This window comes from Jaculus jaculus, chromosome 7 (assembly GCF_020740685.1).
Source record: "Jaculus jaculus isolate mJacJac1 chromosome 7, mJacJac1.mat.Y.cur, whole genome shotgun sequence".
NCBI classification, from domain to species: Eukaryota; Metazoa; Chordata; class Mammalia; order Rodentia; family Dipodidae; genus Jaculus; species Jaculus jaculus.
In genome coordinates this window covers 26,383,324-26,449,506 of record NC_059108.1, presented here as the reverse complement: position 1 = coordinate 26,449,506, position 66,183 = coordinate 26,383,324, and the positions used below count along the sequence as shown (strand labels likewise).

Below are 66,183 nucleotides of genomic sequence, written 5' to 3'. Positions count from 1 at the left end.
GAAGATACTACAGGATGTGGTCACAGGACATTGAAATACCACACTAACAGAGAGAAAAACAAGTTTCCTCCTGGGTAGCCCTCATAGTACTGTAAAACACTATGAGAGTTACTGAGGGACAGTGATCACTAACAGCATGAATAAGCAGGGAATCCTACAAAATTGACCAGCTGGGCAAGGAGTACATACTTGTGCAGTAGTGGTATATGGCCTTTGTGAGTAACCAACTGTTCTCCAATTGGACATGAGGCCCTCTCACCTGGGAAGAACTCATATTTGGTACTAGAAACCAAGTCAGATTCCCATGGCCACAAAGTTCATAGAGAGAAGGCCCCACTGCTTTCTGAATGAGAAGATTGGTCTTACATACCAAAAACTCTCTCAAATAACTATGCACATCCACTTTAATCCAAGTTGCTCTCATTCTTGGTTGGAGAATGTGTTTGATTTTACAGATGGCAGAGAAAATTCAAGAGATCCAAGATCCTTGGGCTGGAGAGATGGCTTAGCGATTAAGGTGTATACCTACAAAGCCAAAGGATCCTGGTTTGACTCTCCAGGACCTGCATAAGCCAGATACACCAGGGGGCACGTGCATCTGGAGTTCATTTGCAATGGCTGGAGGCCCTGGCATGCCCATTCTCATTCATTTCCCCCCCCCCCTCTCCTTCTTTCTCTCAAATAAATAAAATCTATTTTTTAAAAAAAGAGATCTAAGATCCATCAATGCGACTAGAAAAGATAGCCAACTGCCTACCATAAGAAATGCCACCTCTACCATATCTGCCAGGCCCATGAGAAATTGCAGAGGAAGTGGCCACACAAGTACTGCTCCCACTGCTAACCTGGTAACCCACTCCAGGGGAATAGCACAGACAGTATGGTTAATCAAAACCTATTAAAGCAGAAATCCAGAGGCTACAGAGAACTCATCACTAAACCAGACTGCTAACAGATCCACCAAGGCTCAGGGACCATCTCAGAAAAGGGAGTGAGAAGATTATAAGAGCCACAGGGTGGATATAAATATTCTGAGGCACAGTGCCCCCTCAACACACACCCCCCCCAAGACTGACTGAGACCTTAATTGCCCAACAATAAACACCAACAATCCCACTTAGGAGAGCCCACAGGAAAAGGAGAGTCAGGAGAGAGGGGATATAACCTTTATTTAAAGAAAAAAAAATACCCCCCCCAAAAAAATTGTCCAAAAAGATTGAGCCTATTGCCAAGGCTCTTGGTTTTCCACCAGGAATAGATAAGACCCTATTGCTGAAGAAATCACATGCCTGGGCTGCAACGTCACCAAGAAATAAAACTAGGGCTGAGTTGAAAAACTCCTCCCTGTAGACCAGCTGACAGAAAGCTGAAAAGAGCTGCACTGCATGCAGCCTTATAGGAGACAGAAGTCATCAGTAGTGAAAATAGTGGACACTACAAGTCTAAAGTTTGGCCAGGCAGGTCAAATGAGCCAATGGGTACAATAGTGGCATGTGTGTTATGGGGGGAACCAACTGCTTTCTAATTGGACTGGAGAACTGCTCTATGGGAGAGAATATATGTCTGGTACTAAAAACCTAATCAAAAGCCTATGTTGGGGGAGGTCATGAGCATTAGGAGTGTAATACCTGCTATTGTCTGGCTAATTGCATATATTATGCCCACCAAATTACCCTGTAAGCATTTTACTTAATGTTCATGTCCATATATTAATGCTACTGTCACTTTTGTTTAGAGAAGCTTCTCTTTTCAGATGGCAGTGGCCACTGGGATGACTCAAAAGGCACCATAGTGCTGAGAAGACTGACAGAGGAATGTTCAGCACTGAAACATCCCTATCACACCTTTCAAGGCTCAGGGTCCATTGCAGAAGAAGTGATGGAAAGACCATAGGAAGGAAGGGCAGGACTGCTTACAATGCAACCATCCAGCCATCCAGACAGAAACTGGCCTTGGAATCCATGACCTCTCACTGCCTTTCCACCAACTTTACAAGACCCTCAAGATAAGAGGAAAAGATGACATCAAAATTAAAGAGAGACTAATGGAGAGAGGGAGGGGATATAATGGACTGTGGATTTGTGTAGAGGAAAGTGAGGAAGTAGAGAAGAAGAAGGAATTATCATGGTTTCTTGTCTATAAGTATGGAAGCTGTCAATAAAAAAATTGGAAAAAAAAAGATTGAGTCTATTAACATTCTGTCATGAATACTGAAAACAGGTATGAAGCCCAGCCCCTCTTTAAAGAGTTATTGGTTGCTGGGGGGGAGGGGATATATATTTCTTAGCGGTATAGCTACTGGTAAATTGTCCATGCTCTGGTAAATAACTCCTCACAGCCAGGCATGGTGGCACACACCTTTAATCCTAGCACTTGGGAGGCAGAGGTAGGAGGCTTGCTGTGAGTCCAAGGCCAGCCTGGGACTACAGAGTCAGTCCCAAGTAAGCCTGGACTAGAGCCTACCTCCAAAAAAACAAACAACCCCTTTAGTAGACAGCCACATGTTGCTGGATGAACCTCCAATCCAGACATAGATTATGGGAGAAATAGCATTTATTTGAAGCTTACAGATCCAGGGGAAGTTCCTTAATGGCAAAAAAGAGAAAATTAACCACCAAAAGCAAGAGCAAAAAAAAAAGGGGGGGGGGCAACCAAACCTCAGGGAACCCAGGCAGAACTCCAGGCACCTTGCATATCTCAGGTTGGAATTCTGGGTCTATGCCCACACCTTAGGGTTGAACCCTGGATCTACGCACAGTGACACCAAGCTACAAGCTTTAATAAAACTCCTGAATCAATTGGGGGACATCCATTCAAACTACCACAGCCCCTCACCCATGTTATTGTAAGCAACTCTAATTAAAATTAGAGGGCCACAAAAAAAGATATCAAAATAGAAGTGGGACTAGTTGACAGGAAGGGAGGTTCAGTAGTAGGAGAAGGGGAACAATTAATAGTATTAACATTTGACACAGTTGAAAGTAATTCTAGGAATCTAGCCAAATAACTAGACACAATATACTTTCTAGTTACAGATACAAATCTTCAAAGGGCATCTATTACATTTAAGTCAATCAAATAGAAAATAATGCTAGATCTTTCACTTTTTTATGTTCTTGAAAGTGTCCCTTAAAACATAGCTCAGGGCTGGAGAGGTGGAGAGCCACTAAAGGCAGCACAGCCTGCTGCCCCAGGGTTCAATTCCCCAGTCCCCACTTAAAGCCAGATGCACAAAGTGAAGCACTCAATCTGGAGTTTGTTTGCAGTGACTACAGGTCCTATTGTGCTCACAGTCTATCTCCCTCTTTCTCTCTCTCATAAATAGAAATGTCTTAGTAAAACCATATCTTAAAGAGTGTTCTTTCTACTGTTTATTTTTATTTTATTTATTTATTCATGAGAGAAGAAGAGAACAAGTGAGAGAAAGAAGTAGATAGAGAATGGAGCAGGGTGAGGTGGCACACGCCTTTAATCCCAGCACTTGGGAGGCAGAAGTAGGTGGATCACCTTGAGTTCGAGGCCACCCTGAGACTACACGGTGAATTCCAGGTCAGCCTGAACTAGAGCGAGACCCTACCTCCAAAAACCAAAAAAAAAGAGAGAGAGAGAGAGAGAGAATATGGGTGCACCAGGGTCTTGGCAGCCACTGCAAATGAACTCCAGAAGCATGTGCCACATTGTGCATCTATCTGGCTTATGTGGGTCCTGGGGAATCAAACCTGAGTTTCTTTGACTTATGTAGGCAAGTGCCTTAACCACTAAGCCATCCCTCCAGCCCCACGTTGAGACTTTTTTTTTTTCCTTCAATTTTTATTTATTTATTTGAGAGCAACAGACACAGAGAGAAAGAACAGATAGAGGGAGAGAGAGAGAATGGGCGTACCAGGGCTTCCAGCCACTGCAAACAAACTCCAGACGCATATGCCCCCTTGTGCATCTGGCTAACATGGGACCTGGGGAACCGAGCCTCGAACCAGGGTCCTTAGGCTTCACAGGCGAGCGCTTAACCGCTAAACCATCTCTCCAGCCCGAGACTTTTTATTATTTTTTGCTTTGTGTTTTTTTGAGGTAGGGTCTCACTCTAGTCCAGGCTGACCTAGAATTCACTGTTTAGTCGCAGGGTGGCCTCGAACTCATGGCAATCCTCCTACCTCTGCCTCCCAAGTGCTGGGATTAAAGGCATGAGCCACCATGATCGGCCACTTTTTTAAAAATTTAATTAATTTATTTATGTATTTGAGAGACAGAGGGAGAGAGAGGAAGAGGCAGAGAGAAGGAGAAAGAGAGAGAGAGAAAGAATGGGTGCTCCAGAGCCTCCTGCCACTGCAAACGAACTTCAGACACATGCCCCACTTTGTGCATCTGGCTTAATTGGGTACCAGGGAATTGAACCTGGGTCCTTAGGCTTCACAGGCAAGCACCTTAAAGGCTAGGCCATCTCACTCAGGCCCTCTTTCCACTTTTTACTTCAACTTGAACCCCTGGTGATAGCAATATATAGGCAAACTTCTCTACTCAAAGTAGTTTAGAAGGAAAGTATGAAATTAGCATCTAAAATCAAAGTATGGCTTTATCTAGGAAATTATATATGTTATATCATAACACTTGGCAGTAGATACCACATAAAATGTACTCAGATACAAGTGCTACTATGAATATAAAGGGATAAAGGGTTTTTACTGTGGAACACTCTTGTTTGCATTAACAGCCATTACCATCTTAATTAGAGCAGCTGTGATCACACCTGAATAGTACCATCAAGATGGAGCCTATTGGGCTGGAGAGATGGCTTAGTGGTTAAGGTGCTTGCCTGCAAAGCCAAGGGACTTAGGTTCAATTCCCAGTATCCACATAAGCCAGGTGCACATGGTGGTACATGTGTGTGGAGTTCATTTGCAGTGGCTAGAAGCCCTGGCATGCCCATTCTCTATCTGCTCTTTCTCTTTCTTTTTTACATATATATATATGTACATATATATGTATATATATATATATTCATTTATTAGCAAGCAAAGAGAGAGAGAAATGAGAATGAATATGGGCACATGAGGGCCTCTTGCCACTGCAACCAAATTCCAGATGTATGTGTCACTTTGTGCATCAGGCTGTACAGAAGGTATTGGGCAATCAAACCCAGACCATCAGGCTTTGTAAGCAGTGCTTTAAACACTGAGCAATCTCTCCAGTCCCCAGTCTTGGGCTTTTGGTTAAGTTTTCAGTACCCGGTACCAGTAACCAGTAACGGGTCTCAAATCTAATCAAAAAGCAGTTGGTTCTTCTCACAACAGACATGCTACCATGGCAACAATTGGTACATTTGGCCTGCCTGGCCAGCTGTAGAACTTGCAGAGTCTACTGCTGGTTAATGACTTTTCTCTACCAGCAGCCTGTACAGCTCTTTCTAGCTTCATATCAGCTAGTTAACAGGAGGAGTCTTCCAACTCAGCTCCAGCTTGATTTCTCAGTGACCTGCAGTTCAAGCATGTGGAGTCGTCAGCGGTAGGGTCTTACCATCCGGACCTGATAGGCAACCAAGAACACAGATTTTATATAGCTCAAAATTATACATAAGGCATACATAAAAACTCATTCATTAGAATAAAACGTTTCCTTTTTTTTTTCCAGTGCTGAGGACTGAACCCAGGCCCTTATGCTTGCTAGGCAAGCACACACTGAGCTAAATCCTCACCCCAGAATAAAATATTAAATATTCTCAAAGAACGTTACGACCAAAGAAAGAGGCAGAAAACCCTCATCAGTTTGTATTCTCAGGAATTTTGTAGCCTTCCTTTATTTATCTATTTATTTTTTTATTTGGTTTTCCCATGTTGGGTCTCACTCTAGCCCAGGCTGACCTGGAATTCACTATGTAGTCCCAGGCTGGCCTCGAACTCACCGAGATCCTCCTACTTCTGCCTCCCCAGTGCTGGGATTAAAAGCATGCCTCACTTTTCTCATGCTTCCTTGTCCTATCCTAAACAAAATCTATCAATCATTCTAAATCTTCATTTGATACAATATATTATCATGGCACAGCAGCTGTCAGCAGCACTTCAAGCCCTGTTCTACCTACCATCCTCTTAAGTCTCCCCTCCACCCTTCCTTTCTATTCCCTTTATATCCTCTTTCTAGCTTGTTAGCCTCTGCTTCTGAGTTTTATTCCAACTTACATAGAGGTCTAGACATTTGTAGCTACGGTCCACATATGAGAGAGAACATGCAACGTTTGGCCTTCTGGGCCTAGGTTACCTCACTAAGCATAATCCTTTGCAGATCCATCCATTGCCCTGTTCTAACATACTTTGGGATCTTCTCCTTGGCTCTTCAGGCTGGCAGACACTCATAGCTGCCATGAGAAAGCTGAACAGTTCCCAGAAGGACAGCCTCAGCCAGGGCTGTTTCCCTCTGCACCAAACTTCTTGCTTTCAAGGGTAACCCCAGATGGTCCTGCCACAATTTCCACCTAAGCCAGAGAGTGAAAGCATTTCCCCTGATGGTATACCTGAAGGACTAGGACTGGTGCTAAAAAAAAAATAATAATACTGTGGTTGTTCCTTTGCATGGGGGTGTACTTTGCCTGGTGCTACATACACAGTTTGTTTGGGCTCACTGAGAGAATCAGTGGGGGGTCACCTTCCTATGCTATCTCTTCTGGTGTTGTAATAGTAGGACTGGAAAGATGGCTTAGCCTTTAAGGCACTTGCCTGAAAAGCTTTAGGACCTAGGTTCAATTTCCTAGAACCCACATAAGCCAGATGCACATGGTGGTACATGCATCTGGAATTCATTTGCAGTGGCTACAGACTCTGGTGGGCCCATTCTCTCTACCTGCCTCTTTCTCTGTCTCTGTTAAATAAATAAACTGTATGTTCCTTTCTCCATTCCTTTCTTCTAAAAAAAAAAAAAAAAAAAAAAAAAAAGGTTTTCTAAGCTAGGCATGGTGGCTCATGCCTATAACCCAAGCACTCAGGAGTCGAAGTAGGAGACTTATCATGAGTTCCAGGTCAGCCTGGGCTACAGTGAGACTGCCACAAAAACAACAACAACAAAAACAAGTGAGATTTTCTTGTCTATTTTTAGTGGTGCAGGCTGAGCTGGAAACACAAAGAAGCAGAAGTGACAACAGAGTGACAGTGGCAATGACATCAGCTGAGTAGTGAGCAGGTCAAGCTGTGATAGTAACAAAGTGACCAGCACAACTAAAGAAGAGCTGGATAGTTCATGAGGGTGCTCAGGGCAGGCACAAGGAAATGGCAACAGCAGACAGGATGGAGAACTGTGGCTAAAGAACATTAGAAGGCTGTAAAAAAAAAAAAAAAAAAAAAAAGTCAGAGAAGAGAAACTACAGGGCTTGGTCAGTAGAAGAGCTCCAGAGAGCTGTCAAGTCGGCAGAGCCAAGGGCCTTGGACATGCCCTACTTCCATATGACTTGTAACACTGGCTGCGGTCAAGGGCTGAGAAATCCCCTAAGTCTGCCTACCCGGATGCTGCGTTTCCATCTGCTGCCAAGGGCTGGGGAATCCCTACTTCCTAGGCTTACCGGTGTGCAGTTTAGGAACTGAGTTCTACTAGGTACCACTGGAGGGCGCAACCCGCTGCTGCTCATTGTTCTTTAATTTTTTTTTTGTTTGTTTATTTTTATTTATTTATTTGAGAGCAACAGACACAGAGAAAGAAAGAGACACAGAGAGAATGAGTGCGCCAGGGCCTCCAGCCACTGCAAATGAACTCTAGACACGTGCACCCCTTGTGCATCTGGCTAACATGGGTCCAGGGGAATCGAGCCTTGAACCGGGGTCCTTAGGCTTCATAGGCAAGCGCTTAACAGCTAAGCCATCTCTCCAGCCCTGCCTCATTGTTCTTTACAGTCAAAAGCTGAGCCATACAAGAGCTGCTGCCCATCCCATAATTTCTACCTAGGTAGAGCCAAGGCTCTCAGCCAGCTGACTAGTAAGTCTGGCTGTCACTTTAGTTTGAGCCATACTTCTACTTTCCACTATGAGTTATTCCAAGAAAATAATAAGATCGTGTAGCTTTATTTGAAACAAATTCTTTTTGAAAATTTATTTGTTTATTTATTTATTTGTGAGCAGAGAAAGAAAGAGAGAGAGAAAGAAAAATTGGGCATGCCAGGGCATCTAGCCACTGCAAATGAACTCCAGATGCACGTGCCACCCTATATATCTGGCTTTACGTGGGTCCTGGGGAATCAAACCTGAGTCGGTCAGATTCCATAAGCAAACACCTAAACTGCTGAGCCATCTGTCCAAGTCTCTGAAACAAATTCTTTAATACTTCAGGATTCCTTGCATGAAGAATGGTGCATTCGTTTATTGTTAGTACAGGCACCAATTAAAAATATTCTAGAGCCAGGTGTGGAGGCACGTGCCTTTAAACCCAGCACTTGGGAGGCCAAGGTAGGAGGATCACCAAGAGTTCAAGGTCGCCATAAGACTTCATAGCAAATTATGGGTTAGCCTGGGCTAGAGCGAGACCCTACCTCAAAAAAAGACAAAATCGATAATAATAATAACTCTATACAGAAGACCCTGCAGACATTGAAATCAACAAGTCAGACAAGAAGTACACACTTGTGCAGTAATGGCTGGCATACAGCCTTTGTGGGTAACCAACTATTCTCTGATTAGACATGAGGCCTGCTAAGTGGGAAACCAAGTCAGAATTCCATGGCCAGGAAACTCATAGAATTCAGACAAAAGGCCCCTCTGCTCTCTATATAACAGGATGGGTTTGCACATCAATAACACTCTCAAATAACTTTGCATATCCCCTCTTTAATTCAGGTTTCTCTCACTCTTGATTGAAGTATTGAAAGGCCCAAGAAGCCAGGAGCCTAGAAATATTATCATGCTCCAAAAGGAGCTTTAGCGGGGCCCTGCATACCTCAAATTCCAGGCCCTACTCTCTGCTAGAAAGTAAGTAAAAAGTCACTCTTCTTATTGTGTTAGAGCCCGCCCTCGATATAGAACTAGGTAAAAGGGCGTAAGACAGGCCCTTGAGGATGGGAAGTGAGTAACTGATTAAACCACTTATCTGGCTTCTGTAAACTGCTCACACCATAAGCCCTAGTAACCTGTCTTAACTACACTTTGTCACCCCCACCCACTGCGCAAATGCTGACCACTGAGGTTATAGGAAACTGATTGGTCCACGGAGCGTGGGCTTGAGTAATTTAAAATGATTGGCTTAGAAACTATGGAGTGGCATAAACTGACCAGCCCGCACTATGCGGGCTCCTGATGCTAAGAAATGATTGGTTTTAATGCACAGGGTTTGTTAGAAATCATATAAAAGTTGTCCCGTTCCTGCATTCGGGGCTCTGTAGTCCTCTACCCCTGTGTGGTGTAGGACTGTGGGCCCCAGCGCGCTTGGAATAAAAATCCTCTTGCTGTTTGCGTCAAGACCGTTTCTTGTGAGTGATTTGGGGTGTCACCATTTCCGGTCAGAGCGTGGGGTCCTCATTCTGGGGGTCTTACGGTATCTGTTTTGTTATACAGAAGGAAGAGAAAATGAAGAAGATCCATTGATTAGACAAAAAGATAGCTATCTGTGCCAGAGCCCAGGAGAAACTGCAAAAGAAGCAGAGACATGAATACTGCTCTTACCGCTAGCCTGACAACCAGCTCCAGGGCAATGGTGACAGACATGGTAATCAATCAAAACTCATCAAAGCAAAAATCCAGAGGCTACAAAGAACTCCACACTAAATCAGACTTCCAAGGGGCCTCTGTGGCTCAGGGAACATTGAAGAAAGATTGAAGAGGGGCCAGAAAGATTGTAAGAGCTACAGAGTGGGTAGGAATACCCTGAGGCATGGTCCCCCTGCTATCCCAGAGGGACTGACTGAAGCCTTCATGACCTCACAGTGAATTCTATAATGCCAGTGAGGAGGGCCCCAGGGAAACAGGAGCAGAGGTGAGGGGATAAAAAATATAACCTGATATAATGTGTGTGTGTGTGTGTGTGTGTGTGTGTGTGTATGTATATATATAATACATATATACACATATATGTATATATGTATTGTATACACACACACATATATATATATACAAAATTTAAAAATCAAAGCTTAAAAATCATTCTATAGAGGGGTAGTACTTAACAAAAATATTGATGCTATATTACTGATCAAGGAAAAAAACTAGCTATATTATAGTAAGGTCAATGTCACCAGCAAATAATAGAATTATCAATAGTTTTTGTTTTGGCTGCTGAGGAGTGTGTGTATGACATGCATGCACATGGAGAAACCAAAGAACAAGCTTCCCCATGTGCATGAGTGTCTTCCTCAGAGTCGAGTTGTCACTGCTAGAAACGTGACCTGTGACTTTAGATCTTTTGGAATTGATTTGTGGGAGAAATATGGAAGAATTTAAAACTTTGGACTGAGATACTTTGCAGTGCTCTAAGCAGCTATTTTTAATTTATTTACTTGAAAGAGAGAGGGAGAGAATGAATAGGCACACCAGGGCCTCTAGCCACTGCAAAAAATTCCAGATGCACATACTGCTACGCGCATCTGGATTACATGGTTCTAGGGGAATCAAACCTGGGTCCTTAGGCTTCGCAGGCGAGTGCTTTAACTGCTAACCCATCTGTCCAGTCCTCTAAGCAGAGTTTTGTGGAGCATTTTGGTAGGAGTTTAAGGACAAATACAGAAAGAACTAGACTGTGGATGTTTGGCTTTTGTGGAGACAAGGCTTTGTCGGGACTGGGCTAGAGGCTGTTCTTGTGAGAGGCTAACTGTGCTCTTCCTGTGTCCTGAGAACTTGAGCAAGGCCCTATTTAGAAGAAATGGACTAGTGTAAGTGGATAGATTTGTCACAGAAATAAATGAAAGTTTTGAGGTGGAGACTGCAGCCCTCTTCAACTGCAACTGGGTGAGAAATTACTACCATTGAGATTGGGCTGGCTGCTCTGCATTGCAACATTAGCAGAAATACCGACCCTTTTGAACAGAGGTGGCCTGAAGGAAGAATGTTGAAGGAGTTTTGCTGCTTTTAAAAGTCAGATTTATGGGCTGGAAAGAAGGCTTAGCAGTTAAGTATTTGTCTGTGATGCCTAAGGACCCTGGTTTGAGGCTCAATTCCCCAGGATCCACATTAGCCAGATACACAAGGGGTCGCGTGTGTCTGGAGTTTGTTTGCAGTGGCTAGAAGCCCTGGCGTGCCCATTCTCTCTCTCTCTCTCTCTCTCTCTCTCTCTCTCTCTCTCTCTCTCTCTCTCTCTGTTGCTCTCAAATAAATAAAAATAAACAAAAAATTATTTTAAAAAAAGTCAGATTTACTCCCCCCTAGGTTAACAAATTTGGTATCCCACCTGGTACTATGGAAGTATAACAAATGCAGGAAAGAGAAATCATTGGATTTGCAACATGGATACTTGGCCACTGGGTGATGTGGAGTGGGATCATAGTGCCTGAATAGAGACCATGAAGGGCCATGGTATGAACTGTGGCTGCAGTTGAGACCTCAGGATTCTGGGGAGGCCACGACTGTGATGGTGGCCAAACAGAGCTGTTGGTTTGTGATGTATCCCCCCCCATGGGGGCCTGTAAGCATCCCAATTGGAGGGGTAGAAGTGGGACCTTAGAGACTTTGTGATTGGTGACAGATGTTGAACAAGGAACTACAGGATGTGATCTTTGCCTTGTTTGTTTTAGATCTTGCATTGGTTTAGCCTTTCTTTGCTATGCTTAATGCTATCTTTTACAGTAGGACTGTTTCCTGTATGCCATTATGTATATGTAACTTTTGTTTTGATTTCATAGGCTCATAGTAAAGAGACTGTTTCAGATGAGGCTTTGGACTTTAAAACAGTATAGGGATTGGTAAAGACTATGGGAACTTTTAAGTTGGCCTGAATGCATTTCACATCAAGATGGTCTGAGTTTCTGGGGGATGGGGCAGAATGTGGTTTGAATCAGGTGTCCCCTATAAATTCAGGTGTTTTGAATGTTTAGTCCCCAGCTGATGGCAGTTTGGGAGGTGGAGGCTTTCTGGAGGAGGTGCGTTCCTGGGAGCAGATTGTGTGGCATTATAGCTAGCTCTCCCTTGCCAGGGCCCAGCTCACTTTCTTCCTGTCTTCCACCTGCTGTGGAGCAAGGAGCAACGCCCAGCCTTTGTTCTTCCATCCTTTCCGTGCAATGGTGAAGCTTCCTCTGGAGACTATAAGCCAAAATAAACCTGTTCCTCCCATCAGCTGCTTTGGCTTGTGTGTTTTGTCCCAGAATGTGAAGGTAACCATAGCATGAGCCATCTCCCTGGCCCACATTTCTGTAATTTCTCTAATGGAGTAGTTGTTAGTCTGCAGCATTTTCTCCCTGTCAGATGTTTGGTGAGATCTGGAGACCTCTTTTATTGCCTCAATTAGGGCTTGGGCAGCTACCATATGGCAGAGGAGCTCACAGAACAGAATCATCTTGCTGCCCAATATGCCAGCAGTGTAGAGACAGAGAACCCCTGCTCCACGCTGTTCAAGTCTCTACTGGGCAGTTTCACATTTGTAATTAGAAAAAAAAAATCACTTTTTAAATAAATGTTAAGAAAGAGACTGGCAGTGTAGCTCAGTAATAGATAGGATACCAGCATGTGTGAGGTCTTAAGTTTTCATTCGCAGCACCAAAGTAAAAGAGAAAAGGAAACATCTGGACGTGGTGGTGCATGCCTTTAATCCCATTACTCAGAAGGCTAAGGCAGAAGAATTGCTGTGAGTTCAAGGCCGGCCTGGGACTACATAGTGAATTCCAGGTCAGGTCAGTCTGAGCTAGAGCAGAACCTTACCTCAAAAAAAAAAAAAAAAAAAAAAGAAAAAGAAAAAGAAAAAGAAAAAAAAGAAAAAAGAAAAAAGAAAAAACAAAAGGAAGCAAAACAGAGGGGGAAAGATTAGGAAGAAAAATATGCCACCTTTCTTTCTTACTGTGGCTGGTGTTACAAAGACCTCTCTAACATTTAATTTTCTTTGTGAAGGAAAACTTTTGTTTCATTTTATTCAAGTTATTTTGGTGTGTGAATTTTTGTGAGTTATTTTTTGAGACTGGGCTTTATGTACCCAGGACTATTAATGGAATTTGGTATGTAACTAAGGATAGCCAGGAAGTCTTATTCCTGACTCTGCTTCCCTAGTGTTTGGAAGACAGTATTACTTTCTTCATTTCAAAGACCAGAAAAACAAAACACAGGGTAGTAGCTTGCTCAATATCACATAGCAGATAAGGCTTAGATTCATGTAGTAAAGCCAGCCACTCTGACTCCACAGCCTTCATTCTTAACCATTCTTTTATTGATTTGCTTTCCACAATCCATATTCAAGCTCCATTTATAGTAATGTGATATGCTAGAAAATCATCCTGCTTAAATCTAATGGGCAAAATATAAAATCAAATTCTATGATGTATTACATAACTGACTTACCAATGAGAACTTATAGATGGAAAACAGGAAGGAAAGGGTATGCTCACAGAGGGAAGCAGGACCCTGAAGTTGATACTCCTTCCAAATCAGCTTAATTTAGCATCATTTTTTAATATTTACTTTTTATTGACAACTTCCATAATTACATGCAATAAATCATGGTAATTCCCCTTCCTCCCTTTCCCCTTTGCAACTCCACTCTCCATCATATCCTCTTCCCCCTCTGTCTTTTATTTTGATGTCATCATCTTTTTTTCTGCCGTTATGATGGTCTTGTTAGGTAGTGCCAGGTGCTGCGAGGTCATGGATACCCAGGCCATTTTGTGTCTGAAAGAGGGCATTGTAATAAGGAGTCCTACCCTTCCTTTAGCTCTTACATTCTTTCACCACCTCTTCCGCAGTGGACCCTGAGTTGGAGGGTGTGACGGAGATGTTTCGGTACTGAGCACTCCTCTGTCACTTCTTTTCAGCTCTATGGTGCCTTCTGAATCATCTGTCATTCTGTCAGTTGGACTACAGGGAGGAGGTTTTCAGCTCAATTCCAGCAAGATTTCTCAGTGACTTTGCAGCATAAGCATGCCGAGTCTTCAGCAATTCTATTCTGGTGGGAAACCAAGAGCCTCGGCGATGGCCTGTAATGTTTTGGGGGTTGCAGAGACATCTCTGGCCAACAACTCACTGGAAGGTATCCCATCCCTGGCACTAAAAGTTTTCTATTAACAATCCATGGCTTCTGGGTGTGCTGTTGTCCAAAAAAGTAGGTTTCCATATGACTTATGCATATCCTACTCGACTTTAATTACCCCCCCCACCATTCCTTTACTTAATCTCTTCCCTGACCTCAAATTTGGCCTTTCCACCCCACCTCCCCAATAATCTGTTCTTCCATTTACATATATACAATCCCATCCCCATAAGAATCCCTCTCCTCCTTCCCTTAGCATCTGTTTTGATGCTCTCTCAAGATGCACAGCTCAGAAGTGCAAATGTAGCGTCGGTTCTCTTTCGATGGGAAATGCCATGGGAGAGCCCCTATGTAAAACCAGAGCAGAAAAAGAAAAAAAATTAATAAATCCAAGACCCATAAGACTGCAAAGAAAAATACCTTGACGCTGAGAAGAGTAGGGAAGAGGAGTATCGCCTGTCTTGGAGCGAGGTGTTAAACTGAGAAGGCCATCACATTGATCGTCACCCAATGTGAGCTAAAAGTATTCAAGCTGTATCAGACTATAAACTGGTTGCAGATCTCAGTGCCTCAGAACTTTATTGTAGCAAACACAAACTCTTTTGGTGGAACACGCCTCTATAACAGACCACAAACACTTCTTACCATTAACTTTCCAAGGAAAATTAAAATTGTAATAAAATAAGCACACAATTTCTCAATATGTGCTTGAAGTTCTTTTTTTAATTTTTCTGACTTAATTTATTAAAAAGTCATTCTCAGAACTAAAATGAAAATATATATAATGTAATGATAAAGATCCTTTGGTACAGGGCGTGTTGCTTGCACTAGACTAAGTGTTTTATGAACTTTTCCTGGGGAGAAGTGATTATCTACTCACCCCTATAGGAAACCAGAAGCAGACCAAAGTGATGGTCCCACCAACATTCAGGAGCATGGGTGGAAAATTACAGAAGTGAGGGTGACACCACGGTGCAGATGATGAATTTCCCATAGCTGCATAGATAACCTTCAATTAACCTCCCACCCTTCATAAACCCCACAATTCCACCTGCAACTGAGGCAGAATTCCATACAACTGGCAGGTATCACAGGAAAGACAGGGAGTGAATAAGTAGGCAAGAATCTAAGGCTCCTTCCTTCTATGACCAGTTTTGTGGAACGTCTCTTGTTGGTAATCATTGCTGCTCTGAATAAGATGAAAGTGGCTGCTATATTCAGAGGACAGTGGTCCACATTAAGGAAGGTAAAGCCAGTTTCAGTGCTGTGTGGTTCTGCATGGCTGGGGGGTAGCCTTTGGGGTTATTATAAGTGGATGTGATGTATAGGCTACTGCTATTTTTCTGTCACAGTTTCAGTTGACTAACAAATCAACTGGCCTTATTGAGACTGTAATCTCTGCAGTTGTTTCTGTAGATCATGAGGTATGTTCTTTTCTGTTTGCTAACATGACAGACTGCAGAATGGATATGAAGCAAGTAAGGGTCTTTAGGATCCAGTCTTAATATGTTATATCTAAAGGCATGTGATAGAGTGTAATACTGCTCATCAGATCTTGCAGTTTCTGTCTTTATAATGCATCTCAATGGGATCTGGGAATCATTTGTTACTGGTGCATAACTAAACTCTGTGAACTATAAGACATATACTAAAATGTTCATGGAAGTTGAAAGAATAATTTACTTGTTAATTGAATGGCTGTTCTCAAAATACAAACTTTTATCTGAGTCACATTTACTTTACTTTATTTATTTATTTTGGTTTTTCATGGTAGGGTCTCACTCTAGACCTGGAATTCACCATGTAGTCTCAGGGTGGCTGGCTTCAAACTCATGGTGATCTTCCTCACTCTGCCTCCCGCCACCACACCCAGCCTAAGTCACATTTTTTATAAGCTTTTTATTTCAAAAGTTATAGACTTACAGACCAGTGTGTTCCCATATACTTCATAGCTAGTTTCTCCTATCATAATCATATTGGTCTTTGCTATATTTTTACATGCTTTTACTGTCTTGCTGATCTTACATGTCTTAAGGGCCAAGCATTTTGCTCTTGCTAATTTTATGTTGGTATCTTCAAGTTTTGGGAAGAGTACACAAAAGACTTAAAGGCATATAAAGTTGCTTTATATCTTCCTACACAGAATAGATTCACATTTTTAATTTTTTTCAGTCAAAAGGAAATAATACCCTTGATTTTAAGGCAGTTCTCTTTTTTCAAGTTTTAAAATAATTTTATTTATAACTCATATAATCAGATATTAGAAATAAATTCTACATGTAGTACATTCATGTAGAAAATGATTAGATGAAATTGAAAGACAGATTTTTTTTTGCAAGGAAAATTGGTCTAGTATATGTAGAGCAACTATAATGGCTCTGGTACAGAATGACCACATATAATTCTTTTATGTTATATTTTGTATTTCTTTCCTGGCCCTGGCATTGTTGCCGTTTATTTCTCTATAAGGACAGGTTTTTTTAAAAAAAAATTTTTAAGAGATAGGGTCTGACCTAGAATTCACTCCCCAGTCCAGGCTGGGCTTGAATTTATAGGAATCCTCCTACCTCTGCCTCCTTCTGGAATGCTGGGATTAAAGGTATGCATCACCATGGCCTGGCTGAAAGATAGTTTTAAAAGACTTTAAGGAAGTGATCAGGTATAACTTGTACAAGGATAGGAAGACTTAACCTTGTAATGTTGTCAGTTATCCTTAAATTGATCTGTAGATTTGGTGCTTAGTCCATGGGGAATTTTAACAGGCTTTCCAACTGCTCATATTTTCACTTGCTGGGACAATTAAAATTCTAGAATGGAAGACTGAGAGACTAAGAAGAGCAAAAATCATGGGCATGGGGGTGCTCACTTGTAATCCCAGCCTTTACCAGTAGAACAGGAAGATTAAGTTTGAAGGCAGCCTAATTTATACAGTGAGGCCCTCTTCAGACAATCAAACAATAGTACAAAGATTCCTGAAGGAAAGCAATAGGTAGAGGAGGATGTGTCCTATTAACTAGCCAGTAACTACTAAAACCAAAACAGATACCACATACATAAATCCTCAGGATAGAAATATAGCCATCTTCATGAATCACTGAGGAAATAAAAGAGTATTGAATTCATTAGCTATTTGGGGCAAAAATTGAATTCCTCCTCACATGTATAAAACAAACAAAATGTGACCAAATTTGGGGCTGGAGAGATGGCTCAGTGGTTAAGGCACTTGCCTGTGAAGCCTAATGGCCAGGGTTCAATTCCCCAGCTATCCACATAAGGCCCGATGCATAAAGTGGCACATGTATCTGGAGTTCAGTTGTAGTAGCTGGAGGCCCTGGGGCACCCATTCTCTGTCTATTTGTCTCTGTGTTCGCAAATAAATAATAAAAAAAAACTGCATTAAAATTAAAGCTGTATGCAATAAGACTACCACAAAAAACCGTAAGTACCAGCTTCAAAAATATGCAAGAAACAGCTGCAAATCAGTAGGAAATCACAAACTGAAGCGCGAATTTTGGGGTTCCTTGCCAATGCACCAATTTATGCTAATCCACCAATATAATACAGGAATTAGAGACCCCAGAGGCAGTTCGCACTGGCTATTCTATAATGTTATTTAGATCATTGAAGCTTTAAAACCCACAATAATCTTTCTTTTTCTCCTTTTCGGTTATTATGGATGTTTCTTTTTTTTTTTTTAATTATTTATTTATTTATTTGAGAGTGTCACAGAGAGAAAGACAGATAGAGGGAAAGAGAGAGAATGGGCGCGCCAGGGCTTCCAGCCTCTGTAAACGAACTCCAGACGCATGCGCCCCCTTGTGCATCTGGCTAACGTGGGACCTGGGGAACCGAGTCTCGAACTGGGGTCCTTAGGCTTCACAGGCAAGCACTTAACCTCTAAGCCATCTCTCCAGCCCGGATGTTTCTTTATACAACTTGACTATATCATTTTCTTAAAAAAAATCTCATTGTAATTTCCACGTTTAACAATGCCTTTACTTATTTTTCGATGTGTAAATACACCGGTAGTGTGCTGGTGGGCTGCTATAACTAAACCGTAGTGGAGGAGGTAACATTTATTTCTCAGTTTGAAGTTTGGGAAGTCCAAGATCAAGTTGTCTGCATACAGGATTCTTGCCAAGAGCCTTCTTGGCTTCCTTCTGTGTCCTCACCAAGTGGAGAGAAGACACAGGAAGCTCTTTGTTGCCTCTTATAGGGTACTAATCCCATGGGGGGAGGGGGCAAGAGAAAGCATTTTCATGATGTCATCTAACTTTAGTTATTTCTTCAAGGCCCAACGGTGGAGGATAGGGCTTGCATACAAGAACTTGGGGTGAGAGAGACAGTAATAAATAACCATGGTTGAAAGTATGTTCGAGTTTAGAACACATCTGAGGGGCTCCTAAAGGGTTTATTGAAAGGGCTCCCGCAGGTACGCAAACCACCTGCGGACATACAGTAATCACAACCGGCGAGGGAGGAATGACGACGGCAGAGTTCAAGAGCGCCACCGCCAGAAACCCTTTACCGAGGCTTCTGCGGAGCGCGATTTCTTCCCTACGCCGGCATTTTCCTCTTGTCGCTCACGCGCGCCTCGCAGTCCTCCTTGAGGTCCGCTCGTTTCTGTCCTGGTACTTTCCACGTCGGAGTTCTGGTGACAAAGTTGAAGCAGCAGTCGGGGGGCGGAGGGGGACACACCACTTGCTGCCCTTCGCCCACTAGAGCTCGCAGGGAGACAGGGCCGTGGGCAGGATGCACCCCGCTCACCGACCCCCCTGCTCCCGCGTGCTCCACCTCCACTAAGAGCCTATGGGGCCGTAGAGGTGATCAAGGGGGCCCTCCGCACCCCCAGGATTCTGCACATGCTTCCAGGCAGACGACAGGACGAGGCAACCTTTGCTAGCTGCCATCAGTCAAGAACCCGACAAGACCGCGCCACAAAAAGAAGGAAGCGTCTCCGCGCGCGGTTGAGTCTCACAGCCGCCCCATTCGGCAGTAGGCGAAGCTTCCACTCCACCACATCCCAGAGTGCCGTGCGCGGAGCGCCGACTCCGCCCCTTTCCCAGGGTTCCCTGCGCGGCGCGCGTTTCCGGTGTGCACCGAGCGCGCGGGCAGCGCCCGTCGTGCTTTTAGCGCGTTGCTGCACCTCCACTTCGGCCTCTGTGCGCCTCCGCCGGGGCTGAAGTTCACGCCTGGTTAGTACTGGGCGAGAGCTATGCTGCCAGGCCCACCTCGGCTTTGAGGCGAGAGGAGCCGCCCCGGCCTCTCTCCGCTTGCTGACTTGCGTCGAGCCCGGGACCACCATGTCCACGGGGTTCTCCTTCGGATCCGGAGCTTTGGGCTCCACCACCGTAGCCGCCGGCGGGACCGGCACAGGAAGCGGATTCTCCTTCGGGTCCGGGACGTCTAGGTAATGAGGCACAATTCCATGGCCGACTCAGTCCCCCGCGAGGCTCGGCGTGCCCCAGCCGTCTTCCCGCGGGCGGCCGGGGTGAAGGGGGCGGGGCGGGGGTCGTTTGTGACTTCCAGAATCCGCTGACGTCCCCGTTCTGGCCCGGCCGGGGTCCTGTGGCCTTAGCCTGCACCGTGTTCACTCTTCAGGAATAGAGCGGGTGTTGAAACAATGAATGAATGAAAGAATGAATGAAATTATAGGTTATTGCTGGGCAATAAGGAGTAGGACATTTTGAGGGATGCAATCTATAAGTAACTAAAATAAGACTAGAGCTATCCAGAAATTGATGTGGAGGGGGACGATTTTTTAAAAATATCTATTTGTTTATTTGACAGAGAGAGAGAGAGAGAGGGAGAGAGAGAGAGAGAGAATGGGCGCGCCAGGGCCTCCAGCCACTGCAAACGAATTCCAGATATGTGCACCTCCTTGTGCATCCGGCTAACGTGGGTTCTGGAGAATCGAACCTGGGTCCTTTGACTTTGCAGGCAAATGCTTTAACTGCTAAGCCATCCCTCCAGCCGTGTCGCTCAACTTTTTGAAGATAAAGAGCCATTTTAGTGAGTGAGTTAATTACTGTCACTCAACTTATTGAAGCTAAAGACAATATATAAAAATCAAGAACTGTGCACCTTAGGGCTTGAGAGATAGCTCAGTGGTTAAAGGCACTTGAAGAGCCTGGCTGCCCCAGTTCACGTCCTTACCAGCACAAAGTAGCACGTGCATCTGGAGCTCATTTAAAGTGGCAAAAGGGTCCTGGCTCGCCTTTCTCTGTCTCCCCCTTCCCCTATTCCCTCGCAAAGAGGTAAATAAAACTATTTAAAGAAAAAGAACTATGTACTCTAACGGACAGAGGTTCTCCTGGAAGAATATTGTAGATTAATAAAATCAAACACTGAGCACCTGGAGCTTGCTTATTCCCTCGTTTACTCTTCTGATGAGCAAATCCTGATCGTTTTATTTCTGCAGCTGCCACTTGCTTCATTTCCACTGCCAGTCCCTGATCCAGGCTGTTGTTATTTAGGAAGAGATACTTGCTTGGTTACTTTCTAAAAATTAGGCTTCATTTGGATTGTAAAATAACTTGTGATTCACCACCTTTCTTGTGTTGTATTAAAAACTGCTCCCATCAACTCCTACATAGGTTATTTCAATGAAATCCTATTTGTTGTCTGAAGAAAATCCTTTTCTTTTTTGGGGGGGGGGTGGATGGTTCGAGGTAGGGTCTCACTCTGGCCCAGGCTGACTTGGAATTAACTATGTAGTCTCAGGGTGGCCTTGAATTCACAGTAATCCTCCTGCCTCTGCCTCCCATGTTCTGGGATTAAAGGCATGCGCCATCATGCCTGATGAAAATCTACTTTTATATCAGTCTTTACTAAGTTGTGACTGCCCCCCCCCCCAAGTCCCATTGTAACCTAGTCAGTCACTCGCCACTGTCCTTAGAATGAAGTTAAAATAAAAGGAGAAAAAAGGTTTCCCAGTGGTCTTCTTCAGATTGGTCTTGGCCCGGTCTTCTGTTGTTATTAGGGAACAACCAAACCCTCTCCATTTATGCTACCGAGTCCATGCACATAGGTATGTCACCGAAACAGGTACAGAGAAAGGTACCTGTTCGTGCTTCATGCATCACTTGACAATTTTACCTGTTTTCATTAACAAGAATGCTTGTGACCTGCTAATTTTACCCCTCCAGTGGTCAGTCATAATGATAGTTAAAAGTACTGCCCTAGCAACACAGCCTTTTCTTGGTGCCCCTGGAGTGCTTAGCTTAGCTTTCTCACTTCAGGGCCAGTTCCTTCTGCTTAAAATAAATACCTGCTTATCTTTTGAGATTCAAATGGTCTTTTTCCCAGAGAGGTCTTTTCTGGCCTGACAGTCTAGTGTCTTGTATTCAGAGCACTTACCACAGTTGAGGTCAGTTCATTGTGTCCATTGTTTACTTGTTAGTGGTATTACCCCTGTGGTAGATTTTAAGCTCCATGATGTTTTTATACTGTCCCCCCATTCCCTACCGTTTGGACACAGAATCTGAAGTTTAGTGACTGTCTGTCTGGAAATTTTTGAGATTAGAGTCTGAATCTTACCATTCCATCCTTAGTTTCCAGGATAGCACCTGGATGGTAAGTGATGCAGCAGAAGAATTTACCCAGGGCTTGGAAAGGCCTGAATAAAATAATGAAAGCAGAGACCATCTAACAAGCCCACTAGGGTGGTAGGTGGGCAGCCCTATTCAAAATAGCATTTCTACTGTTTGAATGGGAATTGTGTCTTAGTCTCCCAGTGTGTGCAGAAATCTGAATGGCCCCTTGGGCTGATTGTGGCATTGTTGACTCCTGGACCTAAGTAACTTGGAGAGGTATTCTGACTAGAATACAATGGTGTTATTTCAGTCCCTGGCAGACAAAACACATTTTTTTCAACATTTTATATATATATATATATGTATATATATATATATATATATGTATGTATATTTATTTATTTATTTATTTATTTATTTATTAGATACAGAGGGGGAGAGAGAGAGAGAACGGGTGTGCCAGGGCCTCTAGCCACTGCAAACGATCTCCAGATGCATGTACCAAGATGTGCATCTGGTTAACATGGGACCTGGAGAATAGAACCTAGGTCCTTAGGCTTTGCAGGCAAGCATATTAACCGCTAAGCCATCTCTCCAGCCCAAAACACGTTTTTTGAATTGGAGTTATCTTGGTCACTGCCTTTATACTCCTGTTACTTCTGGCACAGTCTTTTCAGTGCTGGGGATTGCACCTGGGTCCCTTACATGCTACACAAGCTCTCCTGAGCCACATCCATAGCCCCTCTTTTAATTCAAGTGGGTGTGTACTTTTTAAATACGAAATTGAATCTGGGGCCTGATGCATGTTAATCAAGTTGTCTACCACTGAGCTGTATCCCTAAACCTCTTTATTTTTTTTTCTGTTTTGGTACTCACTAGGTTACCCAGGCTGGCTCCAAGCTCATGATGTGTAGCCCAGCCAGGTCATCAACTTGTAACCCTCCACTTCAGTCTCCTAAAAAGCTGTGATAACAGTCCAGTGCCACTAGGCTTAGTATTAAATTATTTAAGACTAATTTTACAGCTGAATTTATTTTTAAGGAGAACAGGATAATTTGAACTTGATTAGTTAGAAGTGTTTTTGTTCTTTATGGATCTTATAAGTATTAGATGTGTTATGTGAAAGAAAATAACCCCAAAGAGTTCATTTTTCCTATGTAAATATTGTCCTCATAGACTTTGTTTGTTTATTTATTTTTTGTGAATAAGCAATCCTGTGGGGCTCAATCTTGGAACTCTTGGAAACACTGCAACTCCAGCAGCCACTTCTGCTCCTTCCAGTGGTTTTGGAACTGGACTCTTTGGATCTAAGCCTGCCACTGGGTTCACTCTAGGAGGAACAAGTACTGGTAAGGAGGCTGTTGCATACTCACAAGTAGACAAAATACTCAGTTTATGGTTTTCATCTTAAATTTTCACTTAAGGGTTCACTATTGGTTACAGAGCTTAGAAAAGAGTGATATGAAGGAAAGAGTACAGGGATTTGGGAACAAGGGTGAGTGAACCAGTCACTGGCTGTGATCTACTATGGTGGCAGCAGTTGAAGGTCTCTCTTTAGATATATTGAATTTAAGTGATTAATTTGTGAGTTGGATTATATAATACAGTGTTTGCATGGCATAGTGGCTAGGAGCACTTGTCCCTTAAGCATGAGGGCCTTTTAGCCTGAGACTGTCAAGTTCATCTCCTTAGAACCCAAGTTTTAAAAAGCTGGGTGTCCCCACGCCTATCTGTAACCCCAGTATACAGGGTTGAGGGAAGTGGAGGTCTCACTGGGGCTTGCTCACAGACTACAGCTCTGGGTTGAAAAACCCCATCTCCAGGAAATACATGGGTTAGTGATGAGAATGAGGAGGAGGACATCCAGTAACCTGACGGGCTCTGGCCTCCGCATGCACATGCATGGGGCATGTGTATCTTCACGCACATGTACATGCACCACACCTCACACAATACCACACACACACACACACGTTTACCAAAACAAAAGGTTGTTTGAGCAGCTTCAAATTAAAAAAAAAATTTTTTTTTCTTTATTTATTTGAGAGACAGAGAATGGGCATGCCAGGGCCTCCAGCTGCTGCAAATGAACTCCAGATGTGTATGCCCCCCTTGTGCATCTGGCTTAACTTGGGTCCTTTGGCTTTGTAGGCAAGCACCTTAACTGCTAAGACATTTCTCTAGCTCTCAGATTTATTTATTTTTTTATATTTTGGTTTTCCCAGTAGGGTCTCACTCTAGCCCAGGCTGACCTGGAATTCACTATGTAGTCTCAGGCTGGCCTCGAACTCATGGCAATCCTCCTACCTCTGCCTCCTGAGTGCTGGGCTTAAAGACATGTGCCATCACGCCTGGCTCTAGCTTCAGATTTTGACATCAAAACAATTGTTTTCTCAGGACAAGAGCAGAGGTGCAGAACTTGAAAGTTTCTGGTGGGTGTTTCAGTAGTACAAAGGTTCTGTTTTTATACTTAACAGTTCAAAAACTGCTTCAGTTCAGCTGTCTGTTTCAAAGGCATACTTACCTTTTATTCTTTGCCCTCAGGGCCTCTTGGTCTCTTTCCACCTTATGCATTGACCACCCAGCCTTTTGTGCAGCACATTTCAGTCATGCCTGGGAGATAAATACCAGCCAGTGAACTTTTCTTGTGGCTTAAGCTTTTTTTTTTTTTTAATTAGCACATTATATATACAGTATAGTATCAGAACTGGCCAGAAGCCACCAAAGGAATTGGAATGGAATGCTAGCATTTCATGGAAAGATCTGAAAATACCACAAATACTCATCAAGAGAAGAGTAGATGAATCCAATGATTTATTTTATGCATGTTCAAATTTAACAAATTATAGCAACATAATACTGTTAATTCAGAACAAAATAAGATATGAATGATAGTTATGCAAAACTCTCATGGATTTATACCCTTTTCAAGAAGAGTAAGGCACTTCTCCTGAGTCCCTCCCGCTTAGTTACCATCATAGGCCTATAGGATCTCAGTGAGGGTTGGGGCCTACTGGGAGCACCCCCTGAAAAAAAACAACTGCTGTGAGCTCAACCGTGTATAAAGGCAACATCATGCCCTCAAGACAGCCTACTACTATACTGGGCTTGCTCCAGCTCTTACATTTTATCCTTCCCTCTTTCCCGTGTTCCCTGAGCCTTGGAGAGCATGATATAGGTGTTCCGTTTATGGCTGCACATCCAAGAGTCCCTTGTCCTCCACACCTGACCAGTTATAAGTCCAGTTAACACTGCCTGGTGTAGTAAGAAACTCTTACCCATTCTGAGGGTAACACGAATATATGAGTATAAACAGAATTATTTAGAGGGTTTATGATGGACACACGTTCATTTAGGAAACAGCAACAGTGGCTTCCTCACTAGGGGTTATGTCTACCCCAGCCACAGACTTAACGACCACATTAAACTGTTCCCTCTTTGGGGCAGGCTTCAGCTCTTCAGAAAGGGCAGTAATCCCCATAACTGATAGGCTGCTGTTGTACTAAGGGCACTTCTTGCCCAGCTAATCAGCAATCTAGCATTCAAAGAACACTTGAGACCACAGCTGAATAAGACCTGTGTGTGCTCACGTACACACATTGGAATATGTATGGTTCTGTGTGCCATTGTGTGCATGTGGTGGTCAGAACAACCTCTGGGTGTCAGTCCTCACATTCCACCTTGAGACCAAGTCTCCTATATTGTTTGCCACTGGGAATGTCAGCATAACTGGCCTGTGAACTTTGGGATTTAGAGGCACAAGAATTACAGCCATGTGTGTCACTGTATCTGGGCTTATATGGGTTCTGGGGTTGAAACTCATGTCATCAGGCTTTGCCCAGCAAGTGCTTTTAGTCCCCCACTGAGATCTTTCCCTTGCCCCTGAGTAAATCATTTGATGATAATATCTCCTTCCCCAAAAGCCAAAATAGCATATCAAGCACTATGACAGCAATCTTGTGGTTTAATTTAATAATAGGCAATAGTTTGTACTTCCCAGCCTTATTCACTAAAGCTAATTATTTACAAATGTGTGCTTAAGGTAAAATGCTGTGCTAGCAGCCACAGTGGCAAATGTTGAATTACATACTGGTCTTACTAACAGCATTGTTACTCCCCAAGAGTAAAGTCTTATCCTTCTGACAGTTAATGGAAAGAACGCTGTCATCATTGATCATTTAGTTTTACATCCACCCTTTCCACAGAGTGGCAGCAGCTACAACTTTAGGACTTACTCTGGTAAGAATTTTTGAGAAAGGGTCCAAATATAGCTATATTTGTTGGTTTTTCGAGGTGGGGTCTGGCTCTAGTCCCAACTGACCTGGAATTCACCATGTAGTCTTGGTGCAAGTCCAGTTTTCTAATAATTTAAGTGAATTCAGTAATTTTCTTCCTGTCTTCAAATATTTCATAGAACCTGAGAAAGAAGAATGAGTGAAAGGAACTTTTTCTGGATCCCAGATGACTTTTTCAGACAACCTTTGAGTAATTTGAGTGTATTAAAAACTGAGTGCCTCTATATTATGCACTTTTTTTCCCCCCAAGAGTTAGAGTCTCATTCTAGCTCACACTAACCTGGAACTCACTCTATAGTCCCAGGCTGGCCTCTAATTCACAGTGATTCTCCTACCTCTGCCTCCAAGTGCACCACGCCCAGCTACATGCATTTTTTAATTCATAAAAATATTTTATTATTTTGGCTTTTAAAATGCTTTTTGATAATTTCGTACATATATTTTGATCATATTTGTCCCAATTGCCTCTTTTCAACAAGTTCTCCTTTTATTTTATTTTATTTTTGGTGTCCCAATGACTTAACTAGGGTTGTTTACATGAGCATGGGTTGAGGAGTCATTTACTGGGTCATAGAAAACTTAGAAGAAAATGTCTTTGCTGTATGAGGGAATGTTTACAGGTTCGCCTTTGTGCAGGTAACCGCTGCTCCTGTGAGTTCAGGAGTACAACTGCCATGTCATAGCTGCATTCGTATTCCCAGCACTGCTCCCTTTCCTCCAGCTCTTGTATTCTTTCCACTCACTTTCTCACAACATTTCTGAGCCTTGAGGGGAGAAGTAGTGCCGCGGACTGACTCTCGGGGAGATCAGGACCGAGGGAGAACAAGGGCGAAGGCTCAGGGAGAACTCGGGATTCGGCGAGGAAATGACAGACAGACACACTCTAGGTAGAATATGCTGCTGCAATTTACTGAAGGTTTCATGAAGATTTTATACAGATTGAACAGAGAAACTTAGCAAGCCAACAAGTGATCTCAGAAATCATTAATCTAAACAATCTTGAGTATTGTTCTATTGTAAGCATACATGTAATGTTGATCAGGCAGGAACTGTACCCATTTTTTAAGAAGGGCGTCTTGTATCATTGACCACAACATTATACAAACAGAAACTAGGTGTAAGGTGAATAACAGGTTACTTATTTCTTATACCCCAAGGACTGTATAAACACCAAGGCTTACGCTTCCTTGTTAAGCGTTCCCGTAAATGGAAGAGAATGCCATAGCCTCCTTTTTACTTCATAATTCACCCATCTATTACCGAATTCATCATATCCTCCCTCATAGGGGAGTGGAACTAAGTAGATTCCAGCTCTAGGAGTCCACCATCTGCCCTTGATCAAGTACTGAACATATCCCCCAGGAAGTTTCCTGGTGGGAATGCCTAAGTTTTGTAACTCCTTTTCTGCAGAACTGTCATGTTTCTTATGAACACTACCGATCAACATTTTTACTTTCATATTCTCAGGCTCAGTATCGTTCTCAAACATCATAAGCTGTTTTTACTTTACACCATCTAAAAACTGTTCTAGAGTTAATTTTTTATTCCTAGTAGAGTTATACATTCTCTCCATTGCCCTAATCATAGGAGGGGCACATTCAATACTTAGATTGTTTCTTGTACTCTGATTGCGTGCATGATTACTAATAAGTGTTGAATTAGCTGTTCTTAGACAAACAGCTAGAAGAAAGCAGGAAAGAAACAGCATTGGCGCCAGCAATTAGGTCGTCGTGACTTCATGGGCAGCAGGAACCTTTACAGTAACTGACTGCCAAGGGGTCACCGGGGGCATCCCTCCGAGGAGTGCTGGCCCTCTGTCCTCAGCTCTCTTCCAGTGCAGAAGCATTTCTGCTTGCTACACAGGCGAGGTCGCCGTGGACGTAGCAGTTCCCCCTTTTTTGTTTTTAAAATGAAGCTCAAAGACTTCTTGTTTCACGGCAGCCACAGTGCTGAAAAGGCATTTAAGAAGAATAGGAAACAGAAAGACCACTAAAAGTATTAATAAAAGCAGCACGCCAATCAAAACAAAGTATTGAATCCAATCTAGAGGATTAAGAGAGCGAACTCGCTGTTCTAAATCCCTAGCTAAGGTTTCTAAACCTCCCATTTGTAGATGAGACTGACTAATGGCAGAAATATCTTTTTGTAATGTATCTATATCATGAGTAACATCATTATCCTTCCATACTCCTTGCAAATGAGCCTTTACCTTATCCCATGTTTCTGATGAATTATATGGAAGAGGTGTAACACAAATTGATTGAAAACTAGCATGACACCTAGTAGATAATGTAGTTTTTAAATTAGCTAGGTCTTGTCCTAGAGCCAGAACTACTTCCTCGAGAATATTTATTTTTACTTCTAATTTAGTATCTATGGCAGCCTGTTCCATCAGGGCGGAAGTAATGTTTTTATTTAAAGCATTAACATAATGAGCTGTATGGATTTCCTCTACTAATGCTGTAGTAGCAATAGCGAAAGTGGTGAGTATCGAAATCAAAGCTGCGATACCAAGAATCAAAGCAGCAACAAACCTCTTTGGCCGCAATAGTGCATTAAATGTTTTTAACACTTGAAGAGCAGAATTATCATACCAAGGATCATCACCTAATTCTACTGGCAACATCACATAAGGAGGCCGTCTAACAATGAGCATTACTCCTAAATTTTTAGTGTCTCCTGAGGAGATACAATTAGTAAGTTTACAAGAATAACAATGAATTTGATAAGATTTTCCTACTTTAGTAATATTAACAAAATTTTGTTGAGCAATCAATAGAGCATTAGGATAAGCAGCACAAGCTTTAAGCCCATAAGGTATAGGTTTTGTAGTGTTAGGCTGTCTTTCAAGAAGCATATTTGCAGCGGCAACCAACCTGAATAAATCTGAATGAGTTCTAGATATATTTCCTTCTGTGGCTACCCAGGTTGGTTCCACATAGCCTTGAGAAAACCATCTTTTTATTTTTTTCCCTAGCATATCTCCTAATTTAAACCCATTAAATTTATCTTTATTATTTTTAATATAGTTCTCATATTTGCCTTCCCCTGAGGAAGTAGAATAATCCCATATTTTAACATCAGAGCTTTTTGGATTATAATATGTAGCAGCATTTGGGAAGCCGCAAGTTAACCAAGCAGGATATTTTGTGAGAGAAGAGTCCCAATATTGATTCCTGTCTCTATATTTTAATATACAGGATGGTAAAGGCAATTCTGTAACTTGTTGATGTGTCTCATTATAATTAGGAAAACCTAAAGTCTGTATTTGTAGAACCCACATCCATCTCTTACCACGATCTGTTCTATCCGGAGCGTCCGTTAGGAACGTCCGATAGCTGGTGTGCAAACAGCCTATTGGTACCCCTCGTCCTAAAAGAGGAGGTACTCAGTTTGACTTCAGAATCCTGAGCTCCGCCTATGCGCACAGAATCATTGGTTAAGATTTTAATAGGCTCCTGATCTAACCAACCCACAGGCTGTAACAAAGGGGGGTTGGGAACATATGCCCAATAGGGAATTCCCTGAACTTTAGCCGGCGCGGAGAGCAGAGACAAAAAATGCCACAAAATACATACAAGCAGTTAGGGGTTTTCCCTGGCTGATTATTAATTTTTTTTGTTTCTCGAGTGAGAGTTCTTATCTTTGTCTACGTTAAATCATGTTCCCGTGTTGTTTTCAGTTTCAGTTTTCCATCTGTCGGAGGAGCTGTTTGTTGTTCCTCTTTAGCCGTCTCCTGCGCCTGCGTAAAGTGTGGCCGGACGAGCCTGTCAGGGATCCACATGGGAGAGTCCGCATCCTGTGGGAAAACACAAGCATACCCTCGTCCCGAGGTTATTAAGACATCTGGTCCTTTCTAGGAACCGGTCAGCAAGTCTTTCCAAAGCACTTTTGGTAACATTGTTGGAGTTGTTTTTTTTTTTTTTTTTTTTTTTTTTTTTTTTTTTTTTTTTAAGTTGAATAGTAAACTCTGGAGCAAGAGGATTTAATTTTAATTCCTTCTGCTCTTGAGGGGGAGCTCCCTTTTGTTCTGGGCTAGGAGCTTGCCTTCCTCCTAGTTTTTTGACTCATTTTCCTCTTTTTCTTCCCCATTCAGGGAGGTCCCATCCTTATGGAACTTAGACTTACATTCATTTTTCCAATGCTTTCCTTTCTTGCACCTGGGACATAATCCAGGAGCAGGTCCCTTGTTATTAGGGCCTGAACTTTGTTGTCTGCAGTCCTTCTGCAGATGTCCTGTCTTATTACATTTAAAACATACAGGATTAGGTCCTTGTGGGGAGGCTTTTCCTCCCCCATATGTCTTTTTTACATAGGCGCTGAATCTCTGTCCCTTCATGGCTGCAGCGTAGGCCATTCCCTGTACCACCGCTGGTGAGGCATCCAAACAGGCTTTAATGTAATCTTGTATTTGTCCTGTCTTTCTTATGGGTCTGATTAAATCCTGGCACAGCGCATTAGCATTTTCCCAAGCCAATTGTTTAAGGAGAAGATTAGTTCCTTCTGATGGAGGAAGCATCCTATTGATAGCCTCCTCTAGATATAAGAAAAGCATAAATTCTTCTAAAACTTTTGTGGACACATTAAACCCATTTTTTGTCAACATGTACTGTACCATGACCCCCAACATCTTTTCATTTCTACTCATTGAATGCCCCATGATTTCCTTGTGATTACTCACTCTTAACCGGTGATCCTTTACCGGCGGGACTGCAGTTCCCTGGTGAGAGCCGATCCTAAGTTCTGAGGAAAGAAAGAAAGAAAGCTTACCTGTCCTTCAGGTCCCTGTTCGGGGCGCCACCTGCCGCGGACTGACTCTCGGGGAGATCAGGACCGAGGGAGAACAAGGGCGAAGGCTCAGGGAGAACTCGGGATTCGGCGAGGAAATGACAGACAGACACACTCTAGGTAGAATATGCTGCTGCAATTTACTGAAGGTTTCATGAAGATTTTATACAGATTGAACAGAGAAACTTAGCAAGCCAACAAGTGATCTCAGAAATCATTAATCTAAACAATCTTGAGTATTGTTCTATTGTAAGCATACATGTAATGTTGATCAGGCAGGAACTGTACCCATTTTTTAAGAAGGGCGTCTTGTATCATTGACCACAACATTATACAAACAGAAACTAGGTGTAAGGTGAATAACAGGTTACTTATTTCTTATACCCCAAGGACTGTATAAACACCAAGGCTTACGCTTCCTTGTTAAGCGTTCCCGTAAATGGAAGAGAATGCCATAGCCTCCTTTTTACTTCATAATTCACCCATCTATTACCGAATTCATCATATCCTCCCTCATAGGGGAGTGGAACTAAGTAGATTCCAGCTCTAGGAGTCCACCATCTGCCCTTGATCAAGTACTGAACATATCCCCCAGGAAGTTTCCTGGTGGGAATGCCTAAGTTTTGTAACTCCTTTTCTGCAGAACTGTCATGTTTCTTATGAACACTACCGATCAACATTTTTACTTTCATATTCTCAGGCTCAGTATCGTTCTCAAACATCATAAGCTGTTTTTACTTTACACCATCTAAAAACTGTTCTAGAGTTAATTTTTTATTCCTAGTAGAGTTATACATTCTCTCCATTGCCCTAATCATAGGAGGGGCACATTCAATACTTAGATTGTTTCTTGTACTCTGATTGCGTGCATGATTACTAATAAGTGTTGAATTAGCTGTTCTTAGACAAACAGCTAGAAGAAAGCAGGAAAGAAACAGCATTGGCGCCAGCAATTAGGTCGTCGTGACTTCATGGGCAGCAGGAACCTTTACAGTAACTGACTGCCAAGGGGTCACCGGGGGCATCCCTCCGAGGAGTGCTGGCCCTCTGTCCTCAGCTCTCTTCCAGTGCAGAAGCATTTCTGCTTGCTACACAGGCGAGGTCGCCGTGGACGTAGCAAAGTAGATGCCCTGTAAGCAACCCTAGTTAACTAATTGGGTTAGGTAGATTGAAATTGAAAAAGCTCTTAAATTGATATTAAGTTCATGATTGGCAGACTTCACTCACTTGGATGCTGTTTACCTGTTAGATCAGAAAAAATGCATTTTGGTCATCAGCATTTAAGGGCAAATAATTTAGTCCTTTTACTTTCTGAAGTTACAAAACTCATCCATGGGCTGGAGGAATGGCTTAGTGGTTAAGGCATTTGCCTGCAAAGCCAAAGGACACAGGTTCGATTCCCCAGGACCCATGTTAGAAGGTGTGTGTGTGACTAGAGTTCGTTTGCAGTGGCTGGAGGCCCTGGGGTCCCCGTTCTCTCCCCCCTTTCTCTGTTAAATAAGTAAATAAAAATAAAATATTTAAATAAACGTCATCCATTTATAAACTCAAAGCACTGTGCTTTGGCACTGATTCCCAGTTTGTGCTCATGGCAATGCAGAAACATGGTTTCTGATTTCTTTTCTCAGTGATTTCAGGAGAAACCCAAAATAGGCAATTCCTCCAGCTCTTCATTTAATAGTGTTTGCGCAGTTACTGCTTCCTAACTGTATGGCCCACCAAGTCTCGAACAGTCACCATTAGCTTGCATTTGCAGTGGTGGCTAATAATGGCACTGATGAAGGTGGTGGTCAAGCACCTTAAATTCAGGGCAAGGCATTCATGTGTTATGAGTTGAGGGACAAGTAGATATGTAAACAGGTCCTTGTTGACCTGGTAGATGTGCTGTAGACATTTGGAAGTCAGAGGAAGAAGAAAGTAGGGTTATTTGAGTGCAGCCAGGACTGTTGGACTGTTGCAAATGCCATCTGGATGTGATGAGTTGGGCTAAATCACCAAATGTTGTGGAATGTATTGTCAGAGTCCAATAGCTGTAATTACTATGAGATCCTCACAGGATTGAGCCCAATAACATTCCCTCATGGAGAGGAGGGAATCAGGTTGTTTAGGTAATTGAGATCATTCCAAGAATCAGGTTGTTGGAAGAGACTGATAGAGTAATTTAGAAGAGGAATAGCCTAAACTAAGGTTTTGTGGATGCCTGTAAGCCAAGCATGCTTCTGTAGTAAAATTGACAGGATTTGTAACTAAGGAAATGTAAAGAAAGGAAGAAATGAAAAAAAAACAAAAACCCAACAACAAGAAGAAACTAACGGTTTCTGTCTTGAGCTATTGAATCAAGGCTTTTTTTTTTTTTTTTTTTTGAGTTGTTTGGTGGGGAGAGAGATGTAAGAATCCAAAGGGACATCAAGGCAGAACCAGCCAAAGGCGAAGGATATAGAGATTTAGACCTGCCAGTCATTCCTGTAATTCCAACTAGGGAGGCTGAAGCAGGGTTGTGAGTTCAAGGCTAGCCTGGGATACATACTGAGAAGATGTCACAAAAAATCCAAGAAGCTGATTGCAGTTAGTTATATGACTCATGTACCTGTAGTTGCAGTGCTGAAAGTGAGTGAGGAGTGAGATCAGTGCAGAAATTAGGAAGGAGCACAGAACCTGGAGAGTGTCACTTCAGACTTGAACAAAGTAGAACAAGGAAGAGATCCAGGAGCTTACAGAGAAGGGAGTCAAACAGAAGAGGATTTTCAGGCATGCAGAATGGTAATTTGCATAGTCTTAAACTAGAGGGACTGCTTTTTCTGCTGAGAGCTAAGTAAAGGAGGTAAAGTCCTGTTGTAGGGAAACCTATGGGTAGAATTGATCACAGTATTAGAGAGCTTGAGTTAGCTTTTCTTAACCCAGAAAGCCCTCTTCTCTGTCTTCATGATGGGTTAGTCCCAACTTTTATGTTTGCTTTCACATTCATTTACCCTTCTGTTTTATGGAAAAGGGTCATGAGCTTTTAGGGATCCTGATGGAAACTGATATAATATCTGTATGATAAAGGTAAAATGGGATTCTTTTTTTTGTTTGTTTGTTTGTTTAAAAAAAAACAAAACAGGAACACCAGCCACTACATCTGCATCTACAACAGGATTTAGTTTAGGATTCAGTAAACCTGCCGCATCTGCCACACCATTTGCCCTGCCTGTTACTTCTACCTCAGCTAGTGGTCTCACGCTTTCATCTGCTCTGACATCAACGCCAGCAGGTGAGGTAGAGTGGGAAAAATGTGTTTAATGGTTAAATTTATACTTTATCTCATTAGAGAACATGGATAGTTCCCTTTATTAAGCATTACTAGGCTTTGGGAAATCTTTAAGTTACTCAGCAATTTTGACCTACCAATTAATTACCAAATTTGTTACCAATTTGTTATAGCCTGGTGTGGTGGTACAAATCTGAAATCTTAGCACTCAGGAGGCTGAGGTAGAAGGATCTTGAGATCAGGGTCAGCCTTGGTTAGAAAGGGAAAACAAAAAGTTATATTAAGCATTAAAGCAGTAGTGACTGTCTTGAAATACTGTCTTTACTTTGAGAGCAAAACAAGGAGAGGATCAGAGGGTGAAATGTAAAGTTGTTCATAGCTGGGCGAGGTAGTGCACGCCTTTAATCCCAGCACTCAGGAGGCAAAGGTAGGAGGATCACCGTGAGCTCAAGTTCACCCTGAGACTACGTAGTGAATTCCAGGTCAGCCTGGACTAGTGTGAGACCCTACCTTGAAAAACCAAAAGAAAAATAAAGTTGTTCATGTCTACTTTGTTTCTAAGAAGTTAGTGACTGGGAAAGATAAGACTTCATGTAAACCTTACCTGGCTAAAGAGTCCTTTGACTGGATCCAGAGGTTATCAGTTATTGCTATCTGCAGTGTTACCTGGTACCATTGTAATACCCAAGCTCCCTCCTCCCTTTATTACTGGTTTCTGCTTTGAACCTACTGTTCTTCTTGAGTCTCACATATGTGTAAATCTTTCTTTAGTAAGTAGTTTCCTAAGAGAGTCAATGTCATGGAAATCACTTTTTGAAAACAATCATATGTTTTGGTATGTTTTGAGACTTATTATCTTACTACTATTTTCCAGCATCCACAGGATTTACTCTAAACAATTTGGGAGCAACAACAGCCACAACTACAACCGGATCCACAGGCCTTTCTTTAGGGGGAGCCTTAGCTGGTCTGGGAGGTTCGCTATTCCAGACAAATACAGCAACATCAGGTAATCAATGACACTTATTTTTCAGAATAGTTAATTTTTGCATTTAAGTTTATTTTAACCTATTAAGCAGAGCACTTTTCTGTGTAATCTGTATGTTTTTCTTTTAGTATGAAAACTAAAACAGTGTTTTTCATACATAATTAAAGTATCTTCTCCATATTTTAAAAAACATCCTTGTTCTCAGCATTGACTGATTAGATAAGGAAATGAGCCTATTTAAGTCAAACAACTTCCAGAGAAACATGTCTTTTAAGTAAATGTTGGTTAAGTAGTCTTAGGAAGGGATATGGTTCAGTGGTAAAATGCTTGCTTAGCATGTGGCAGGCCCTGGATTACATCACCAGCGTGCGTGCGTGCGTGCATGCATTTATGTATGTATATGTTTTGGAGGTCGAGTACAGCTTAATTTGATGTAGTGAAATCTGGTATGCCTGAGTTTGGGTTCAGCTTTGATCACTAGGACCAAGAAAGGATATTTTTGAGTGAGAAAAGCTTTCCTGTTAATTGAAGTCATCATATAATTATTTTACCTAGCAGTATAGCAAGAGTTTCTGTTTAACAATGTATTGAATGAGAATAGTTGATATATAATGAAATTACACAATTTCTACTACTTATGCTAATTTACAATAACTGCTTTCAGAAATTTATGGAGCTCTTAATATGCGTTGACTATTTGGTAGTGTATGAAAGATAAACAAATAAGGCTTCATGTGTACTGCTAAAGATGCTATTGTTCTTTTTTCTGTCCTCTATTCATATGCTCATTGACTGGAAAAGACAAGCTGGGTCATTGGCAGGAAGGCATGGTAGCTAGGGCGTTAAGCCCATGGTAGCAGGACCTTGTCTTTCACAGGATTAGGAAGCAAAGGCTGGCCAAAGCTGAGTGGTCTACGTATCAAAAGGCCTACCTCCCGTGACTTGCCTCCAAAAGCCATGATTCCCAACCCAAAGGTTCCACAGCCTCCCCAAATAATGCCACCATCTGAAAACACTCTTTCGTTTTTTTTTTTTAAACATTTTCTTTTACTACCTCAACAACAATTTGTTCTTTTTGTTTGTTTATTTTTATTTATTTGAAAGAGGCAGAGAGAGAGAGAGAAAATGGGCGCGCCAGGGCCTCCAGCCACTGCATACGAACTCCAGACGCATGCGCCCCCTTGTGCATCTGGCTAATATGGGTCCTGGGGAATCGAGCCTTGAACCGGGGTCCTTAGGCTTCACAGGCAAGCGCTTAACCACTAAGCCATCTCTCCAGCTCCTTTTTAGTTTTTTGAGGTAGGGTTTTGCTCTAGTCCAGACTGACCTGGTTTTCACTATGTAGTCTCAGGGTGGTCTTGTACTCAATGCAGTCCTCCTACTTCTGCCTCCCAAGTGCTGGGATTAGAGGTGTGCATCACCACACCTGGCTGAAAACACTCATTTTTAATAGTGTACTGATTCTTTTTCAGATCTTGACAATAATGTTCAATGCCTATTTTATGATTACATTAACTTAAAGGTGCCAGTGAATTTTAAAATTTTTAATTTTCCATTTTTGATATTTTCATACATGTATATAACATATTTTGATCTGATTATCCTCTTAGTCTCCTCACCAACATTGTCTTCCCTTGTTAGTGTGTAATTTTTCCATGCTTCTTTTTAATCCATTAAGTAAAAGTATGGTTGTTTGCATGATCATGGGTGGCAGATTATTTACCATGGGACTGTCAGTTTACCAGAAGCTAAATCATTGATGTACCTAAATTCCTTCTCAGCGCCATAAGCTGCTCTAGGAGGAGTGAGGCCCAGTACTCTTCATTCCCCTGTGACTGGCGATATGATAACAGTCTCAGTCTTAGGCCCGAACCACCACTTCTGTGAATTCGTGAGTGTAATGGCCACATTGTTTCTAGAAGACAGCATTTTACAGCCTTTCATACCATACTCCTATTCTGATTTAAAAAAAATACATACATTTTTATTTTATTTAGTTGAGAGAGAGAGAGAGAGAGAAAGAAAAAAGAGGCAGATAGAGAATGGGCACGCCAAGGCCTTTAGGTGCTGCAAACGAGCTCCAGGAGCATGTGCCACCATGTGCATCTGGGTCCTTTATCATTGCACGCAAGCACCTTAACCACTAAGCCATCCCTCCAGCCCTGATTATCTTTTTTTTAAAAGAATTTTTTGTCTTCTTAAAAAAAATTAATTTGTGCGTGTATTTATGTAGGCATGCTGCATTCTCGTGGTGCAACAAATGCATGCCAGACACTTGTGCCACTGGGTTTACATGGATGCCAGGGGCCGCCTCCCAGCCCTAGTCTTCGGTTCCTTCCACCACCTCTTCGTAGGGTGCCATGGGACTTCAGGAAGGGGTGGTTTATTCTGAGCCGTTTGACTAGTCAGACATCTATGCATTAACGATTGTCCATTGTCGTAAGAAACTTTGCTGATGTTGGCTTCACACAAAGATAGTTTGACATGCTGTCCCATCTAGCATAACCTCAGTAGTAGGTTCCCCACCTCAGGGTCTATGAACTTAAACAATTAACATAGTATAACTTTTATGAAATGCATGGGGGTAGAGTATTTCCTATTTTGGAAAATTTCAGATTTTGGATTTGATAGAGGGTTACTTAGCATTATTCTTATTTATTTAGCTTTGTTCCTGTCAGTTATTTCTAGATTTTAATCCAGTTTTCAGTTATCCGGTGCTACTAACCACTGTTTCTTCTGTTTTAAAAACAAACAGTATCTTGTGTGAATGTTAGTTGTACCAGCTTAAGAATGCATAGATTTATGGAAATACAGGTTTAGCCACACAAACTCTTTGATGTTTTGGTACTTAGTTCCTTAGAACCTTCTTGCCAGTGAGATTAGGCTTAAATAAATAAAGGGTGGCTTTTATGTTTTATTTTTTTTTTTTGAGGTAGGATATTAGTCTAGTCCAGGCTGACCTGGAATTCATTATGTAGTCTCAGGCTGGCCTCAAACTCACAACAATCCTCCTCCTTCTGCTTCTTGAATGCTGGGATTATACCACACCCCAGAGAGAGAGAGAGAGAATGAATATGAGTGTACCAGGGCTACTAGCCACTGCAAATAAACTCCAGATGCATATACCTTAACCACTGAACCATCTCTCTAGCTACAAGGTTGTTTTTTTTTTTTTTTTTTTTAAATTTTTATTTATTTGAGAACGACAGACACAGAGAGAAAGACAGATAGAGGGAGAGAGAATGGGCGCGCCAAGGCTTCCAGCCTCTGCAAATGAACTCCAGACGCGTGCGCCCCCTTGTGCATCTGGCTAACGTGGGACCTGGGGAACCGAGCCTCGAACCGGGGTCCTTAGGCTTCACAGGCAAGCGCTTAACCGCTTAGCCATCTCTCCAGCCCAACAAGGTTGTTTTTAAAATAAGTTTTCTAAGAACTTGGAAATAGGTAGTTATACTTAAGTTGTATTGGACTTACATATTTTATACATTCATAGTAGATTACTTTAAAATTATGCAATTACAAAATATGTGCCCTTGAAAATACACTAGCTGAAAATGTTTTTGTAGAAAGTTTTAAAATAAGGTATTTGTATATACCAAATTAACAGATATATACAGGACTTTCCCCCCGCCCCCCCAAGGTAGGGTCTCACTCTGGCCCAGGCTGAAATTAACTGTGTAGTCTCAGGTTGGTCTTGAACTCATGGCAATCCTCCTACTTCTGCCTTTTGAGCGCTGGGATTAAAGGCGTGCGCCACCACGCCAGGCAGTACAGGACTTTTAATAATGAGACATTGCATCTTTCCAAAGTACATACGTTATTGAATCCAAGCAAATTATCATTCTTTACCCAAGTTATGTTCCAGATTGATTTCACATTATCAAGTAGGCAGAAATCTAGGGTCTTCACTGAAAATAGTTGAGTGTTTTGGCCAGTAAGGGGAAGTACTTATAAAGTGAGGAAAATTAGTAAATAATATTTGGTTTATTTATAGGTCTTGGACAGAATGCTTTAACCTTGTCTTTGGGAACTACAGCACCCACTTCAAGTGTAGGCAGTGAAGGCCTTGGTGGTATAGATTTTAGTACCTCATCAGATAAAAAGAGTAAGTAATGTTATTGTGATACTATCTATGTTCTAACTGTTCTGTTTTGGAATTTCCAGGTTACTTAAAAGTACTGTTTGAAAGATTATTGGCTGTATACTCAGTAGTACAGTTTTGTTTTGAAGTTCATTTGTATTATCACATTTTGCAAGCTTTGTTGCACATTTATGTATCTACTCTTTGTAGCCCTCTTAGATTCGTATATGCATATGTATTATGTAGCTGCCTTAATCTGTATGTCCAGTTTAAAAACACTTGTTTTTAAAACATTTAAAAAATACATTTATTTATTTGAGAGAGAGAGAGAGAAGCAGGAAGAGAGAGGGAGGGAGGGAGGGAGGGAGGGAGGGAGGGCATGGGCACGCCGGGGCCTCCAACCACTCACTGCAAATGAATTCCAGATGCATACGCCACCTCGTGCATCTGGCTAATGTGGGTCTTTGGCTTTGCAGGCATGCGCCTTAACTGCTAAGCCATCTCCCCAACCCCATAAGTGTTTTTAGACTGGTATCATGGTCCGTGTATTTTGTAATCTGTTTTTACATAATGTTGGGAGCATTTACCAATGTCAGTTTGATTAGGTGTTAGTTTATTTCAATCTAGAGAGGTAACAACTATAAAAATGAATTTTTTTGAGCCGGGCGTGGTGGCGCACGCCTTTAAACCCAGCACTCGGGAGGCAGAGGTAGGAGGATCGCCGAGAGTTCGAGGCCACCCTGAGACTACATAGTGAATTCCAGGTCAGCCTGAGCCAGAGTGAGACCCTACCTTGAAAAACCAAAAAAAAAAAAAAAAAGAATTTTTTTCTCTTGTCTGCATCTCTTCTCATAGTGTGACTGAATTAGAATTGAACAAAGATCATACCTAGAATAGTTCCTATTTATATGTACCACCTCCTGGCTCCCTTATTCTTTTGTCTGTCAGTATCCTTATTGGTAATTTACAGGATCTCCCGCCCCTTTTTCTCTTCCTGGTGGCTATATCACTTAGTTTTGGGCTTCTGTTTTTGGGATTTAGCTAGATGGAAGGAAACAGTGTTCAGTAAAGAAGAGGCAGCATGAAGTAAGGCTTTGCCAGAGCATAGAAAGATCAGATGACGGTCATGAAGGGCTCTGCATGCCATGGTGAATTTTGTAGTTCTATTGAGAACTACTCAAAAGTTTTAATGGGATTTGTCTTAAGATTGAGAGGACTGCACTATTCATAGTAGCAAGAGATGGAACCAGCGTAGATGTCCACCAGTGGATAAATGGGTAAAACAGGGTGGTGTTGGTTTGGGGAGATTGCTCAGTTAGTAAACATGAAGACCTGAGCACAGTCTCCAGAACCCACATAATAAACAAGCCTGGTATGGTGGCTTGTGCTTGTCATCCAGCATTGGGCAGGCTAACACGGGCTGGCCAGCCCTAGCCTAATTTGTGACGCTACAGGCTAATGAGAAACCCTTTCTCAAAAAAGGCACATGGAATTCCTGAGGAATGACAACCGAGGTTGTCCTCTGGCCTCTACTTGCACATGTGTGCACACACACACGCTCCCACATAAACATGCACACAAATATACACACAATTTAAAAAGGTGGTACAGGGTTGAAGAGATGGCTTAGTGGCTAAGGTGCTTGTTTGCAGAGCCTAAGGACCCAGATTCAATTCCCCAGTACCCACATTAGCCAGATGCACAAGGTGGTGCATGCATCTGGAATTCATTTGCACTGGCTGGAGGCCCTGGCATGCCCATTCTCTATCTGCCCCTCTCTGTCAAATAAATGAATGAATATTTAAAAATAAGATTTAGCATTTTGACAGCTGTGTGGAAAATGGCTTCAGAAATAGAATAGCTTTGAGAGCTATTAGGAATCTTTTGTGTTAGTGTATGATTGAGACCAAACTGGGGAGACGAATAGAGTCCATGGCAATTTGAAACAGGCATAAGTTTTACATATTAGTATATACATGAATGTAAATGTAATGCAGAAAATGAAAAAGAGGGCTGGGGAGATGACTCAGTGGTTAAAGGTGTTTGCTTGCAATGCCTGATGGCTCGGGTTCATTTCCCCAGTACCCATGTAAAGCCAGATGCACAGAGTGACGCATGCGTCTGGAATTCACTCATTTGCAGTGGCAGAAGGCCCTGGTGTGCCTGTATTCACTCTGTCTGCCTCATTCTCACATATAAATAAAAAAAAATTAAATGAAAAAGAAATAGCATATTGACTAAAACTTGATGAATTATTTGGAAAAACAAAGCTAAATTTGTCTTTTGAAGTATGAAAGTGAAAGCCAAATGATGTTAAAAATAGAATATTTGTACATGATTATTTGTTAATATTTTAATCTCAGAAATTAAGATGTGTCTTAAGGATCCAATATTGGAAATGGGTGAAATATACGAGAAAAAGAATAGAAATATTGAAATAACTAGCAGTCATAAAGAGCAGTACCTCAGGAAAGTATTCAGATCACATGAGTAGTTAGTTCACAGTTGGAAACATGTACTTATCTAATAAACTTTTGATGAAAATATTTTATGTCACTGATACAGTAAGAAAAATGAATTGAATTGAAATTAAAATGAAGTGAAGATGCTGTCCATTGGTAAGGGTGTGATGTATGATGTACTGCAGATAGGAATGTTTGTTGGGACAGTTCTAAAAGTTATCAGATTGTTTTAAGGATTGTTAGATTGGAGAAGTTTAGGTAATCTGGCATGAGAGTAGACATGACCTTAAAAAGTGTCAGGTGAAGCTGTCTAGTGTTCATTTGGTAGGCAAGGACAGAAACTGTCCACTACTGTGGAAGACAGGTAAGGCAGGAAGGTGGTGCAAATTGGCTACATCATATGTTTACAATACATCATATGTATACAATGTCTCCACAGTGACAAGTCACCACATAGCACAATGGTCAACAAGCAAACTACAAAATGTCTAGGTTTATAGTTTACCTTAATCTGTGTTAATTTGAAACATTTTGAATGCACTGCTAAGTGACCTATTTTTACATGGAGCTTCTTGAATTTTCTAGGTGATAAAACAGGAACAAGACCAGAGTAAGTTTATATTTTAATTTTAAGATTTTTTAAATTGAGTTCTTATAAACTATAGGCAGCTGGAAGTAAATTAGAAACAGGTACACATTCTGAAGGAGAGTTTAATAAAGAGCTTTTGTTTTGTTTTGGCTTTTTTGATGCTGGGTATTAAACATAGGACCTGCTAAGTGTGCGCTCTCCCAGGGTCATTCCTACACCCCTCAGACCATCTTTTTACATGTACAGATTACTGTACTGGTGCCTTTTACTTCTGATGTCTTCACTAAAAATAGTAGCTTCTGTGTATGCCATATATATGTTGGAAGACGCTTGTTATTTCTTACCAATTACCATGATCATTTTTATTACCAATTATATTTTCTCATCTAGTTAATGTTTCATTTAAATAAAACACTTGTAAGTGAATGATCAGGTTCATGTCTTACAAACATTGTGTGTTTATTTTAACCAATTACAGGTTGACTTTTCCTTATACAAGTAATTCTTGGGATCAGAAGTGTTTGAGATTTTTGGAATAGTTGTATAGATAGATTTACAAGTTTAGAGCACTCTTAGCCTAAAATCTAAAACTTTTAAGTTTAAAAGAAGAAGCTGAAAGACTGAGCTCTAAGACTATGGAGCCTAACTCCTGTTTCTATTATAGTATGATAAATTTTAATTATTCCGATTTTCATTGTTATTGCTTTAGCTGTCAGTAGGTTGTATTTTCCCATTTGAGTGTATATTGTCAAACAAATTGAAGTTATGAAATACTGGAATATTTTGGGCATCTTATGAAAAGACCTTTAATCCCTTGATTTTTTTTTTTCTTCCCAAGGTAGGTTCTCACTACTCTAGTCCAGGCTGACTTGGAATTCACTATGTAGTCTCAGGGTGTCCTCAACTGACGGTGATCCTCCTACCTTTGTTTCCCTCCTAAGTGCTGGGACTAAAGGTGTGCACTACTACATGTGGCTAATCCCTTAATATTTTTAAATTGAATAAAATGTTAGTCATAGAATCTAAGCCAGGGGGAACTTAGCTCATCATCTCATCCAGTCTGTAGTATTTGTTTCATAACATTTAGCTAATTTAAATGCCTTTAAGTGTGTTTATCATAAATGTCAGTTCTCTTAGGGAAGAAATCTGGGTTTCAGATAAATTGCTACAATTGTAAGTCAAGAAACTTGTTTTTCATTGAGAAGTTTGAAGTCCTCAAGAGAAACTATAAGGAATAGTGCTATATTCTTGCATCCTAACATTTAGAAGTTGGGTGGTATTAATACCATTTGTGCTTTTTTTTTCCTTAGGGATAGTAAAGCACTGAAAGATGAAACCCTACCTCCTGTCATCTGTCAGGATGTTGAAAATCTCCAGTAAGTATGAAATGTAACTAGATAAACAACAGGGTAAACTTGAAGTCTAGGGTACATTTTAGGGGAGCATCTCTTCTGTAGTTTAGGTTAAACCATGTTTTTAGCTGGGCAGTGGTGATGCATGCCTTTAATCCCAGCACTCAGGAGGCAGAGGTAGGAGGATTGCTGTGAGTTTGAGGCCACCCTGAGACTAGTTCCAGGTCAGCCTGGGCTAGATTGAGACCCTACCTTGAAAAACAAAAGGAAACAACAACAAGAAAACCTTTTTTTTTTTTTTTTTTTTAGGTAGGGTCTCACTGTTACTCAGAGGGCTGACCTGGAATTCACTATGTAGTTTCAGGGTGGCCTCGAACTCAACGGTGATCCTTCTGCCTCTGCCTCCCAAGTGCTGGGATTAAAGGCGTGTGCCACCACACCTGGCTCTTTTTTTTTTTTTTGAGGTGGGGAAAAAAACATGAAAACAAGATTAAAATTCCATAACTACATTCTGTTAAAAAAGTGTGTGAATTATAGATGAAATTTTTATTTATTTATTTATTAGAGAGACAGGAAGAGGCAGATAAAAATAATAGGCATGACAGGGCCCCTAGCCACTGTAAACAAACTGCAAATGCATGTGCCATCTCGTGGGTCTTGGGGCATTGAACCCCGGTCCTTTGGCTTTGCAGGCAAGTGCCTTAACAGCTAAACCATATCTCAAGCTACATAGATGAATTTAAAAAAAAAATTTTTTGTTGTTTATTTTTATTTATTTGAGAGCTGCAGACAGACAGGATGAGAAAGGTGGATAGAGAGAATGGGAGCGCCAGGACCTCCAGCCATTGCAAACGAACTCCAGATGTATGCACCACCTTATGCATCTGGCTCACATGGGTCCTGGGGAATCAAGCCTCAAACCGGGGTCCTTAGGCTTCACAGGCAAGCTCTTAACTGCTAAGCCATCTTTCTAGCTCAGATGAATTTTTAAGGATATTTTTATTTATTTGTTTATGTGCAAGCAGAGAGAGAGAGAAAATGTTTGTGCCATGGCCTCTTAACACTGCAAATGAACTCCAGATGCATGTGCCACTTTGTGCATCGGGCTTGAGTGCTTACTGGGGAATGGAACCCAGACTGTCAGGCTTTGCAATCAAGCGCCTTTAAGCTAAGCCATATCTCAATAAGTGTAGATGAATTTTAAAATATTAAGATATTTATTTGAGAGAAGCAGATAAAGAATGGGCATGCCAGTACCTCTAGCCACTGCAAATAAACTCCAGATGCATATGTCACCCTGTGCATCTGACTTTATGTGGGTACTGCGTTTTTGGCTTTTCAGGCAAGTGCCTTAACTGCTAAGCTATCTCTCCAGTTCTATGGATGAACTTTTAGTTTCTTAAAACAGTTAGTCTCTGGCCAGCCTATTTTAAATGTACTCATTTTTTAAAAATTTTTTTGGTTCATTTTTATTTATTTGAGAGTGAGAGAGAGAGAGGGTGGGGGTAGGTAGATAGAGAATGGGTGTGCCAGCACTTCCAGCCACTGCAAACGAACTACAGATGTGTGCGCCCCCTTGTGCATCTGGCTAATATGGGTCCTGGGGAATCGAGCCTCGAACTGGGGTCCTTAGGCATCACAGGAAGCACTTAACTACTAAGCCATCTCTCCAGCCCTACTCTTTTTTTTTTTTTAATAGAAAACCAAATATATATTCTGTTCTAAATTTTATTTTTAAGGAAATTTGTCAAGGAACAAAAACAGGTTCAAGAGGAAATTAGTAGAATGTCTTCCAAAGCCATGCTTAAAGTCCAAGAAGACATTAAAGCTCTGAAGCAGCTTCTGTCTTTAGCTGCCAGTGGATTGCAGAGAAACACCCTCAATATTGACAAATTGAAAATAGAAACGGCTCAGGTATGTGAATTCACAACCATTTTAGCATAGGGTGTAATTTTGCATGTGTGTGGGAGTTTCAATGTCCTTTCTTAGTGTTCTTGATGTGTTGACACCCTTCATGTGAAGATGTAGTTAGTGTGGGCTGGTCAGGTGCTGTACCCTCCATAAGTGAAGTGGCAGTAAATAACTAGCACCTGGAAAGATGCTTTTGCATTAAGACTTTAAATGAGGTACTAGAGAATACTTTGTCATCTTTCTTTTGTTTTTTGTTGTTTTTCAAGGTAAGGTTTCACTCTAGCTCAGGCTGACCTGGAATTCACTCTGTAGTCTCAGAGTGGCCTTGAACTCACGGCGATTCCCCCTACCTCTGCCTCCTGAGTGCTGAGATTAAAGGCGTATGCCACCACACCTGTTACTTTGTGATGTTTTTTATAATAATTATTACTAAAATAGCTAGTCTAAACTATAGTGTATAAAGGGATATTGAGCTGGGTGTGGTGGCGCACACCTTTAATCCCAGCACTCAGGAGGCAGAGGTAGGAGGATCATCGTGAGTTTGAGGACTCCCTGAGACTACAGGACTGAATTCCAGGTCAGCCTGGACTAGAGTGAAACCTTACCTTGAAAAACCAATAAAAAGGATATTGAAGATATTCAGTTGTTCTTAAATTTCCTGGTGTCTTATAAATGCTTTGGTTAGACTCATGTGTCACCAGTTTACCAGGAAAATGAAGTAAATAGGACTTTGCATATATAAGATTTTGGACTATCACCTTTCACTAAATAATGCTTGAATTTCCTAGAAAAGCTTGCTTTGAAGAAATGTTTTGAGGTTAATATATATTGGTAGTACTAAATACAGAATCCAGAACACTTTATTTTGATGAGTCTGTTACATAACAATTATCTCATACATACCTATTAATACAATCATAGTTTTAGGATTATAATGCATCTGAGTGTAGCTTTCATTTCATTTCATTTGCTTCCTCCATTTGCTAATGACTATTTATAACTTGTATAATTTATATATTTTCCATCTAAAAGTCAATTTTATATAACTTCTTGTAATGTGTAATCAGTGTTAAAATTGTTTTGCCTAAAAGCTCAATTAACACTGTCTTTTTCCTAGAAAGTACCTGATAAAGGATTAGTAAGTGAGAAGGAAGCATAAGGGAAAGAGCTTAAATCAGTGGAGGATTTGTCCTTTTTGGATAGAGTGCATGCTGACACTACATTGCCGAGTTCAGCCGTCTTAGCATTCAGTGAACTGTTTAAAAACAACTGGTGTGTGCCAGACACTTCAGGTGTTGGGACAGAAAGACTTAGTGCACAGGGCTCTAGTCTGTACTTTTACCATTATTCCCAAAGTATGATTCTTTTATGTTGAGTTTTGAAAGGTTTGTAGGAATGTCAGAGTCTGGTTGAATGTGCATCAATCTGGAATGGTGCAGACCTCTCCAAAGCATTTTAGTTAGAGTAGGTAGGTGGAAGTTCAAGGGTAAAAAAGATGCCAGGTACTGGACACCCCTAATCCTAATGCTCAGGAGACTGAGGCAGGAAAATTATAAGTTTTAGGCTAGCCTATGTTAATCATGAGACCTGCCTATAAAAAAACAAAGTACAGAGAACAGTTGTTGGTTTAACTGCTTCATAGTTTATTGAGGGCAAAAGGCTGCTACAGGGAATATAAAAAAAACATTTACTTATTGCACGTACGTGTGTGTGTGTGTGTGTGTGTGTGTGTGTGCGCGCGCGCGCGCGCGCACACGCTTGCGCATGTGCATGTCATGCCTAGCAGGGCCTCTTGTCGCTGCAGAGGCCAGAAATTTGCATCACTTTGTGTTAGGCTTTTACATGAGTAGCTTGGGAATTGAGCCCTGGCCAATAAGCTTTGAAAGCAAAGTGCCTTTAACCAGTGAGCCATCTTCCTATTCTCAAAGGTAATTTTTATAGTGAGATAATTTTTTTGTTAATGCAGGTTGAATGATAGGAATGTTTGGTGAAAGGGGTTAAATCAGAATATTAGTCTTGAAAAGCCTAATATTGTTGGGTAGAAGATCTAAATAGTATAGAGGAATAGTAGAAGACAATAAGTGGTTGCTATGTGAGCTTTAGAAGAATTGGGCTGCCTGTATTCATTTCTCAGGTATCTGAGCAACGTCTATAAATCCATGTCTTCATCTGTAACAAAAGAAACTGATTATGTAGTAGGGTTACACTGAAATGTAAACAAGATGATGTAAGTAAAGCTTTTAGTATAGTGCTTAGTGTACTGGGACCATCCAGATATTAATTGTTGCTAACATTAGCTGTGTATCTCCTTGTCCTTTTTAAAACAGTTTTCTTAGCTGGAGTGATGGGTCGGCGTTTAAAGATGCTTGCTTGCAAAGCCTGACAGCCCTGGTTCAAGTCCCTAGTACCCACGTAAAGTCAGTTGCACAAAGTGATTCATGTTTCTGCAGTTTGTTGGCAGCAGCTGGAAACTCTGACAAGCCTGTACTCTCATTCTCTCTCACTTTCTCTTTCAAATAATTAGACATACTTAAAAAAAAATAATGTGGGCTGAAGAGATGACTTAGTGGTTGAGTTGCTTGCCTGCAAATCCACAGGACCCAGGTTTGATTTCCCAGGACCCATGTAAGCACAAGGTAGTGCATGCATCTGGCATTCTTCGTCAGTGGCTGAAGGCCCTAGCGTGCCAATTCTCTATCTGCCTCTTTCTCTCTCTCAAATAAACAAATACTTTAAAAAGTAATGCTTTTGGGCTGGAAAGATGGTTCGGTGGTTAAGGTGTTTGCCCTTGAAGCCTAAGGACCAGGTTTGATTCCTCAACACCCACATAAGCAGGATGCACAAGGTGATGCATGCATCTGGAGTACATTTGCAGTGGCTAGAGGCCCTGGTATACTCATTCTCTCCTTCACTCCCTCTCTGCCTCTTTCTCTTAGGTAATAAATACATACGATATTTTTAAAAACGTTTTCTACATTTGAATATAAAGGTGTTTTAATAGTACCATAATCACTTTATAAGTCTTACAGAGTTCTGTCTGTAGTTCTTCAGAAATATCAGTAGTTCATTCTTCTCTTGGAAAGAGGTTTTAGCAATGTATAAAACAACTTTTCCCACAACAGGTTACTAAAGCCTGAACCTCTAGGCCATATTGTTTGAAGTTTCAATGTAGAGATAGCTGATATATTTAGCCAAGCCTTTAACTGGCCTTTTTTTTGGGGGGGGGGGTAACTTCTTTTTAGGAGTTAAAGAATGCTGAAATAGCTTTAAGAACCCAGAAAACACCACCTGGACTCCAGCATGAAAATACAGCTCCTGCTGAGTAAGTTTCTATGAATTTTTTAAACAATGTTTCTTCTTTTAGGAATATATAACAGTAATAATATGCAAACTAAAAAATTACCCCTCCTCCAGGGATGCTTTTTGCCCCCAACATCCTTCCTCACTAACTTTCATGACTTTTTTTTTTTAACCCATTGAGTAAATACAGAACTTATTTTGTAAAAAGCTTTCATATCTACTCCTTTCCCCTCCTTCTTTGCCTCCCTCCCTGCCTTAGGGATGGAACCCAGAGTCTTAACCCATGCTAGGCAAATGCTGTATTGCTTAGCTTTACTCCCAGTCCTCGGTTGCATATTTCTTAAAGAAAAATTCTTTTATTGGCGGAAGGGCGGGTGGTAGGGAGGGGGTCAAGGTATGGCCTCATTGTAGCATCTTTTTACTGCTGTGAGAACTATTCAGTATTTGGTTGTAAAATGTACCTGACAGCTGTGCTTTTAACAAGGAAACTAACATTGGTAAAATATGAGTAACTAAACTTGGGACTTTCTGGAGTTTCATTGATTCCCCTCCCCCATTAATGTGAATTTTCTCTCTAGAATCCTTTTAGGAGTCCACATTACATTTATTTGTAATCTCTTCCTAACTCTAATAGTTATGGAGTTTTTACTTGTTACTACTGCACTTGTTACTTTTAAAAACTGTGTAGTCATTTTGTATAATAGTCCTTAATTTGGCTTGTCCCCCTGATTAGAATTGGTAGTGCTTCTGTTTTTGCTTCAGTGATATCTGTGAATTATATTTTCAACCTAGTTTGATAATGTACTCAAAAGAGGTCATTTACTTATTTGTTATTTTAGTGTAAAAGTAAAGCTTTCAAATATTTAATCTGACTTTTTATAGCTACTTCAGAATCTTGGTTCAGCAGTTTGAGGTACAGCTTCAGCAGTACAGACAACAAATTGAAGAACTGGAAAATCATCTTGCCTCTCAAGCAAATAATTCACATATCACCCCCCAAGGTAACGATCCTACTGTGGTGACTGTGGTGGTAGTGCTGCGCGCCATCAGTGCAGAGTCCTCTGTCGTGTAGTCGGCACACAACTACTACTAGTTGCCTTCACCTACTTTTTATTTATTTATTTATTTTTGCTTAAATCCTTGAACTAGGTCTTCATTTCGTATAAATTTTAGCTGCTTTATTGTAAATGGTTACTGCAGTGGCAAGAGCAGAAGTCTTAGGGCCTTCCTTCCCCTTCTTCTCAGATCACTAATATAGATGTCCTTTCTTCTCTCTCTTTACCCTGCTGTCTTCTCTGCCTGTAAGAAACATTGACAGAGTTCTTTTTTTTCTTCCCTTACATTAACTACCAAAATATAGGACCAGCAATTATAAAATTGTTACATATTTTTGCTATAATTTTCTTTTATAGATTTATCAATGGCTATGCAGAAAATTTATCAAACGTTTGTAGCTTTAGCTGCACAACTTCAGTCTATTCATGAAAATGTAAAGGTAAGGGTTCATTGCCAATTTACGTATCTGTATATTGAGATCCAAGTATTTCTTCATTTGTAGACACATGAGGCTATTATGCTTATTACAGAAATAACTGTAAAATTACATGTAAGCAAAAAGGCTAATACTGGGCTGGAGAGATGGCTTAGCCATTAAGGTGCTTGCCTGTAAAGCCCAAGGATCCTAATTTGATTCCCTAGTAACCATATAAAGCCAGATGTACAAAGTGGTGCATGTGTCTGGAGTTCGTTTGCAGTGGCTAGAGGCCCTGGTGTGTCCATTCTCTTTTTCTGCCTCTCTTTCTCTCATAAACAAATTCATAAGCCAGGCATGATGGTACATGCCTTTAATCCCAGCACTTCGGAGGCAGCGTTAAGAGGATTGCTGTGAGTTCAAGGCCATCCTGAGACTATATAGTGAATTCCAAGTCAGCTGAGCATAGAGTAAGACCCCACCTTGAAAAACCAATAATAATAATAATAATAATAAAACTTTTTTTTAAAAGTCCAGTACTATAATGTGTAATCACACCCAGACACAACCTTTGATAACCGTTGTTTTCTTAAAAGAGCTTCTCAATTCCCTGCACGTTGTATTATTTGTAACTTCTTTACAAAAATACACAAAAGTGAGTTCAAGGCCACCCTGGAGCTACATAGTGAATTCCAGGTCAGTCTGGCCTAGAGTGAGACTCTACCTTGAAGTCCCTCCCACCGCCCCCCAAAAAAAAGCATTGGGCATTATTTTCTTGTTATACACATTTTGCTAATGTCATTTTAGGTACTTACATAGGAGTCCATTGTGTATTTGTGCAGTGCTTGTTAAACATTATCTGTTGAGCATTCAGATAGTTTTCATCTCTGTATCAGTTATAAACAGCACTACAGAAGGGACTGAGGAGATGAGATGCTCAGTCGGTAAAGTGCTTGTCATATAAGCCTGAAGACCTAAGTTCAGATCGCAATTACCATGTAAAAGCCAGATGGGGTGGCAAAGCAGAAACAGGAGGATCTCTGATGTTGATTTGCTAGCTAGTCTAGCCAAATCAGTGAGCTCTTAAGTTTATTCACAGACTGTTTCAATAAATAGGTGGAGCATCATTGAGGAAGATACTTGATGTCAGCTTCTGGCTTCCATATGTGTGCCTGTACCTGAACACAGGTGTGCACCCATACTTACAAGCAGACCCTCATTCTGTGTGCAAAAGTAAACATTCTTAGTAGCAAATCCTTTTTTGTAGTGATTTAATCTGATGTATGTTTTAAATGTTTATTGACCACAGCATTAAAAAACATGGTTATATTTTTTCCTTGTAAATATGGGGCCTCTGTGTTTAATAAGTAATCTAATACATGTGAAATAATTTATTTCCTCATGTAATAATGCTTGTTTTAAAAATTAATTAAAATACATAATAATTGGTCGTGGAGGCGCACGCCTTTAATCCCAGCACTCAGGAGGCAGAGGTAGGAGGATTGCTGTGAGTTCAAGGCCACCCTGAGACTCTATAGTGAATTCCAGGTCAGCCTGGCCCAGAGTGAGACCCTACCTCAAAAAAAAATTATTTGTATATATATATATATATATATATATATATGGTATACTTTCTCCAGCTTATCAGGCAAGTATGAAATACTTTAGCTAGCCCCCAAAATCTTTAAAAATTAAAAACTGCCAAACTTGAGTTTGCTTGAGATTAACAATCTGTTCATATTAGTCTGATTCACAGTAACAAAATTTTTTTAAAATAATTCATTTCGACTTCCTAATTTTTTGAGTTGATAGCACATTGTAGACCAATATATTTGAAACTGAATCAATATTTAAGATAATTTTAAATGAAAAATATTTTATCAGATTTTCTTAAGATTCATAACCTACATGCTTATGTACATCCACTGCACTTCAGCCATCAACAGTTCTTGTCAGCTTCCTGATCATTTTTTCACTCTAGGAGCTATTGTTTCTTTCTTCTAGAGTCTCTTAAAGCACATCCCATGTGCTGGAGAGATAGCTCTTCCTGAGCTACTTCCCTAGTCCTCTTTTTACATTTTGTTTTGAGACAGGATCTCACTAAGTTTCCCAGACTGACCTTGAACTTTGAATTGCCTCATTCTCCCTTAGGTATATGGAATTACAGGTCTGTGCCACCAGGCCTCACTTAACTTATTTATTTATTTTTCTTTTCACAAATTTTAATTAACATTTTCCATGATTATAAAAAATATCCCATGGTAATACCCTCCCTCCCCACCTGCACTTTCCCCTTTGAAATTCCATTCTTCATCATATTACCTCTCCCTCACTTAACTTTTGCATTCAGTGAACTTTCTCTTGTTCTCATTAGAAAAGTATACCCTTTTGAATGATTTGATTATAGAACAGTGAAACTGGGATTGCTCTAAAACAGTCCACATATTCAATAAACTTTAAAATATTGTATTTATTTGAGAAAGAATAAATGAATGTGCCAGGGTATTATGGCACTGCAAACAAACTCCAGGTGCATGGGCTATTTCATGCATATGGCTTTAGGTGGTTCTTTGAGATTGAAATCAGGGCTTGCAGGCTTTGAAAGCAAGTGCTTTCAACCACTGAGCCATCTCCCCAGCCCAGTTGAATAAACTTGACTGGAATGTTTATTCTGTTTGTTTCCTTTGTGAGACAGGGTTTTGCTATAGCCCAAGTTAGCTTTGAAATCCTGCCTCAGCTCCCCTACTTCTTTGTTTTATTTTTATTTTCTTCTGGTTAAATACGTTTCTAAGAGCCAAAGATTATACTTTGACCATATTTGAAATGTTAACATTTATTTTCAGCTTATGGACTGTGCACACTATATATAGCTGAAGATTTGAACATTTTTAGTGAATCTCACAAGAAATTTTGTTCTTTTTGGTTTTCATTAATATTCTGTAAGAGTAGACATGAACTACCTTATCAAGTCATATTTCAGCAACATTAACAAATTTGGAAAGTTTGGGAATTCATTATATGATTGAGTGATATCAGGAGAGTGTTTTGTTTTCTTTTAGCTAAGTGTCTAGTTTCAGGCCATTATTTCCCATTATCTGAAGTTGAACCAATCTTGTGAGATATTACTGCCACACTTTATATAAGAATGTGTGTGGAATTTCACTGGAAATGGAAAGATGGATTTGGAGGAGATCAGTAATAAGATTCTTTTTTGTTAAACATCACACCACATTTTTCTTAATATTCAGTTCTTTCCAGGTCCACTTTATTCCATCATAAAATTAGTGAAGTTTTTTTGTTTTATTTTGTATTTATTTTTTTTGAGGTAGGGTCTCAAGTCTGGTCCAGGATGACCTGGAATTTACTATGTGGTCTCAGGGTGGCCTCAAACTCATGGTGATCCTCCTGCCTCTGCCTCCCGAGTGCTGGGATTAAAGGTATGCACCACACACCCGGCTAAAAGTTAGTAAAGTTTACAACTGGAACATTAAATTCAGACAACTACACTAAAGGATTATACAGCTTTTAAGCATCATACATAATAGATTTTTAAGTGTACCTATTATTAGCAAAGAGCCTAGGATTTGTTTAAAAAATATGAAAATGCCATCTCTTGAAAAACATACAAAACCTGAAATTATGCAAAATGTTTAAGATGAAATGGAGTTGTTTTTATAAATGACCTTAGCAAGGTATATGTTGCATTAGATCACCTGGTAATTTTTTTAGTCTGGAGTTATAAATCTTTTGGGGGAGGGCAAGGAGGACTTGGGCATACAGATTCACCATCATAGTATAACTGTCAAGTGATAGTGATCAAATAGAAGCTTTGCTTCTATCCTCAATCTCTCTGTGCCTGGAGTGAGAAAGTTTATCATATGTCATCAGACATTTAAGAAGTACATTTAGCCACTATATACGTAATGCTAGCTTTCAATCTAAAGGTGGTGAAAAATTAGGTGCTTGAAGGGAAATATGATAAGCTATGATTTATTTAAGTATTACTCTGCCTACAGTCTTAGCTAAAAAAAAAATATAGTATAATCTAAGGATATATGACAAAAATAGGAAATAAAATAGTCAAATGAATGATAAACTTTCAAAGTCACTGAGAATGCACCATCTTCTCATATCAGTGTGTATTACTACAGTCTCATTTGCCATTGAGTTGGAATATATACTATGATAGTCTCTGATCATTGCTAACTTGTATTTTACTTACATGTCATCAGTATAGGATTTGATTAGGGTCTCTCTCTGCCCTCTTATTTCTCAGGTGCTCAAAGAACAGTACCTTGGTTACAGGAAAATGTTCTTGGGAGATGCTGTAGATGTGTTTGAAGCTAGGCGAGCAGAAGCCAAGAAGTGGCAGAATGCACCTAGAGTTACTACTGGACCCACCCCTTTCAGCACCATGCCAAATGCAGCAGCCGTTGCCATGGCTGCCACACTTACACAGCAGCAACAGCCTGCTACAGGTCTGAATGCATTCAAGTTATAGCTTCTTACTGTTCAAATGCAGTACATTATGTGCATTTTTATAAGTCTTCCTTTTGTGTTACCACTGACAAAATTTCTATAAATAGCTGTTTCAATGCAGTCTAAAAATTGTGATGGACACAATTACAAAGATACCTGATAAAAATCGCAGGGTAATCTAGCAATAATTATACATCATATGTTAAATATTGTGAATTTACTGTTATTTGCTGTATTGCTATAAATACCCTTTAGAACTTGGTATTTCACTACTGAATTACATTTGAGAATGACATTAGATTCTAAAATTGTGATTGTATCATTTATTGTTTTAAAGTCAGAGGTAATCCATTCATACATTGCATTTTTCACAGATAATACTAACAGATGGTGCATTCTCATTTTCCTCATACATGATTGCAAAGTACTTGCATCTAGAGTGCAGTATATATGTTTAAAGATATTTTGAAGCTCAATGAATTTGTTTATATGTACTTTGACTAGAGACAATACAGGTCCTCTTAAACTAAATTTGGAGAAATTACATGCTAAGATTCCCTCCCCCCCCTTAGGTTCTCACTCTAGTCGAGGCTAACCTGGAATTCACTATGGAGTCTCAATGGGGCCTTGAACTCACAGTGATCTTCCTATCTCTGCCTCCCGAGTGTTGGGATTAAAGGTGTGTGTCACCACACCTGGCAGATCTTTGGGTTTTTATTTTTGCAACTTTTCAAAATGGGCAGAAGAATAATAGCAAGAGTGGGAAGATTAATTGGACCTTAGTTCTTGGTTTAATTTTACTTCTAACAGAAGAATACTTTTTGTAGTATAGTTCTGAGGTGTTTCATTTGGTATTTGGGAAGTTGATTAATTGATTTATTCCTGGTATTTTTCTTTTAATCAGATTTGAGGTTAGATAAATACTTTTTGGTGTTACTGGGTCTTAATGTATATTGATCCCCCCCTTTGGTCATTCATAAATTTTGAATGAAGCTTATTTATTGAAAATTTCATATGATTCCCATAGTAACTTATAATATAACAAAAGCTTAAACAACAACATACATATTTAGGTTACATTAGGCAATCTTTACTGGAGATGCATTCTCTAGTCTCCGTTTTTCATATTTGAAGCTGACGGTATTGACTTACTTTAGTAAAGAGTTGTTGGTGGACTTAGAATCCTCTACATTCTGTAGCTGGGTCCGTGTGGGTAGTGGTTCACATAAACACTATCTAGTAGCTCTCTGCCTGCCAGAGTATAGGATTCTATTTTCGAGTTATGGAGGGGAAAAGTCATTGTGGAATTGATTGCTTTGAATTGTCAATCCCAGAGTTACGGTTCTCTTGAGTATTTAAAAGCTAATCAAACTCCCACTGTAGTAACAGTTTGCTTTTTAGAGTCAATATTCATCCTAAAGTAGATCAGAGAAGTGAGTGTTTGGATATGTGTTCATTAAATGTAATTGATTTTCAGTAGAATAAGTAGAGCTTGAGAAAAATGAGTTTAAATTATAAGGCTGTAAATTAATCTGTTCTGTGATAACTAAACGAAGTAAGGTCACTTTATCAGTTCTTTTTATAACTGTTTGGTCTTGTGAAGTTTGTAGGGTGTGGACCTTAGATACTTGTTCATTTTATAAATATGAGTGCCTCCTATGGTGGGGTGGGAAGGTAGACAATACAGGTATGGTCTTTGTTCTGTGTGCTCACAGAAAATATTTGCTTAAGTTGGAATAATCATCCTGAGGAGCCTTTTGTTCATATGCTTTAACTAAAAGACCTTTTACCAGGCAGTTTACTGCTTTTATAGTCTTCTTGCAGTTTAGAGTCTGTGTAAGGCGTTCTGTCAGGTGACAGGAATTGGAATTCATCAACCTAACCAGTCTTACAGTGTTTTTACTCTGTGAGTTGTGTAACGTTTTGGAACTGAAAAGTTAAGTGTAGTGATAACGGTTTTGCCTTATTTCCTTTCTGTTTTTCTAAAGGCCCCCCAGGCTCTGTAATCCTTTATGCTTTCCCATTCAGAATGCTAGTTTAGTCCTTGGTTGTTCACCGTGGTTATAAGGTTCATGATCTCTGTTAGATCCATAGGTACTGGCTTTATTAGCTATGGCCCATTTAATAATGTCCTGTTTGTTGCACATTGTTTTATCCCCACGGAGTTACTCTTAGGCACTGTAAACTTCATGAAATCTTTTAAGTCCCAGTAGCCCGTTCTCATCCATCTAGATGAAGCAGTATATTGTTTGTATGTATCACTGTTGATCTGTACAAGGTGTCATTTTTCAGAGGGTGTTTGTTTTTATTTACATATAGATTCATGGTTTCATTGATGTAGAGAATTAGTAGACAGCTTTTTAAAACCTTGTTTTTGAAGTAGTTTCTCTTTTTCTTAGAGGTGGAAGGATAGACAAATGACTTAATGGTATTTTTTGTCTTTTTGGTGTTACTGGGTCTAACCCAAGAACCTGTACGTGCTAAACACATATTGTATCATTGCGTTACACCCTCAGTCTTCAGTTATTTTTTAAATATGCAAATAAATAGGCAGCAGGACCCAAGCCTGTGTGGTTTATGGCTGTTCGTTCTGAAGCTGACTTGATGAAAACCCAGAAGACTTTGTTTGCAATGAGATGATCATCAATACATGGATATGTTCCCTGTTAGCAGATCTTGAGTATTGTGTCCACAAGTGTTCTCAACCCTCATCAAAACCTTAGGACATTAGGCTTTTCAGTGTGTACTAGGGTTGAATTTTGCTCATTTCCACACTTAAAGGTTCTTAATGTTTACAGAAATTTTTATCATTTGACTTAGCCGCCATTAAGGCGAGCCAAGGCATTTGTGAGCAATTCCTGCTTTTCTAAAGCTTTTAGTGAAGGTTTGGGTACTTAAAATATTGGGTTAAGTCAGGAACGCCAAGTATTTTATTTTAGTTTCTTATGATTTTTTGGTTTTGTTGTATTAAATAACCAAAGGAACATTCCCCATTAAGTCAAATCCAGGGAAAAGGCAATTTTGATTTTGTGAGGTTTTTTTTCCTCTTTTTTTTTTTTTTTGTTTTTGAGAACATTGTTATTTTAAAAGGTGACTTGGTAATTAACCATACTAACTACATTAGGCATTTTTTAATGATCATGGGAAATTATAAGAAATTTTAGCACTTTAGTCCTTTTCCTATGAATGCAGTTTTATATTTAAGAAAATACTATTTATTCTAGAAAATATGAATTACAGTGCTAAACCTGATTTTGTTGTGTGTGAATTACCATGGTAACTTTTGTAAAATGTTACTCTACATGAAGATTTCATTTAGGCAATCATTGGTATATATTACTATTAATTTGCTTTTATTTGTGGATCTAAAAGCCTCTTATGAATGACTATTCAGATTTTAAAGTGACTTGAATTGTTTACATAATTTCTACCTGAAGGATTTAGATTCTGCTTTCTAATAGTGAAACTAATATATATGGTGGCCAGAGTATAATATATACTAATACTTTGGAATGGGAGATATTTATCATGAGTTTTTACTATTAAAAATGTTATACATTTGCCTACTAGTTTTATAAATGATGTTGCCTTCAGAATTTGTGTGAAGGTATAAATCTCACAATATCGTGCATTTGTTGTGCAATGGAAAGTCTTGTCATTGTTAGATGATTTTTTGATACACTGAATATGATGACTAGAAAAACTGTTTTGTTGCTCTTAAAAATGAACCCACACACAACAAAAACATGCTGTTTGGGTAACTCTTCTGACTCTTAAGGCTGAGGACTGGTGTGCACTATTCTTTAGGGTCTCCTACCAGCAGTGCCTCCTGTTAAAATGTGACACTTAGTCTCCCAATGTTAAAGAAACTGGACATGTGTTTTCTGTGTATCGTTTTGTTAGACCTAAGAAAGTATTATGCACTGTTTCTTTTTCCTGTAGTAACATTTTACAAAAGAGCTGCTAGACAGGTCTCTCTTCTCAGTCTCATACTAGATGTAAAAATTTCAAATCTTTTTTTAATTTATTTTTTTAATAGTAGTGTTAGAACTCTGGCTGCTACTAGTTGTCATTCTTTCCGTTTTGGATAGAAGCTATTTGGAAAGTCCAGTTTCTGTCCCAGTGTAGCTAAATGTAGTTCCTCCTGTTGTTTTAATGCTTTATAATTTTACACTACCTTTTGAATATACAAACCTCATTCTTCATTGGACAACTTGAAGGCTTTGGTTCCTTTAAAAATTTACGTTTTAATATGCATATTGCTTTGGCATTCCCTCAACTTTGAGATGTAGTGATCACTGTGCTTGAAAAACAGACAAGACTGAAGATTGTACTTTGAAATTTATTGAGTAATTTTCATAAATTATTTATCAAATGAGAGATTTTTAGATTTTTGTATTCTGCTTAGTTTTAAAAAATAGCTAAAACGAGGGGCTAGTAGGTTTGATGCTGTTCTTGCCAAACAAACTCAGCCAAATCTGTAAGGGAGCAGGTGGGAAAGGGCGACACGTGGCTCTGTATTGGAGTTTGTTTTCCAGAGTGTTGGAAAGGAGCTTCTGAACTGAAGTCTTGAATGTATTGGATCTGTCAAGGTACATAGTGTGCCTTTGTAAATGTTCATTCTCTATCTCATTTGATCAGGTGATAAGTGGTGAAATGTAGCAGAGCTTAAGAATAGAACTCAATTATCACTTTTGTGAACAAGTTGGAATTGTCATGTTACTGTGTAATTGGTTTGTTTTAAAGTGAACAATAAATTAAATAAAATAAAACATTGTCTTGTTTTTCATCTATTTATTATATACCATTTATAGAACAAGTCATACCTAGTGTTTGAAGTACATTCATGAAGTAACATGATTGACCACATTAGTGTCAGTCTCTTGATCAGCTGAGACTTGAATCTTAACACTAAGAAGCTTGTTTTACAAAAAGGAGAGTAAAAATTCTTACTGATTACACCAAATACAAGTGAGGAGATCTAAAATAATTCTAGAAGTAAATATAAAATAACTATAATTTGTGATACACTAAATAGTTCAAGTTACTTAGTAGACTAAGCTAACTTTTTTCATTGTGGTAATCCTCTTAACTGTGTAATTCTGAGCAGATTAGTCTGAAATCTTTTGGTTAGATCAATTATTTGTAGCAGATAGGTTAGGTAATCAATGTTCAACTTAAAAATAATTTAATAAAGGAACTTTAATCTTGAAAGAGTAAGGCAAATTTGTTTTTTTTTCCCCCATTTTCCCCCCCATACCAGGGCCACAGCCATCTCTGGGAGTTAGTTTTGGAACGCCATTCGGCTCAGGTATTGGCACTGGCTTGCAATCAAGTGGCTTAGGTTCTTCAAACCTTGGAGGTACACTTTAATTTTTATAATACTTTATTGAACTATTACATTTGAACTTCTCACCTGTAAAGAATTTCTAAGAGGATCTGTTGCTGTTTTGGAAGTTAAAATTCCATTTGGCAAAAATGATTCTCCAAACTTAATCATTGCTTCCTAGATTTTAGACCTTAAAGAATCATTCCATCTTCTATAATAGATTTAGAAATATTAAAATTAAGCAGTAAGAATTTTTATACTTTACAATCTGTTGAAATAGGAACTTGAGAATTATTAATAAACTTAATTTTAATTGAATTTTTTAAAGTTAGTCTTAATATAACTTTGGAATGCAGTATGCTTCTGGATCATATATATTCTCCCAATCACTCATTTTTCCCCCTGAAAAAAAGGGCAATTTATGTGGGAAATTAATTTTATTATAAATTAAACAGCTTGACTTTTGGCATATTTGACTATTAATGTATTTGTATACATAAACAATTGAACTTGTTTTAATAGTTTTCTAAATTTGTAATTTAAGTCTATGAAAACCTGGTAATTTTGGTGTAAATAATTAAAAGTAGATTGTATTTGACAAGTATGTTGCAGTGTGATGATAATAAGGCTCCCTTATTTCCACTAAAATATAAGAGAAGTCTGTAAGCTACTATGATTATTTAAATACAGACTTTTCTAACCTAAGAATTTCAGGAATCATGGTAGGCAGTATAACTTCTGACTGTAACCCAGTTTGCCATTTTTCTTTACAGTAAGGCAGACATAACTGCTAGTCTCCACATTGTAGTAAGCCATTGCAAAATAAAAAGAATTTGAACCTTGCCGAGGGTGTAGTTCAGCTGGTAGAGTGTCTACCTAGTTATACATAAAACCTTAGATTTTAGTCTCCAATTCCACATAAACTATATGTGGTGTTTCATGCCTGTAATTCAGAGTCAGGAGAATTAGAAGTTCAAGGTCATCCTCAGCTGCTAATAAGTTCTGGTAAACTTGAACTGCATGGGACCCTGGCTCAAAAATTAAGATGAAATAATTAAACTTTATGTAGAATACTTGAACTAGTCTTCCAAGTACTTAGAATCTCTTCACGAGCTTTGTGTGATGGAAAATATTTCAGAGGAAAGACATCATGCCCACTCTTAGTTTATCAGGTTTAACATGGTGGTAATGTGGTAGGAATTTCTGGTATAGAGGAGACTTGATGATGGGTAGTCATGTAGTTAGGCAGGGTTTCTTGATAAAGAGCTTATCTTAGGATAGTTAGTGTTTATATTGTGTACTCATGCTTGCTTATATATTTAGTCAGCCTTGCTTTTTTCAAAATGAAATAACCTTTTAAATATGATGTATACATTTAACTGTTTCAGAAACGGTATTTCAAGCAAGTTTCTTTAACTGCTGGGCCATCTTCCCAGCCCTAAAATCGTATTTCAGTGGTCAGTAAAGTTTCTAGTATATTTAGGAGAAAAATGTCAATATAATTTTGGCCTCATTCTTTCAAAATTGTTGGTGGGTCTGTTTCAGAATGAATCTATTTCAACCAAAAGTCTCATGCAGAGAAGTAGCTAGCAGGTGTCCTTAATAAGCACTGTTTATTGGACCTTTGATTTCAGTTTTCCTTATCCTTAACCTGTTTTATGTACCATTGTATATTTTTCTATTGCCCTTCCACTAGGATTTGGAGCTAGCTCTGGTTTTGGATGCAGCACCACAGGGGCCTCTACATTTGGATTTGGAACAACAAATAAACCCTCAGGAAGTCTTAGTGCAGGTTTGTGTGTTTCTGCCTGAATTCTAGGCAAGTCTAAGTGTTCTTATTTCCAGTAACCCTGGAAGATCCTAACTCACTTTCTGCTCGCTGAGTGAAGCATGAAAGCCCAATTGTGTAGCTTAATTTTTCTTACAGACTAAAAGGTAAGGGGTCTATCAAGTCTTTCTTGGAAGACTTCTTAATTTGGTTTAGTAAATAATTATAAAATCTGTTGACTAGTGCTTCATTTACACCCTAGTGATTAACTTCATGGTTAAAGTTTTTTTTTTTTTTTTTTTATTGTGAAGAGAACCTTTTATTGTGAAATTTTTGTTTGTTTTTATTCATTCAGGAGTGTTTTGTTTTAATTTTTTATTCATACTTGGGGTGGAACCTAGGGCCTCATGCATGTGAGGCAAACACTACCAATGGTATACCCTCAGCCCACTTTTTACATTTTGAGGAAGAATCTTACTTCCTTAAACCTGCTCTGTAACCTAGGTAGGCCTTGAACTTGTGATACTCTTACTCAGCTTTCTGAGTAGCTGGGGCTACAGATTTGATACAGAAGACCCAGCTAGAGAAATTTTTTTAGTCCACAAAACAATTCTTAGTCCCTCTGATTTTTAGAATACCAGTTTATGGATGATGGCTAATTTGGCTCTGTTTCATTTTTAGGTGGTTATAATCCTTAGACCCTCCTAGTAGATATTTTGTCTACTTTTTCATTTAAAATTTGTAAATTATGGCTTGTTTTAAGGTACTATTTAAAAAACTTGGCAGTTCTAGCTGGGTGTGGTGGCGCATGCCTTTAATCCCGACACTTGGGAGGTAGAGGTAGGAGGATCACAGAGTTTGAAGCCATCCTGGGACAATAGAGTAAATTCCAGATCAGCTTGAGCTAGAGTGAGACCCTACCTTGAGAAAAACAACAGCAAAAATACTTGGCAGTTCTTGTGCAGAAGTCAGTTAACAGGACCAGAACATAACTAGTCAGCTGTAGTACTGTATCTTAATTTTCAAAGGCTCTTAGGAAGCCCAAATAAGAAGACAGTTCTAGGGTGTCATCTGTGGCCAGGCATACCAGGTTGAAGCTTTCCTGAGAGGTTGAGATTGTGAGGCAGGTCCGGATGTCCTGATAGTCTCTCTTACTGATAAACTCTTTTTGTGTGGCCAAGGAGGAAAACCCCTTGACATATTCAATAGAAAATAAAGTTTATAGCAACTTGGAGTTTTCTGTAGATACCAAAAATTTGTGCTATAGTTTCCTATTTGTCCAACATCACTAGCTTACTTTCTTTAAAAAGGCCCCATAGTTGTTAGCTAAATTGTTTTACTGTAAAATTCCATCTTAGAAATTCAGGAGCCTAAGATATTCTGTGTTTTTATAAATTGTGTATCCTTTTCAGATAGAAATTTCTGTTCATCCACATTTTTATATTTGTTTTCTTGTGTTTTAACTTCTCATTTGAATATTTTCTTCTCTGAACATAAGGCTTTGGCAGCTCAAGTACATCTGGGTTTAACTTCAGCAACCCTGGCATCACGGCATCAGCTGGTTTGACATTTGGGGTGTCCAATCCTGCCTCTGCAGGTTTTGGAACAGGAGGACAACTCCTTCAGTTGAAGAAACCTCCAGCTGGAAACAAAAGAGGAAAAAGATAAACATATGGGTTGATGTGTTGAGAGACTGCTTAGCCAGCGCCGCTCCCTCTATGATTCTATTTTTCTAATGCAGCAATGGAATTGCATCCCAGGAGATTTATAAAGCTTTTGTATTTTTTCCCTACTCTGGAATTTGAACTTTGTTTGCCATACTGAGCTTCATCTTTCTTGTGAATTTAAAATCCAATTTTGGTTTTTTTTTAATTCTAAATGTAGGAAATGTGATTACATTAATGATTGATAGTGGTAAAAACAACAAAAAAACATTAACCTAAAACCTATGATTTAACGTAGTGTTGATGTCAGTGTTTTTGTTGATAAGGTAATATGCACATTGGTTTCTTACACAGATGGTATGAACTGTGGCGCCTATACTTGTATTGGTTAGTTCCTTAAAATGGTATTTTGAACTATACTGCAGGGCATCTTGTGAATATGTATATAGTTATATGCAGAATAATACACACTTATGTGTGCATATGAAATATATATTTACAGACTTACTACTTTTGCCTCAGACTGTTCCCCTTTTCTAGTGATATTCAATTTTTCACCTTTTAAGCCTGAAATCCTCAGTACTTACAGTGATCAGCTAGAGAGGTACCCAGTCATTTCATTTGTTTGTAACACTTACTAACACTTACTAAGTGGTTATTGACATAAATAATTAACCAACTCCCAGTCCTTTCTGTTTTTGTTTCCACCTCAACCTTTAGTAGATACTTCCAGTGAGGGGTACTGCTAAGACTCATCACCAGATTTTAACAACCTTTCCCCTTACTTACTCCCCTCCTACTACAATGAGATCATTTTTCCTATCTGAAATGGGCTTTCAGGAGCATAGTTAAACTCCAGACTGCAGTCCTGGGGACAAAGAGGTATTAAGCCAAATTGAATCTATGCAGGTGAAGGGCAGACGCATTGTTAATTCACTGAGAACTTATTTAGCTGTGCCAGCACAGAGGCCCTTCTTACAGGGCTAACTGACACCAAATGGAGGCTTCTCAGCCTTATATGTCTTAAGTGAGTGTATAATTTGGAATAGAGAAAAATGGATTTTAAGAAAAATATTCTTTGTGACAACTGTAAACATACAGTTTTAACAGTGAACAAAGCTCCAGATGATGGAGCAGAGGCGTGTCAGGTTGTGCCAATGTAATATATGTCTATATTAGCAGTGATGTCGAGTGTGTAAACAAGAACCCTTACAAAGAGAAATGCCTTAGCCACAATTTCTGAAAACCAGTAGATAGACCTCTATTTATCTTTCAAGTACAGTTTGCAAATGGGATAGAAAAATGGAGTTTCACTGAAAATAGTTTTAAGTTTTTTATATAGAAGGTTTTGTACATAATGTGCATCAGTGAATATTTTCAGAATCATTTTCACCTACGCACCTTTTTTCTAAAATAGGTATGATGTATGTAAATACACATATATTTTTTAGTATAATGTTAGTTGGGTTTGATTATAAAGTGTCATCTTTTATTTATCAGCATATAACAATGATTGGCTTTCTTTTGTTGTTTTTGCATCTTGATGCATTAAGATAAAGTTCTAAACATGTCTTTATTATAGATTTCTTTAGTACTACAGTCTCCAGTCCAGATCATGGGGGAAGATAAGGGGAAAAAGTGTGCTTTTACATTTTGAGTTACTGTCAGAGTTACATACACAGTTACACCAAACTTTCTTGTGGGGGGGGGGAGGACATTGCATTGTGCTACAAATATCTGAATATTTATATTTGTTTTTTTCCTTTCTTTACTTTCCATTTCATGTGTTGATCAACTGGAGATCTGTAACAGGTTAATTTGTGACAGGAGTCAGAGTGTTTTGTCATTGTCTTGTCTTTACTTTGTTCAGCGCCTCCTATGGAAACAATAAAACTTACTGTGTCAATTGCTTTGAATCTTTACAGGTGTCCGTAGTTGTTCTTAAATGAATGTAATGTCGTTGCTGCTCTTTTATTCCCTTTGGTTGTCTTGTGTGTTTTCTATATTTTGGTTATTTTATTTTATTTTATCTTATCTTATTTTTTAAGTCAAAGACCAAGAGAGTAAGTTCTTTGTGATTTTTGTCTTCTGGAAATTACAGCATTGGTCATATTGGGAAAATACTGAGTGGAAAGTAAGACTCTCTGGGTTCTTAGGCTTAACCCCCCCCCCCAAGTTCTAAATGGCTCAGGCTGTATATTTACAGACCCCTCTAAAAATACCTTTTTCGGGCTGGAGAGATGGTACAGTGGTTAAGGCAGTTGCCTGCAAAGCCTACCAACCTGGGTTTGATTCCCCAGTACCTATGTATAGCCAGATGGACAAAGTGGCACATGCATCTGGTTTGCAGTGGCTAGAGGCCCTTGCACACCTATTCATTCATCGTCTCTCTGTCTGTCTCTCTGTCGCCCTCTGCCTACAAATAAATACTTTTAAACATACTTTTTTTTTTTTTTTACAATGTGTATGTGTTCATTCGGCTTTTTGTTTGTATTCTCTCATTTTTCTCATTTTAATATTTTTTCAGATTCCTTAAGCACACTGAAAAATGGCTATGTATTGTAATTTATGTTTTCTCCCCTCTATGACCTGTCGTCCACCTCCACCTCTGTCCATGTCAGCCTGTGTAGATTGACATTTACACACTAACGCTTGGCTGTATCCAGTGATCTCTTCATTCTGTTACCTGTTCGCGGAAAGTTGGGTTCTTTGCACTGTTGCAGCTTCATAGATGTTTCAGTGAGCATCCGTGTACATGGCATTTTGTGCAGTGTCAGTGTTTCCAGGGGATTGATTCTGGAAG

At 40.0% G+C, this 66,183-nt stretch overlaps 1 protein-coding gene across 2 annotated transcripts; it reads left to right on the top strand.

The window, feature by feature from the left end:
- Nucleotides 1-19,212: 19,212 nt before the first annotated feature.
- Nucleotides 19,213-65,302, top strand: Nup58 (nucleoporin 58). 2 transcript variants are annotated; one of them, XM_004670532.2, is made up of 15 exons: nucleotides 19,213-19,531; nucleotides 22,866-23,005; nucleotides 33,840-33,989; nucleotides 34,861-34,995; nucleotides 38,969-39,079; nucleotides 42,103-42,127; nucleotides 43,417-43,482; nucleotides 45,198-45,372; nucleotides 48,612-48,691; nucleotides 49,552-49,670; nucleotides 50,082-50,164; nucleotides 54,417-54,618; nucleotides 59,883-59,981; nucleotides 61,645-61,740; nucleotides 63,215-65,302. In XM_004670532.2, exons 1-15 carry the CDS (start codon nucleotides 19,425-19,427, stop codon nucleotides 63,382-63,384), a joined length of 1,758 nt encoding a protein of 585 aa, XP_004670589.1. In that variant the 5' UTR covers nucleotides 19,213-19,424; the 3' UTR covers nucleotides 63,385-65,302. The 2 variants fall into 2 exon arrangements, with proteins under 2 accessions (XP_004670589.1, XP_045010056.1); XM_045154121.1 differs by lacking the exon at nucleotides 33,840-33,989.
- Nucleotides 65,303-66,183: the final 881 nt, after the last annotated feature.

What these genes read in the sequence shown, in the direction of transcription:
- Nup58 (XM_004670532.2), top strand. Translation starts at nt 19,425, where the DNA reads ATGTCCACGGGGTTCTCCTTCGGATCCGGAGCTTTGGGCTCCACCACC. An exon ending in CAGGATGTTGAAAATCTCCA is followed by an intron (nt 43,483 to 45,197) that starts GTAAGTATGAAA and finishes TTTATTTTTAAG; the next exon opens with GAAATTTGTCAAGGAACAAA. An exon ending in TTCACATATCACCCCCCAAG is followed by an intron (nt 49,671 to 50,081) that starts GTAACGATCCTA and finishes TTTCTTTTATAG; the next exon opens with ATTTATCAATGGCTATGCAG.